The sequence below is a fragment of the Mesocricetus auratus genome, unplaced genomic scaffold (genome assembly GCF_017639785.1).
Source record: "Mesocricetus auratus isolate SY011 unplaced genomic scaffold, BCM_Maur_2.0 Super-Scaffold_100010, whole genome shotgun sequence".
Lineage (NCBI taxonomy): Eukaryota > Metazoa > Chordata > Mammalia > Rodentia > Cricetidae > Mesocricetus > Mesocricetus auratus.
In genome coordinates this window covers 63,060,657-63,121,604 of record NW_024429194.1, presented here as the reverse complement: position 1 = coordinate 63,121,604, position 60,948 = coordinate 63,060,657, and the positions used below count along the sequence as shown (strand labels likewise).

Below are 60,948 nucleotides of genomic sequence, written 5' to 3'. Positions count from 1 at the left end.
GGGCCACCAACCAGCTCCCACATCATGACAGACTTGTTTTGAATGCCTCGCTTAGGCTCGTTTCTGACTAGCTCTTCTAACTTAACCTGCTTCTCTTTATCTACCTTTGGCTTCAGGGCTCATTACCTTTCTTCGGTATCTTCCTTTCACTGCTTCTGTCTCATTGCTGGCGGCTACCTGGCTTCTGGCCCTGGGCATCTCCCTGGTTCTCTTCTCTCATTCCTTGATTTCTCCTTTTATTTATTCTGTCTGCCTGCCAGCCCCACCTATCCTTTCTCTGCCCAGCTATTGGCTGTTCAGCTCTTTATTAAACCAACCATGAGCCTTAGGCAGGCAAGGTAAAAGCTTTTCATAATTAAACAAATGCAACATAAACAAAAGTAATGCCCCTTTACACAGTTAAAGTAATATTCTGTAGCATAAACAGATGTAGCTGGGCAGTGGTGGTGCACACCTTTAATCCCAGCATTTGGAAGGCAGAGGCAGGAGGATTTGTGAGCTCAAGGCCAGCCTACTCTGCAAAACGAGTTCCAGGATGGACTTCAAGGCTACACAGAGAAACCCTGTCTCAAAAAAAACAAAACCAACCAAACAAACAAACAAAAAACAGAATGAACCCAAGGACTGGAGAGATGGCTCAGCAGTTAAGAGCACTGGCTACTCTTCCAGAGGTCAATTCCCAGCACCCACATGGTAGTTGACAACAGTCTGTAACTGTAGTCCCATAGGACCTGATGCCCTCTTCTGCTATGCAGACGTACACAGACACAACACCCATGTACATAAAATACATGCATAAATAAATCTTAGAAGAATGAGCCTCCAGATCCCTGCAGAGTTTAGAGCTATCACCACTGGGCCTTGTTCTCTCACCAAGGCACTCAGCCAACTGTGGAAAAGAAATATACACAGGAGACTCAAGAAACATCTTATTAATACAGTATTTATTTGTCTTCTCTCTGTCAAACCCTGAGCCAAGCACTTTCCCCAGACTTCCCGGGGAGGTACAGGAAAAGGAACACACAGGGCAGACGGGACATGAAAAAGCTATGGAGGTGCAAGTGGAGAAGGCTGCTTCACATGGCGAAGAGGATGAGAAAGGCCACCATCAGGCAAAAGAGCCCCATGGCCTCCGAGAGCGCAAAGCCCAGAATTGCGTAGGAGAAGAGCTGTTGCTTCAGAGAAGGGTTCCTGGGGAGAGAGAAGACAAGTCTGAATTTGTAGTCTACAAAGGCAAAGGCCAAATAAATGTGTAAGGTGGACTCTCAGAATTGCCTTCAAGCTCATGTTATATCTACGAGATCCCAATGTACCCAGATTCTCCCCATAATGCTTCAACAGGGGGTAAACAATGATCTAGGATGCTGTTATGTGGCTCATGTGTAAACATTACCTTCCCCAGTGGATAACTCCTACTATCACAGTAACTTAAGACCTTAGGCCTGAATACTTAACATTCAGAGTCAGAACAGGAAGGAGGGATACTCAAAGTGACAGTCTTTTCTCAAGCAGCAGAACCCTAACAGGACACAGAAGCAAAACTGCAGATGGACTGTGGCTCATACCCTCTGTGTCCCAGAACTCTATGGCCTTAACACTGTTCTAGAAAGCAGGTGTGAATCAAACAGGACACTGGCAGACCAACTTTGAAAGTCAATATAGTCTGGTACCTATGGAAGTCTTGTAGGCAAGGTAAACCAACACAAATTGAGCAGAATTATGGACACAAAAGTAATCAGGCTTCTTGTTTAAAGCAGATTCTGAAAGAAATAACCCTATTTCCCCAGACATTGGGGCAACTTGCTGGCCTCCAGAGGACTAATTTAGCTCTTCAGTGACTTGCCCAGGGGTGATGGAGACCAAACAGTTTCAGGTGCCAGGGACCAGAGGCGGCTGTCCCAGGAGCAACAAAAGGAACTCCCAGAGATGTGGAAAACAGCAGTTAGGCTATGGTACTGCCTGAGCACTAGCCCTTGGATGGCAACCTTTTTCAGTAAAGGGCCAGAGGGTTTTTCACTGTAGGCTTTTTGGACCACAGAGTCTCTTCTCTTAAATTTATTTCAGAGTGCAAGCATAACTGAGCATACAGTAGAACACACTGGTAGGTATCAAGCCAGCACTTTCAACCCTGTTGCTTCCCTGCAAGAACATAGAAAACTTCTTGCTGCTTTGAAAATACTTTTAAAGAAAAGAATGAAGAAACTAGGTGGTGATCCCACTTCTAATCCCAGTACTGGGAAAGCAGAAGTTCGAGGCACCCAGGGCTACACAGTTAAGACTGTCTAAAAACAAAAACAAATGGAAACCATTTTTAACTCAACCATAGAAAACCAAGTTGTGGTCCAAATACAGCCCTCAGGTTTAGACTTGCCAGTCCCTGTTCAACATAGTGCATGTGCACTATAGCAATGTGCATATGCTGTGTCTGCTGTTAACTAAGGCTTCTATGCACTAGAAATGACACAACAAAGGAACTAAAAACCTCAATTTTATGTTAAGACAGGGTCTCATAATAGCCTAGGCTGGCCTGAACTCACCATGTTGCCCAAGCTAACCTAGAACTGCTGACTGTTTTGCCTGTATCTCACAACTGCTGACATTATAGGTCTATGTCATCAGACCTAGCTTGTATTCTTTAATTTTATTTAAAAAAATGATAAAGCAGGGCGTGTCTGCACACACCTTTAATGCCAGCACTCAGGAGGCAGAGCTCTGAGCATTATGAAGGGGAAAAATTTAAATGTTTAGGTGTGTATGCACGTGTGTGCTCACATGTGTGCCACTACCTCCACGTGCAGGTCAGATAACGGCTTGTAGAAGGTGGATCATTCTTTCATCATGCTATCAGGTACCTATACCCACTAAGCCATCTTATTGGCCCCTTACTTCTTTTTTCTTTAGTTTTTTCAAGAAGGGTTTCTCGAGGCCGGGAGGTGGTGGCACACGCCTTTAATCCCAGCACTCGGGAGACAGAGGCAGGCGGATCTCTGTGAGTTCGAGGCCGGGCTGGACCGACAGCCTCCAAAACAATACAGAGAAACCCTGTCCCGTTAAAAAAAAAAAAAAAAAAAAGAAGGGTTTCTCTGTGAATCTCTGGTATCCTGGAATTAGCTATGTAGACCAGGATAACCTCAAACTCAGAGATTTACCTACTTTTGCCTCCTGAGTGCTAGGATTAAAGGTGTGCGCCACTAGGTTCAGTTTAGCTTCTGTTTTTAATTAATGTATTCTTATTTTTATTGGTGCTTTGCCTATGTGTATATCTGTATGAGGGTGCTGGATCCTGGAGTTACACATGTTGTGAGCTGCCATGTAGGTGCTGGGAATTGGACCCTAGTCCTTTGGAAGAGCAGTCAGTGCTCTTAACCCCTAAGCCATTTCTCCAGCCCTTAGCTTGTATTTTTTTTGGAACTCACTTTGTAGACATGCTGGCTTTGAACTCACAGAGATCCGCCTGCCTCCACCTCCTGAGTGCTGGAATTAAAGGTGTGCACCACCAAGTCCAACCTTAGCTTGTATTTTTAATTAACTAATTTGAGGCCGGGCAATGGTGACATATGCATTTAATGCCAGCACTTGGGAAGCAGAGGCAGGTGGATCTCTGTGAGTTCGAAGCTAGAATGAATTCTAGGACAGCAAGGACTACACAGTGAAACCCTGTGTCCAAAATTAATGCCAGCACTTGGGAGGCAGAGGCAGGTGGATCTCTGTGAGCTCAAGGCCAGCCTGGTCTACTGAGTGAGTTCCAGGACAGCCTCCAAAGCTACAGAGAAACCCTGTTTCGAAAAACAAAAACAACAACAAAAGAAATTTAAATAAAAAATAACAACACACAGCTAGGGGTTTCTGTATAGGACAGACCTGACCCTTGAAACACATAGCAGCGCTAACAGACAGCCCAGGTAATCTTACCTGGCATAACCAATGATGAGGCTCCCAAAGACAGTCCCAATCCCAGCCCCAGAGCCAGCTACCCCAACTGTGGCAGCCCCAGCCCCAATGAACTTGGCGGCTGTGTCAATGTCCCTGGAAATGACGCTGGTTTGGAAGCTGCGGCTAGGGATGAGTGAGGTCAGAGAACGAGGGGCTGCCAAGCTGCTGAGGCCCTGTGAAGAAGAGGCAGACAGAAGGTAGGGTTTTGTTATCAACCCTGTTTTGCTTTGGAAACATTTATACTATTTCAAACTGCTGGGCTGTCTAAATCAACGATGCAGGTACAGTTTAGTGTTTAGTCTGAGCCATGAGCCTGTTCTTGACCCCCATACCTAGTCAGTAGACTGGGCTGAGTAATGGGCCAGGGCCCTGTGCAAGAGCAACAAGTGCTCTGAACTGTTGAGCCAACTCTTCCGCTCAGGCTGAGTGATGGAAGTTGAGAGTGGCATGCCAAAACAGGAACTGCCAGTGGCAATCTCTAACATAGAGAGAGCATTAATATTAACTGCCTTCCATCTCTTCCTAAAGTCAATGGATCCTTCATTTCAGTCTGTGGTGATTGTCCTCAGCACTCCCCCTACTGGTTCTGGGAGGCAACCCTCTTTACCCCTCACCAGCAAACCACAGTCCCAACTCCACCTCAAGGTACCTCATCTGTCCTCGTCTGTGGTCGATTCAACTCCACTGTAGACAGGGGACGACTCAGCAGCTGAGAGGTGCTCCTGATCTAGTAGAATAACAAGGACAAGAAGGTCAAGGAAAGCTGCGGAGGTGACTTTCAGAACCAGTAGGATGTTCTCCGATGTTTCTTCCATTCTTTCAAATTTAGTCAGACCCTCGAATCATTCTTTCTTTTAACAAATTTCGTTTAAGAGACAGGCAGACATCTCTAATCCCAGCATTCAGGAAGCAGAGGAAGGCGGATCTCGAAGATGCCTCAGTAGTTAAGAACATCTGTAAAGACCCAAGTTTGATTCCCAGAAACCACACAGTAGGTCACCATCATCCACAACCCCAGCTCCGGGGATCCAACACCCTCTTCTGACCTCCTTGGGAACAAGACACACATGTGGTACACAGGCAAAAATGTTCATAAACTAATTTTCTACAAAAATATCTTTCTCTGCGTTAACCAAGCTGGCCTTGAAGCCACAGGCTCAGCAACTCTGCTGCTTTGCATCTCTAGTACCGGGACTTCACACATGCAGTACCATTCCTAACTTCAGCAAGTTTTGAATTCAGGAGCCACGCTATCTTCTTGCTTTCAGGTTTTGCTTTAAGGAAAGAAAGTATACTTCCTTTTAGGAGTCCATAGAAGTCTCAACTTGTGCTGTATTCTTCTACCCCCTTGAGAATCAGAAGAAATGTAAGCCCTAGAAGTATTTGCTTCACTCAACAAGGGGGATGTTTACTGGGAACAGCCAGTTCATAAGGAGAAAGCCAAGGATTAGGGCACTCTTCCCTGAATGTACATATATCCTTCTCTAGAAAACGGACATGAAGGCCAGGCGTTGGCGCACACCTTTAATCCCAGCACTTGGGAGGCAGAGGCAGGCAGATCTCTGTGAGTTTGAGGCCAGCCTAGTCTACAGAGTTAGTTCCAGGACAACTTCCAAAGCAATAGAGAGAAACTGTCTCTAAAAACCAAAAAAAAAAAAAAAGAAAGAAAGAAAGAAAGAAAGAAAATGGACATAAAGAACCATATTCAAAATTCACCTTGTCTAGCTGAGTGGTGGCACTCGCCTTTAATCCCAGCACTTGAGAGGCAGAGGCAGGCGGATCTCTGTGAGTTTGAGACCACTCTGGTCTACAAAGCAAGTTCCAGGACAGCCAGGGCTAAACAAACAAACCCCAAACTCAAAGACACTGTAGAAAGGTGTTGGGCTCAGATGTATCAGGATGTAAGAAAAATTTTATCTCTGCCTGGTAGCCTTTTCTGACCAAAATACATGGCAGCTAACAGCTAGACCTTTACAGATAAATAAGACATACATACTTTGTCTTTTGACAGGATCTACTGTAGCCCAAGATGGACTTAAATTTGTGCCAACTAGTCTTCCTGCCTTACTCTTCCAAGTTCTAGATTACAGACATGAGCCACTATGTCTGGATTTTTTTCTTTTCTTTTCTGTACTAGGGACTCAACCCTGAGCTTTGTACATGTTAGGCAAGCACTCTCAATCGAGCCATAGCTCTAGCCCTCTAATGTTAAAGTTTTAGTGTTTTACCTACTTGTACGTTTGTATACACTGTGGATCCCCGGTACTCACAGAGGCCAGAAGGGACACTAGATTCCCTGAAACTGGAGTTACAGATGATTGTGAGCTACCACATGGGTGCCAGGAACCAAACCTAAGATTTTTGCAACAGTGCTTGTAACTGTTGAGCCATGTTAAACCCCAAATGTTAACTTTCTTTCAGGTATGCAATATGAGGGTTAAGTTACTTAATGGTTAGCCTCCAAAACAATACAGAGAAACCCTGTCTCGTAAAAACCAAAGTTACTAAATGGTCTTCAGCTTATTTCTTCACCTGTCAAGTGGGAACAATCCCTCAGGGGGCTTGGAGGAATGAATGGGAAGTATACAAACTGGTAAGTAGCCTTAGGCACACAGGGTGCTTAGTAACAGTACCTACTAACATCATTGCACCCTTCACTTATGGATGAATGAACTGCCTCCACTATCTTAATAGTTTTTCTTACATCCTGATACATCTGAGCCCAACACCTTTTCATAGTGTCTTTGAGTTTCTTTCCCAGACTTACACCCACAGAATAAAGTCATAGCAGAGGCCCACTCAAGATTAGAACCCACATACAATGTACACTCTGTGTAACAGTTTGCTTACCATGTCTGGCTAGGATCGAATATCAGGAACACGCAGTGAAATTACATGATCTGAGTGTAAATTAACTGGCCTCCAGAGAATATAGGTCAGGGGAATGCCTAGCAAACATTCATTCCTACCAGCATCCATAGCAAAGGGCCTTCTCTGTCAGAGACCCTCATCACCTTCCTCAACCCATCTGTGAAGCACAAGGTCTAACAGGCATGTCCAAACTATGGCTGGCCGTAGACTGCAGGCACCTCAGCGTAGCTATGAAGGCAGCCGACACATTTATGAATGATAATGTCATGTTCCCCATATTAAAATGTTGGAAGACTCTGGCACTCTCCTTTTAAGAGTCTTCCATAACATGTACTCACCAAGGAGCGGGTGGAGATGAACTTGGAGCAGGCATACATTTTCAGGGGTGAGGGGCCAAGGCAGGAGAGCTGGAAATAAGCAGCAGCATTGTAAACACTCTCCCTGCTCAATACATTTCATCCTTATTCCCGAGAAGGGGCTTGAGGAAGCTTAATTACCTCACAGAGTAGAATGATGGGTTTTGGGTCATCACTACAGGTGACATCAGCCCACCACAACCCCAAGTAAAAACAACAACAACACACCCATTTCCACAGTCTCATGATTTATGGCTGTCAAAGTAATTTCACGTGTCCCTTAAGTTTTTTTTAGTCCTTCCAGGTTCAAAATCATCTCTCAGTATCTGGGCCTAGAAAGGGTATGTCCTAAAGACTAGAGACCTAGCAGTGTGTGGTGGCTCTAACACCTGTAATCCCAGTGCTCAGGAGGCAGAGGCAGTACTTCTGAAAGTTTGAAGACAGCCAGGGCTACAGAGTTAAGACCTTAGGGCTCAGAGGGTAAAAGCACTTGCCCTATAAACCTGACTAAACAAGTTTGATCCCTAGAATACATGTGGAAGAAGGTACTTCCAAGAACTGTCTTCTCATCTCCACAAGTGCACCATGGTACATGCTCACACACAATAAAACAACTTAAAACATTTTAAAATTTGGATGTATGAGTGTTTTGCCTGAATGCATGTATGTGTACCACATGCACGCCTAGTGCCCGAGGTCAGAAGGCATTGGACTCCCTGGAACTGTGGGTACTGGGAAACAAACCTGGGACTTCTAAAAGAGCAACAGATGTTCTTAACTGCAAATCCATCTCCCCAGTCCCTAGAAACATTTAAAAATAAAAATGTGTTCTTGGCTCTCCCTTAGATCTTCCTAGTCAAGATCTCTGATGTCAATGTTTTAAACAAGTTTTCCAATTGTCCTTCTATTTAAGGCACACAATGGCATGGTCTCAACAACACTGAAGAGGTGTCAGTGGCAGAGCTTGGATTGTAACTCTGTAATTTCACTTTTTTTGGGGGGTTCGAGACAGGGTTTCCCTATGTAGCTTTGAACCCTGACCTGGAACTTGCTGTGTAGACCAGGCTGAACTCAGGAGATCCGCCTGCCTCTGCCTCCCAAGTGTCAGGATTAAAGGCGTACGGCACTGCCACCTGGCTGTAATTTCACTTTTGGGGAGGGCACAGGAGGTAGAACTCAGAACCTCAGTGCAGCCTAACCCCAAATCTGCTGTTCAACCATTCATGTTCTACTGAGTTAAAGCCCAAGACTTCTTTAAAGCTTTTAGAATACAGGGCAGCTTGAGCTGAGACGATGGTCCACTTGATAGTGTCTGCCACACCAGACTACACATACAAGGCAGGGGCTAGTTCCTATCTATAAGCCCCAGAGCTGGGTGCATGGAAACAGGTAGATACCTGAAGCTCATTGGCTAGGAGTCTAGCTGAAATGATAAACTTCAGGTTCAGTAAGACGTCCTGTCTCAAGAAATGAAGGTAAAGGGGAAATGCCCCTCTATGTTAACTTCTCAGTGTGTACACATGCTTGCACACAATAAAGGGAGTCTGAAGTTGGGCATGATGATGGATGCATGCTATCCTAGCACTGGAGAGCCTGATGCAGAAAGGTCACCAGTTCGAGGCCAACATTGTTGTTAAATTGTCTAATGTTTACCGAGACACGAACCGTGAGTCAACAATCCCACGTGGAGTTCTAATTTCTAATCTCAAGGAAAATAACAACAAACATATAGAGACAAGTCTTCAAGAAACCAAACTAGCCGGGCGTTGGTGGCGCACGTCTTTAATCCCAGCACTTGGGAGGCAGAGGCAGGCAGATCTCTGTGAGTTCGAGGCCAGCCTGGTCTACAAAGTGAGTTCCAGGACAGCCTCCAAAGCCACAGAGAAACCCTGTCTCGAAAAACCAAAAAACAAACTAAACTGGGCAGTAGTGGCACAGGTCTTTAATCCCAGCACTCAGGAGGCAGAGGCAGGTGGATCTCTGTGAATTTAAGGACAGCCTGGTCTACAATGCGAGTTCCAGGATAGCCTCCAAAGCTACAGAGAAACGATGTCTCCAAAACAAACCGAAACCAACAACATCAAAACAACCAAAATAAGAGGGAAGACATTTTTCAGAAACAGTTAAGTCTTAACTTTATCACTTATAAGATATAGTTCTGGCGGTATTCTAGTTACTATCCAGCCAACTGCTTGCTTGCAGTGTACTCAATAAACTAGTCAAAAAAAGAAAAAAAGCCCAAAGGGGATTAAATTTGACAATTAACATATGTAAATAGTATAATCTGTTGCTGGCGTGTAATAAACCTAAGAGTATCAATTGGCAAGTCCTTCCAGTGGTCACTTAACCTGGGCAAACCCACACCTGAGCTAAGAAATCTTCCACAAACAACTCCTAACTAACCCCACCCCACCCCACCCCGCCTTTCAGTTAGAAGGGTATCCACTTAACTATTCTGTACTTTAAACCTTTCTGTCTTGCTGGCAAAAATCTGAATGTCATGTGACAGGGAACCTGGCAGGTAGAAACTCCTAAAGGCCTGGACCTCTCCCACTTTCTTCTAGACTCAATGGGTAACAGAAACCTCCACGCCTAACCCACCACTTAAGACTTTATTTCCAACTTCACTAGCACGTCAGGGCTTTCGTATGAGGCAGGTAGCAACCAGTTTTTAAGGAAACACCTCCCTCTGCCCTGGCTTTCCCATGCCACGCGTGGCCCGTCCGTTCACAGAGCCGTTCTCCTTTCTACCGCGTTCAGTTTACTTCAAACTGACGGATGTGTATGGAGGTGATGGGGGCTATGGACCATGAGCTAGCTTGGCTGCTTCGAGAACCAGAAGTTCTGACGTTCCAAGTGTGCAGGCTTCTAAAGACTAAGGCTACTTTGATTCAGGGTGACAGGAGGCAGCAGAGATTGTGGGGCTTTGACAATGGTGAGAAGGCCTGAGGGTGAGGAAAGAGCGTCCACAAAGCCTGGTTCGCGCCCGGCGGGAACACGCAGGCCAGGGTTGGCCTTCCGCCGGCCGCAGGGCCCCCCAACCCCCGTGAGACACCCAAGATGGCGCCAGGCCCGTGCGGTTAGAGGTCACCGACACGAGGAAGGGGCCGCTCGCTCTCGGCGCGGGGATGCCAGCAGCCGCGAGGGTGCGACGACCCGGGTGGGAGCTAGCAAGGTCAGGGTGGCCAAGCGTCCGCACAAGGGACACTGCAGCGCGCGCCTGCGCGGCGCGAAGAGGACGCGAGGCCTCAAGGCCTTACCTGCTCCCAGGGTAGAGAAGACAGAGAGGGGCGGGGGCGCGGGAAAGCGCTCAAAGGAAGGCTCTGCGCATGCGCGACCACAGCCAACGAGTTGCCCTGCCGCGGATAGAGTGAACACTAGGCTCGGTCCCAGCGCCACAGCACCGCCTACCGGGCTGGAGGTACCTTCGGGACAAGCTCTCCACCTGGCGTTCAAGAGGAGAAACTACAAAAGGAGCCCGTCCAGCGCGCAAGAGAGGCCAACTCAACCAGGAAAACCGATCCGCAACGTGGCGGACGGTGCGAACTGTGCGGCATTGGGAGTCTTGGACGCGAGTCCCCATTCCGAGCATGCGCAATTGCAATGGGGGAGGGGAACCCAGGCTACTCGGAAATTGCTTGTAGTATACAGTAGGGATGGGGGGGGGGGGGATAAAATCACGGAACTCCTAGTTTCTTGTCGCCCTGGGGACCCTGGCATCATTGGATAGGAGATGAGAAACTGACCCAATGGACTAATAACAGCAAAATACCACGGCAGACTGTTTTTCTTATCTCGTTGACGAGCATGAGAAAACCAGCATGTGCGAGTCAGAAGATATGGGGTAAACATGGCCCGAAGCCCCCTCTTGTGAGTCCTGGAGCCAGCTAGGGATAACGGCACCTGTGACCTGCAGTAGGGGGGGTACGAGGTCACCCTAGGTAACCAATTTGCCTCTGCCAGGCTTGCTTGGAAATAATCAGCCATCCTCAAGGTGCTCTCCCAGCTCCTGCTTTCTCCAGTGCCCTTTCGCCCGTCCCTCCCCCGGTAGTAGAGGGCGGGGGCTTCCCAGCGCGAGTCCCAGCTTAGCGGGCCTTTGTGTCCACGCAGGGCCAGACAGGCCTAGAAGAGGCTGCAAGGCCGACCCAGCCCCGAAGCCTAGCTGTCCCGACAGCGCGAGACAGACGGGAAGAGCTCACCAAACCCATATAAAAATAAATAAATAAAAAGAAAGCCTCGGCTGTAAATAAAGGCAAATCCGCCACCCTCTGAGGGGCCGTTTGTCCTCCCCTCCTTGGCCCAGTCCTTCCAGCAGCCACCCCCTCCCGGCCCTCGGCCCCGCGGCGCCCCGGCCCCGAGCTCCTCCATTTAATCGGATTTGGGAGAAGGGGAGGATAAATCACGGCAGCAGCTTTACGGTCCCGGAGGAGAGGCGAGCCGCAGCCAGGCACACCCCGGCCGGCGATAAAAACCGCCGCTGAAAGCCCACGGAGCAATTTCCCGGGACCCCGAGCGACGCCATTACAGGAATGTAATTTTGCCCGGATGAGGCCCCGAGTTTAATTATCCTCGCGGAGGAATTTCAATGCGGCCAATCCATCTTGCAGGCGGGCGGCAGAGGGATTTATATGGGCCCGTTATTTCACACCGATCCTCCATCTGCATTTTTATGGCCCTGAGCTCCTGAAAGGGAGGGAAAGAGTGGGGAGAAATGGAAGAAGAGGGTGTGTGTGTGGGTGGCTCCCCGCTTTACCTAAACCCTCCTTTTCATCTGGATTAAGATTCTCACAGGTTCTCCTGAAGTCCCCAAATCTCCCTCCAGTGCCAGCTATTGACCCGGGCAAGGGCGGGATCTTGAGGAATCAACAGGTATTTTCCAAGTACTAAGTGGCCTGAGATGCTGTGTGAGCTAAGGAGGGCTGGCTAGCAAGGGTTTAAGAGTTGATCCTTTGAGGTTCCCCGCCCCGCCAAAACTGCATTCCTTTCAGCTCTCAGCTTCAGACCCTAAGTGGCACAATCCACTGTTCTTACAGCCATCACCGCCAAATGGGGCTGCAGCTGTTGGTATCTCGTATATCGCTAACAAAAATCTCTTGAGGACGGTGGATCAGAGAAGGGGCCCGTGAGGGGTTAAGCCCGGCTCCTTTGAGAAGTGACTTCATCCTGCTGTCTGATATTTCCTTAGCCCCAGTAGTGGGCTTCAGACAAACCTGGGTTCCCAAATCGTGTGCGACCTTGGGCAAGTTGTTTAACCCTTTTAAATCATTTTTTCTCCTTTTAAAATTGGGTATAATAACAGCGCTTACCCTGCAGCCAATTATTAAGATAATAATGTACATGAAGTTCTTAGCAAAAGGTTTGGTACTCGGTAAAAGTTCAATAATCACCATAGTCATTATCGTCAGTATTACAGTTAGGATCATTGCAATTCAATTTCGCCCTGTTCTAGTGAGGTTGTTTATTGTAAGGTCCTTGCACAGTATCTCCTGAAAGAGATTCAAGTATCACAAAAACTTTTCAGTCACATAAACCATGCAAAACCAGTTAGCTGACATATTGATGGGTAATCTGTGAGGAGGATGAGAATCCCGAGGGCCTCTGCAACGAGGTTTGAAGCAAGAAATTAGATCATAAAAAGAGCAGGGACCTGACAAAAAGTGGATTGAGGCATGTAAGGGAGGGGCGATCCCAGACAAGATCAGCTGAGGGTCTAAGGTTTTCTTAACCCTGAGTTTGGGAAGGATCGGTCTTCACCACAGCCAGGGACCTGGGGTCCAGGAATGAAAGGGTGTGGAGACAGAACCATCCTTTCCAATCAGTCCGAGTCTCTTCCGACCAGGCCATGTAACAAGGTTGGCCTGATTGGCCAGTTTTCCTAATGACTTCTAGTGGCAGATTCTAACTGGCTAGCAGCCTCCCTGCACAAGAGTGACGAAGAAATGAGATTGATCTTTCCTATCCTCGGATTGGTTAACCACCCTCAGGGGACCGAGGCTCTTTTTAATTGACTGGTAAGATAGAAGGAGGTTTGGCGTCCCTCATATCGAAATTCCATGAGTTCTTTTCCACAAAGGTCACCAAGAAAGAATCTTGATTGGCTTGGATATATTTGCCTTTGGCCAGGAGGCACAGTAGTTCAAAGAAGAAAAATCAAAATCGTACAGGCACGTCACTGTTAAGTATGAAACCTCAGACAGAAGGATTCACAGGAAGAAACATAAAAGAGAAAGACAGAGCAAAGGGGGAAAATAAGGATTGTCAGGTGATGAGATGGAGGAAAGGAAGATTTTGATCAAAGGATACAAAGTTTCAGTTAGATTGCAAGAATAAGTTTTAGTAATCTATTTCATTTGATAGTGACTACATTTAATGTGTTGGCTATTTCAAGTCTACTAAAATAGATTTTTAAGGTTCTCTCCACCCGCGCACGTGCACACACACAAGTATTTGATAATGTTTATGTTAATTAGTTGGATAGAATCTCTATAATGTATATATAGATCAAAACATTACATTATGTCCATAAATATGAACCTTTTTGTTTGTCTGGCTTTGTTTTTTTCAGACAAGAGTCCCTCTACTTAGCCCTGGCTGTCCTGGAACTCACTATGTAGATCAGAATGGCCTCAAACACCTATCTCTGCATTCTGAGTGCTGGGATTAAAGGCGTGTGCCCCTGTGCTAGGTCCCTCAAGTGTAATCCCACCCAAAATGCCCTTTTTGAGACAGATTTTCTTGTAGCTTTGAACTCCTAATACCCCTACTTGCACATCCCAAGTGCTGGGATTACAAGCAAAGTCTAATTGGGAGAAGTTATTAATTCATTATGTGACTCTGAGAAAAACACATCCCTGACCTCAATTTTCTCACTTGTAAAAAAGAAAACCAGCAAATGGTCACATAATTCCTTTTCATCTTTACATGCATGTTATAGAGCACAGGTTTGATTTCTCATTTGCCCTAGTCACCTGGGACATTAAGTGATTAACTGACATTTATTGAACATCTACTTTGCAAGATAATATATCACCTATTGTGCATGGATATTTAAAAAAAAAGAGAGAGAATGTGCTGGGCATGGTGGCCTATACCTTTAATCCCAGAACTTCAGAGGCAGAGGCAGGTGAATCTCTGTGAGGTGGAGGCCAGCTGAGGGGGGGGGAGACAGAGAGAGAGAGAGAGAGAGAGAGAGAGAGAGAGAGAGAGAGAGAGAGAGAGAGAGAGAAATGGAATACCTTGTCTTTATGGATTTATAATCACTAAGACTCACTTATACATGCATAATGTGCACAGAATATGCTTATTACATATAAGGGTATATGGGTAATAGGAGTTGAAAAAGAAGAATGAATTCCAGCCAAGATAACCAAGTGGGAATCATGGTTAAAATAGGCTTTTTGCCTTCTTTAAAAAATTATGAACCAGGAATGATTGCCATTAATCCTAACACTCAAGAGGCAATGACAGGTGAATCTCCATGAGTTCAAGGTCATTCAGTCTGGTTTACCTGGCAAGTTCCAGGCCAGCCAGAGTTACATAGTGAGTCCTTGTCTCAAAAAATTATGAAATATAAGCCAGGCTAGGTTGCTCATGCTTGCAATCCTAGAACTCAGAAGACTGAGACAGGAGGATTGCTGTGAGTTTCAGGCAAGTCTATTCTGTAGAGTGTGACATTGTCTTTCTTTACAAATTATAAAAAGAATTATATATATATATATCCAACAGGGTTTTTTTTTTTTTTTGCAGTACTAAAGGTTGAACCGAGGTCCTCACAAATGCAGGCAAAGTTCTCTATCCAGTACCTCAGACACTATTTTTTTTGTAGCATCTAGTACATGCCAAGTATTCTTCATGGTGCTTAGAACACAGATGTAAACAAAGCAAGACAAAAAAGAAATCTTGCCCGAGGCTGGGAACACAGCTTAGTAGTAGGGCACTTGCCTAGCATGTGTGAGGATCTGAGCTTAACTCGCAGCACCACCACAAAAAACAAAACCCTTTATCCATCCAGAGAACTGAAGCTTTACATAAACTATGAGGCATAGTAACAAAATGGAATGGGCGCCTGTAAGCAATCCTTGAGCTTAAGAAAAACAAAAACAAGAAAGCAGCAACTTGCTGGTCCTGTTGAGAGTCTCATGTGCGTCCTTCCTATAGATCCCCTGAATTTCATACTTGTCATTTCCTAGCCATTCTCAGGTTCCTACTGTATTAATTTTGTTCCTTTTTTTGTCAACCTTTTTGAGTGTGACATACAGTGTCATTTCTTCCACTTACTCTTTTCATTCCACTCTGTATTTGTAAGACCCTTCCACGTTGATGTAGATAGTTGTACTTTATTTCTCCTGTTGACCAATATTTAAATCTGTTCCATGGTATTTCCTAAAAAATAATGTTTCTTTTAGAATTTCTGTACATGTCTCCTAGCACACATGGAGAAGTCTTTTCAGGGTATACAATTATTGACTGGAGATGTGGCTCAGTAGTAAACAATTTTCCTGGCATGTTTGAGACACTGGGTTAAATCTTCAGCATTAACTACAAACAAGCAGAGCCTTGTGGTACAAACCAGTCATCCCTGTTCCTGGGAAAGCTGGGGCAGGAGGATTGGAAATTCAAGGCTTCAGGGCCAAGCATGGTGGCACAGGCCTTTAATTCCAGCCCTTGGGAGACAGAGACAGGCAGATTTCTGAGTCTCTGAGTTGGAGTCCAACCTGGTCTACAGAGCAGGTTCTAGGACATCCTGTGCTGCAAAGAGAAACCCTGTGCTACCAAAAAAAATCCTATGTGTAATCCCCTGGACCACCAAAAAGAAAACAAACAAATGGAAAAAAACCCACAAAACTTATTTTTTATTTTTTTATTTAACTTTTCTAACTAACCTCATTTTGTTTTTCAGTATTTATACCTTCCAGAATATAAAAGAATTTGAGTTGCTACACCATTCATGTCAACATTGGTATTTAATCAATTTATTGTGCATAAAGTGGTATTTCATGGTGGTTTGAATTTATATTTCCTTGATTATTAATGAGATTGAGCATATTTTCATTTATTTATTGGCTATTCATGTTCTGTCTTCTGTGAAATGATTAGTCATGTATGTCTTCTGTCTGTTTTCCTATTGGGTTATTTGTCATCTCCTCATTGATTTTTTTTTGGCGTTAAACAGATAATGAAGAATCGTGTGTGTGTGTGTGTGTGTGTGTGTGTGTGTGTGTGAACATGAATGCATCTGTGTGCATATGTGCATGAAGGCCAAAGGACAACCTTGGATGTCATTCCTTAGTCACAGTCCACCTTTTCTTTCTTTCATTTACAAAAATTTAAAAAAACCTTATGTGTCTGAATATTTTGCCTGAATGTGTGTCTGTACAACACCACAACACATCCTATGTGTAACTACTCCTTATTACTTCCAAATCTACTCTGGTCCAAATCGCTAACATCTCCTGGACCTCTTTAATAGCAGCCTCAAAGTGATCAGCAAATTGGCAAAGAATGGGCTGGCAAAACCAGCAGAGACAGCTGATCTGAACAGGGGAGAGCTCTTGGACCCCAGACTGACAGCTGGGAGGCTAACATGGGACTGATCTGGACCCCCCCCCCCCCAAATGTGAGTGTCAGTGAGAAGGCCTGGGCAACCTGTGGGGCCTTGAACAGTGGATCAGTGTCTGTCCCTGGAATACAAACAATCATCGTGTGCCCATAGCACAAAGAGGGATGCTCTCTCAGCCTGGACTCTTAGGGGAATGCCTGGACCCTACCCGGAGCGAAATGACAGACTCTAGATATCCCCTATGTGGAAGGAATTGGCAATAGGGTGGGAGGCTGGGGGGGAAGGGGAGTGCGGGAGGAGGGGAGGGAGAGGGAACTGGGATTGACATGTAAAACAGGCTATTTAAAATTAAAATAAAAAGTGATAAAAAAAATAGCAGCCTCAAAACTGGTTGCCTAAATTCCATCATGACCTCCTCGATGAGTAGCTAATCTAGTCTCTCCAAATAAAGCTTAAATCATGCAATTTAAAGCCTCTTAATGGGGCTGAGGCCCTGGATCAAATCTCTAGCAATGTGCACGCTCGCGTGCACACGCGCGCGCGCGCGCACACACACACACACACAGACACACACAAACACACAGACGCACACATACACACACACATGCATGTGCACGCATGATAATAATAATAATGAAGACAAATAATAAAAGTTTTCTGCCAAACAAACACACACAAGCAAACCAGGGTCCATCTCCTATTGATCCTTAGACACACAGAACCAAGGGGTCTGGAACATTCTTCCCTGAGTTCCTGCTTTAGTCACTGTTATCTCAAGGATCACCCCCTCAGAGTTTCCCTATCTAAATAACTACTGTTCTTTCTTCTCAGCCCATTATCAGCTCCTTCCTTTTCCTTTTTAACACTTACTAAAATTTCATAAGTTTTCTTTTTTGGTTATTTTTTGTTGTTGCTGTTGTTGTTTTGTTTTGTTTCGCTGAGGCAGTGTCTCATTCTGTAGTCCAGGCTGGCCTTGAACTAATGGATGGCCCTCTTGCCTCAGCCTCCCAAATGCTGGTATTACAAGTGCAAGCCATCATACATGGCTTGTATGTTTATTTATTGTAGTGCTGGAGACTGAACATTGGAGCCCTGTTCATGTGAAGCAAGTGCTATACCATCAACCTGGTTTTTTTGGGGGGGAGGGGGTGGGTGGTTCAAGACAGGGTTTCTCTGTGGCTTTGGAGGCTGTCCTGGAACTAGCTCTTGTAGACCAGGCTGGTCTGGAGCTTACAGAGATCCACCTGCCTCTGCCCCCAAGTGCTGGGATTAAAGGTGTGTGTCCGGTTCAGCCTTTATTTTTAATTTTAAAAATGTTATGACAGCCTCAAAAACAATACAGAGAAACCCTGTCTGGTAAAAACAAAAACAAAAAAAATTTATGGCCAGGCATGGAGCACAGGCTTTTAATCCCAGCACTCAAGAGGCAGAGACAGGCATATCTGTGAGTTCGAGGCCAGCCTGGTTTATAGAGTGAGTTCCAGGACAGCGAGGGCTATGTAGATAGACTTTGTCTCAAACAAAAAAAAATTATGAGCATGTGTGTATAACTGAGTGTATGTGTATGTATCAAATGAGTGCAGGTGTACACAGAGACCAGAAGTGGGCGTCAACTCCTCCTGGAGCTAGAATTAGTGCCTTGTATGGGTTCTGGGAACTGAATCTAGATTTTCTATAAAGAGTAGCAAGTACTCTTAATCTCTAAGCCAGCAGTTCTCAACCTGTGGGACACAACCCCTTTGGGGGAGTCGAACTTCCCTTTCCCAGGTGTTGCCAAAACCACCAGAAAACACAGATATTAGTATTATGATTCATAACAATAGCAAAATTACAGTATGAAGTAGCAACAATAATAATTTTATAGTTGGGAGGGTCACCTCAACAGGAGGAACTGTATTAAAGTGTATTAAAGGGTTACAGCATTAGGAAGGTTGAGAACCATTGTTCTAGGCATCTCTCCAGCTCCTCTTTGCTTTTGTCATTTACTTAAGGATTTTGTGTGTGTGTGTGTGTGTGTGCATGCATGTGTGTGTGTGTGTGTGTGTGTGTGTGTGTGTGTAGGTTAGAAGTCAATGTCAGATATAGTGATATATTATTTAATTCAGAAAAGCAAAGTCAACCATAAGTCTTAGAAGCCAGGCACATATCTCTAATCCCAGCAGCCAAAAGCTAGGAGGTGGTGGTACACACCTCAATCCTAGGACTCAGGGTTAAGAGGTAGGCAGATCTCTGTGAGTTCAAAGTCACCCAGATCTACACAAGAGTGAATCAGTCTAAAAGAGAATTATAGCTCACACCTTTAATTCCAACATTAGGGGAGTATATAAGACAGAAGCAAGGTCTCGGTAGATGCATTCGTTCTCCAGCCACACTGAAGATAGGAGGATTTGTTCTCCAGCCACACTGAGGAGAGGCAGCACTTTGAGACTTGGTGGAGAGCTCATGTGTGGATCAGCCCTTTCAGCCTGAGGCAGTGGTAAGAGCTAGTGACTGGCTGCTTTGCTTTTCTGATATTCAGCTTGAAGTTTGAATCCCAATATCAATTTCTGGGCTTTTATTTATTTACTCATGTTACAGTCATATTTTTCTGGCTTGCTCTCCACCTTAGTGTGTGTGTGTGTGTGTGTGTGTGTGTGTGTGTGTGTGTGTGTGTGTTTCTAAACCTGAAGTTTATACATTTAGCTATTGCCTGGACCAGCTAGCTTCAAAAATCTGCCTCCCCAAAGCTGGGATTACAGTTATGCACCATATACAGGTTTCTTTTCTTTTCTTTTCTTTTTTCTTTTCTTTTCTTTCTTCTTTTCTCTATGAAACATTCCTGCCTGTTCTGGAAGTCACAGAGCTCTACCTGCCTCTGCCTCCCAAGTGCTGGGACTAAAGGCATGTGCCACCACCACCCAGTATAGCTTTCTTACGTGGTTGTTGGGGCTCCTAACTCAGGTCTTCATGTTTGTATGACAAGCACCTAACTGACTGAACTGTCTCCACTGCTTCTATTTTCATTTCTATTGCTCTTTTTCTATACTGGAGAATAAGTTCCCCCAGGGTAGTGACCTTGCTCATTATTGTTTCTCTAGTATTGGAGTAACATCTAGTATTACTGGACAATCTATCAGGTGAAGTTTTGTGAATAACGCCCATTGTGCAATATAGAATCCATTTTCCTTTCCTTTTTGCTTTGTTGTTTTAGACGGGGTGACACTAGATAGCCCAGCCTAGCCTGGCACTCAAGGTTCGTCTGCCTGAATGTCCTGAGTACTGGGATTGTGGAAGCATGCCAGCACACTTGGTCTAGTGTCTTAATTTATTTTTTACTTTTTGGTTTTTCAAGACGGGGGTTCTGTGTAGCTTTTGGAGCTTGTGCTGGAACTCGCTCTGTAGACCAGGCTGACCTCAAACTCACAGAGATCTTCCTGCCTCTGCCTCCCAAGTGCTGGGACTAAAGTCGAGCACTACTACTGCCTGGGGAGTTTTATTCTTATATAGTTTATAATCTATATAAACTTGGCCAAGGATATTCATAGTTCAGTAGTTCAGTTGGTAGAGTCTTCCCTAGAGAGTGTGAACCCCTGGGTTTAATCACCACATAAGTGGGTATGGTAGCACATGTCTCTGATTGCAGCATTTGAGAGAAGGAGGCAGGAGGCTCACAAGTTCAGAATAACCTGGATGGGGTTCATGAGACCTTGCCTATAAACAAACAAACAAATAAATGCTTGTGTTTTTGTAGGAGGTTACAGAGACTGGAATGTCTTTTTCTTTTCTTTCTTTTTCAAAGATTGCATCTTACTGTACTGCATATTCCAGACTAGCCTGAAACTTGGAGATCAAGACCAGAATCCTGAGCACCCTGGACAAGTGCTATATATAACACAACTCCTCAGACTGACATTTTAGAAAGACCAGAAGACAAGTATAAGAGAAATAAGAGGCTGCTACCATATCCAGGAAGGAGATGATGGTGGCCTGAGCTCTCAGGTCATAGCCAGATGAAGAGGTGTAGGCAGAGCTCAGGCTTAGAAGGGAGGAATGATAGATAGACCTTAGGGACTTATCGTGCTGGAGGGGTGGAGATGCTGTGCAGTTTCTGACCTGGACCACTGAGTGGTGCCGTTTCCTGATTCTCCAAACCTGGTCCTCCTGTCTCCAAACTCTAATAATCACTCCCACGGACTCCACAATCTCCCGTGTGCCTCTGCTGAACTTCCAGTATTTCAGTCTTCAATGCCTCTGTATTTGTCTAATCTTTTCTTCAGTTTTTCTTCCTTCTACATGAAATCGAAACCTCAGCTAGATATCCCTATTTTTTGTTCCTGTTTTCCCAGCTTTCCCTGAATCACTATGTGCTGCTTTATAAATCTGACTGGGGAGTCCCAAGAATAAGGATCTTGCCGGGGCGGCAGCACACACCCTTCATCCCAGCACTTGGGAGGCAGAGGCAGGCAAACCCTGTGTGTTCAAGGCCAACGTGGCCTACAGATAGAGTTCTAGGACAGCCAGGGCTACCCAGAGAAACCTTGTCTTGAAAAATAAAAGCAAACAAACAAAGAAAATAATAAGGATGTCGGGCTGGAGGTTCATCTTAGTGGTAGAGCACTTGCCGGAAGTGCTCCAAATAGTAATAAAAATAAACAGCATCCCCCACTCCCACACACAAATGGCCCTAAGGATCTTCCTACTGAGATCAATACAGAGTATGATTCAAATGTGCTACCATTGAGTATCCCTGGCAGCCCAAAGACCCTAACAGAAGAAAAGGGATCACAGGGATGTAGCGATGTGCTGTAACTTAGTTACATCTTCTTCGGGTCAGGATCACAGAGGCTGCAACATCCATTGAAGGTCAAAGGATCAAGGGGAAGAAGTCAGCAGCAGTCGGTGAGGCTCTGGTAGAAGATGATCTCTGGAGCTGTGAGGATAAAGAGAGGGGGATTGCGTGGCAGCCAGGTCTAAGCATGGCCTGTCCTTGCAGCACAGAGAGCGAAGGACAGGAAAGGAAGTCATGAGATGAGCCCAGGGGAAGATAAAAGCCTTGGCCTACAGGACAAATGTCTAAGTGTACGAACACTGTATATCACACAGCTGAGGAGCTGCTAGAGAAAATAGGTTCTTGCCGCTGAACCTGTCTGTGTGTTAGCTGTCCTTAGCCACAGGGCGGGAAGAGAGTACTGACTCCTGGAAATTGTCCTCTGACTTCCACGTGTGTGTCAATGCAGGCACGCACTCCCTGTTACCCCCACCCAACACATAGAACATGTAAAGGAAGGTTTATATTTAGGATTCTGGAATCCCCCCAGCCCTCCTCAGGTTATCATTCCACTCCTGCTTGCACAGGAGCATGTGTTCAATGTAACCACACATCTGAATGCCCTCCACTCTGGCCACCAGGACCAGGCTGTGATCCCAGAAGCTCTGGAAGTGAGCTTCCAGCTGTGAGGTAACAGAGATTCTGGTAACTCAGCCATGGTCCTGAAGAGGGGGAGTATGAGCTCTAAGAGGACACTAAAGTTATTCTCACTGTGGAGGAGGCAGAGGCAAATGCCGGGATAGTCTCTCTGGCCAGGTGTAAGACATGGATCAAGCCATAGGCCTGGTTAACTGTCTGTGCTGATCAAGCCAAGAGTCCCAATGCCCCAGAACCATGGAAATGACAAAGTCTTCCCCTAGTGAGGCTCAGAGGAATGGCAACGTCTTCCTCTGGTCCAAGTATGAGTGTTTAATAAAGACTATGGTGTGCAGTTTTCTCCTCTCAGGATCACAGCCTGAGACTGCTTGCATGCAGACCACCTAACCCATCCTCCTGGAGTCACACAGAAGAAAAGCCCTGAGTTTCCCGTTGGCAGTAGATCCCCTCATCAGAGTGAGCATGTCCCTCACCATCCTAGCTTTTCTGTCTGTGTGCCTGTCATTCCTGTGCAGTCCCAGTAAGGTTTCCAGGACCAACCATGGAAAGATGGGGGAGGGGGGAAGGAGTTTTTCTTTTTTCTTTCTCTCTTAATTTTTTTATTTAAAAATTTTTAGATTTATTTTTATTTATGTGTGTACATATGAGCCTGTGTTGTACATCACATGCCTGCAGTACACATGGAATTTCTTTTTCTTTTTAAGACTGTCTTGAAGGAGGGTGTCTGGAAATTTTAAAAGCATTTTAAAAGAAGACAATAATAATCTAGAAATCAATAATCCTAGCTCAGACTGGGGCCATGTGGGAGAGGGAGGAAGAAGAAGTTGTCTTGGATGCCGACAAATGAGAAGTGGTGCTAGCTTGCACAGCGGCACGGAACGTAATTGCTTTTACAATCTGTTTGCTTTGCAGAGGGGAGCAGCTGGCTGTTGTTTTGATTCTTGCTTTTCAGATTAAGATAGAGTATAAATAATCTAAAATAAGCAAATCCAAATAACATTCCATCTTTAAAAAAATTCTGGTGTGTGTGTGCATATGTATGGGATGTGTGTGAAATCTGTGTGGAGGTGTGCATGCACTTGCTTGCATGCATTGTGCGTGTGTGTGTGTGTGTGTGTGTGTGTGTGTTCATGCACATCCTCACAGTGCTATAGTGTACATGCAGAGGTCATAGGGCAATCTCAGTCCTTGCCTTCCACCTTATTTGCAATGAAATCTCTTTGTTGTTTCCTGCTTTGTATGTCAGGCAAGCAGGCTTTTGAGCTTCCTCCTTGGTGATTCTCCTGTCTTTGTTTCCCATTTTGCCATAAGAGTTCTGGGATTGCAGATGTATTCTGTTGTATGTGAATTTATGTGGCTTCTGGGGATCTAAACTCAGGTCCTCACACTTGTGTGGCAAGCACTTTACTGAGCCATATCGCCAGCCCATCCGGTGACCAGGAACACATAGAAGCACGTTTTTAAACACCTGGACCCTGTTTTCAAGCTCACTACTCTTGCAGCTGCAATGCTCTTCTCTCTCCTAGACACTCCAAAGCCTGTTTAGATCCAGTTTAGATCCATTTCTTCCATGTTAGCACCTCTGCCCAATGCAGATCCTGTTTCTTGAGCTCTTTCCTAGTCTTTATTATTTAGAACTCTCTCTCTCTCTCTGTCTGTCTGTCTGTCTCTCCACCTCTCCCTTTCTCAACAGGGTCTCACTGTATGGCCTCAGCTGGCCTGGAACTCACTGTGTAGACCTGGCTAGCATCACACTCAGATGTCACCTGCCTCTGCCTGTGAAGTGCTTGGAGTAAAGACATGTGCCACCATATCTGAAAGAACTTATGTTTTCAGAGTTATTTCATGTGTATGAATGCTTTGTCTGCGTGCATATGTGTGCACCACATGTGTGCCCAGTGCCTGCAGAGGTCAGAAGAGAGTATTGAATTCCCTTGGAAATAGAGTTGCAAACTGTTGTGAGCTACCATATGGTGCTTGGAATTGAACTTAGGTCCTCTAAAAGAACAATAAGTGCTCTTAATCACTGAACCAACTCTCCAGCCTGGACATATTTTCTTAATATGTTTTTGTTACTGGTAATTCTGGATATTGACCCCAGGATCTTAGGCATGTCAGGCAAGTACTCTACCACTAAGCTATAACCCCAGACCATATCTACTTTATACAGTCTAAATGTGTTCACTTCAATTATTCTTTCTTTTCGTATGTACAAACCCGAAGTGGGAATTTAGGCTTATTAAAGACAGCATGTATCTAGTTCCAGCTAATCAGAAATCTGAGATAGGACGATCTCTTGAATCTAGGAGTTCAAGCCAGATTGAAAAACATAGCTAGCCGGGCGTTGGTGGTGCATGCCTTTAATCCCAGCACTTGGGAGGCAGAGGCAGGTGGATCTCTGTGAGTATGAGGCCAGCAAGTGCCAATAAGGGTTCCAAAACAATACAGAGAAATCCTGTCTCAAAAAAAAGAAAGAAAAAGAAAAACATAGCTATACCCCTGTCTTAAACAAACATGAATAAGACAAACATATAGACTTTGGGTCTGATTAATTTTTTATGTGGTATTTTTTATTTGCAAGCTTTTATAATAAAGTTTATTTAAATAAATAAGTAAAAATACATGCATAATAAAAAGGGGGTTTGGAGAGATAGCTTAGTAGGTAAGAGCATTTGCTGCTCTCCTAGAGGACCCAGGCTCTGTTCCCAGCACCCACATGGCAGCTTATAACTGTCTGTGACTCCAGTTCCAGGGGATCTGATGTCCTCTTCTGGCCTCTTTGGGCGCCAGGACACATGTGATACACATAATACATGCAAGTAAAGCACTATTGCATATAAGATAGATAAATAAATAAATCCTTAAGAAAATGCAGGAACCATATTTCTAATTCTTTTCTACATTCATTCTTGTAGTGTTTGTGCATTCATACAATAAACCATGTGCCTGAACCATGTTAGTTCCTAGAGATACAAGGAAATGCCACTGAGGCTGGGCATGATGGTCTATGCCTTGAATTCCAGCACTCTGGAGGCAGAGGCAAGACGATCTCTGAGTTCTAGTTCAGCTTGGTCTACACAGCAAGTTTCAGGACAGCTGAGAGACCCTGTGTCAGAGTCCACTGTCAGGGCTAATGAGGCAATGAACTCATGGTTTCATATCTGCCTGTCAGTGTTGAGCACACAACTGGCCTTCAATGTAGGTTCGATGGACCAATGAACCACGCTGCTTTTCAAAGGCATTTTCACAGGCCTTCTATGAATGAATTAATGAACAACTGAGTAACAAGCCACTGGTACAGATACAGATGCCTACTGTATGAACTCAATCTGGAAGATTATGAAGTGGACACTATTGTTACCAATACATTACAGAGGAAACTGAGAGAAAGCTAGGAGGTGGAGGCAGGATCGAACCCAGGAAGTCAGATTCTACATTATGCTGTCTCCTCAATAGACGGGGGTGGGGGGTTGGGGGGTGGCTGGATGGAGAACAGAGGTCTTCAAGGTGCTGTGTCATTCATCACTATATGATATGCAGAAGTCATTTCAACTTTCTGGTCTTCAGGGCAGTGAAGGAATTGGAGCTAATTCCTCCGAGTTGAGGTTCAGTGCTCCCTCCACCAACCTTGGTGATGGTCCTCTAAGTCTCATCTTTCATGTCCCAGTGGCATCAGGGACACATTTTATGTTGTCTCTTATAAGATGGGTGTTCCTTTTTATTTTTTATTTTTGAGAGCAATATGTACAGGCTGAGATATCACGCAAGGCTTCGCTGAGGCAAGAATGGAGAGAGCTGCAGGCCGACCTCAGATGGACCCAGACTTCTTCCTATGGCATCACCTCTCAATTCCTGGTTTAAATGTATTTTCTGGCATACAGAATTCTTGCCACCAAAGGTCCATTCAGAAAGTACATAACCAAAACCAGGCTATGACTGAAAGACTGGTGATGGGATCAATTTCTTTTTGTGTGTGTGTGTGTGTGTGTGTTTCAAGACAAGGTTTCTCTGTGTAGCTTTGGAGCCTGTCCCGGAACTCGGTCTGTAGGTCAGGTTGGCCTCAAACTCACAGAGATCCTCCTGCCTCTGTCTCTTGAGTGCTGGGACTAAAGGCGTGCACCACCACTGCCCGGTGGGATCAATTTCTTTTTAATTGACATCTTTGGGAAACTGAGACCAGGTCACAAGGAAGAGCAGAGAAAGTTAACTTCCCAGAGGAGCTCCCACATAGAAACAAAAGCTGCCTAAATTCCTCTGTACTGTCCCGTTATAAGACACTTATAATGTCCCCCACTTATGCAGAAAAGGAATGATTATCTGAACAAGTGTGCATAGTTGGCTGGATTGGCACGCTTAAACAAATTCTGGCTTGCCATACCATGCTGTTACTTTCAGCTCTTGCTCCCGTGTCTCCCTTGCTGGACTTCCAAGAGTACAGGCTAGCCACTTCTGGATGCTGGCTCCTGCAGAGACTTGCTGGGTGGTTTCCCTCTAGGATTTCTTTACTGCAGGCAGCAAGGCCAGACAGTCTTTGTGAGCTTTGCCTTCACTACCTTTCTTGAGCCTTCAATTTCGTATTGTCATTTTCCATCCCCCTTTTCCTGATTGGCTTGTAAGCTTCTACCCTCTCCTTCCCCTATCCCAGAATAGAATTCTACAGACACCATAGGGGAAAGCATAATCGAATCCAACCCTCTGTTCTCTCTGTCTCTCTCTCTGTCTCTGTCTCTCTCTCTCTCTCTCTGTCTTTCTCTCTGTCTCTCTCTCTGTCTCTGTCTCTCTCTGTCTCTCTCTGTCTCTCTCTCTGTCTCTCTCTGTCTCTGTCTCTCTCTGTCTCTCTGTCTCTGTCTCTGTCTCTGTCTCTGTCTCTGTCTCTCTCTGTCTCTCTCTCTCACACACACACACACACACAGAGGTAGGCTGATCTCACCTCAGGTCTCCCTGACAGTGCCGTGCTCCCTCGTAGAGAAACAAGTTTACTCCCCTGTGCAGCCTTTTGGGGGATCCACCTGAAGTTGCCGAAGGACTGAATTTCAGTGGCATTTTCTTGTCAGACTGAAGCTAGGGGCCTGGTGTGTATGTGTCTGTGAAGGCATTTTCCTTAAAAAATAAATAAATAAAAAGGTTAGGATCTACGTGTATGGGAAGGGAGTGAGGGAAAGAATAATTACCACCAGTGGGAGTGAGGAATCAAAGAGAGGTCTTGGTCCCTGTCTTCCTGAGAACTCCCAATATTTTGAGGAAAATATCAGAGATCAGATGGGGTGAACCAGGTGTTCATAGGAGCTTGGGTAAACAGAGATACTTCAATTACAAACCTACATACAACGCTGGACAAGAGACAAACCCGTGGTGGCACAGGACAGGCCTTAGGGAGAGCATTGGAGACTGGGCAGCAAATAACAGCTGGGGACTGGTACCGACCTGAGGCCCCAGCTCAGGCAGCCGCCTTTTCGGGGGCTGCTGCAGAGCTGAGCACAGGCTAATTGCGTGAAGGATCCGGACAGGCCTGCCTGGCTCTCCCGTCCCTCTACCGGCCTCGGTGCTCGCTCGCCTCCGCTGCCCATCGCAGACCCTGGCAACCGCTCTTCCCGCTCCCCCTGGATAATCTTCTGACATCTCTTCAAATCCAATTATCGAATTAATTGACGTGCGACGCGAGTGGCAAACAGTAAGGGGCGGCAAACTCCACGGGGCTCAGATTTATCCTCCGGCCTCCACACGCCCCGGCCGGCGAGATTTACTGGGCCTCGAGCACGGCGACAGTTCAAACCTTTGATTAATCATGTTTTTCTCCCGGCCCTATAATTTAGTTGCTCCTTTTCCCTCCCTGCCTTTTTATTTTTTATTTTTTATCAGTAGAAACAGAGACGGAGTCCTCATCAGCTTCAATTACTAATATTAAGGTCCCCGGACAGCACTTTGACAGAGAGGCGGCCGGCCCCGCTCCGTCCCGCCCCCCTAAATCATCGCCGAATTAACATCACAATCGGCGGCTGGCTCGCGTTCAGACTTAAATGGTGGCATATTGTTCGCGCACGGTGTCGGTCAGACCCGCGGGCTCCCGTGCAGGGCGACCGCCTCCACCCCTCCGCCACGGTCCTCGGCCTCACGGGAGGCTGCAGCTAGGGATCACCGCAGAGCGCCGGGCCCTGTCGCCGGCAGGGGGCGCTGCAAGCGGGGGTGAGCCAGGGTGGGTGCTGTGATGGGGAGAGCCCCCGTGCGCGTGGTCCAGAGTGGGAGGGGAGGACGGTTTATGCAAACCAGATGCAGATGAAGGCTCAGAAGCTGCTGGCTTGGGAACACCACTTCCCAGACCTTGGGATGAGAATCTGACCCCTCGCAGGGGTTTTGGCCCCGAGTGGCAAGGAGGTAGGAGCCGCATGATGGTGAATGTGGGGCACGATTTCTTCAATTCCTGAGCATATTAGAGAAAGGTGGGCCTAAGTTACAGCTCAAAGGCTTACAGGTAAGCTTAAGGCAGGCCAGAGTGAAGTTCTCTGGAGATCTGTCGAGTTTAGACGGCCCTCCAAATAGCCAGATTTTAATGAAAGCTTTTTGGGGGGCCAAGGGCTTTAAGGTCATTCTCCTGACCCTGTCAAATCTTTACGAATGAAAGAACTCGGGAAGAAAAAAATGTCAACCCAGTAGTCCAGGTTCCCAGATATTTTCATAGTCACCTGCCTCTCCAGTCTGGCCCGCATCAATCTCCAGGAACCAATTTTGCCTAGCAACATCTCAACCAATCAAGATGCAATTAAACCTGCCAAGTCAGCTCATCCTTAACCGGGATTGGCTGCTCGCAATCCCAAGTTTTCATTGGCTGACGGCCACCTGTATGGAAATGAGAATTACCCCGGACTCCAAGGCCCTGCTCAGCCAGACAGACCTGTGGCTTACTGCACTGAAAGCTGCGAGCTCAGAGCCGAACCTGTTTCTTGCCCTAAGCTCTTCTGCCCCACAAAAGATATCTCTCACCGCCCCCTTTTCCTTTTGCGCTCCAGCTTGGGCACAATCTGAAAGAAATTCGACCAAATAATGCAGAAATGATATGGATGTGCAGAATCTTGCCATCTTTTTTCCCTCAATTCAGTGTTAGTATTTTGCTCTATTCTTTAATGCGCACTATCCCTACCCCTTATCCTTTTTCCTCGTCCATCCCAAGGGTGACTTCTATCCATGTGGAGTCCCTCTGAAAACCCTCTCTGTAGCTTCAGCCCTCCCGAGTTCCAACAGTACCCTGCTTGCTACTCAAAATCCAGGCAGCTCTCACAACAATCCAGTTTAGGAGGGAGTTAGAGGGGGAGACGACACCCTCCCCTAAAAAAAAAAACCCTCCATCCTCTTTCCCCATCCATTTTCTCCGAGGGAGCCGAGTTTGACAGCGAATTCATTCCGAGCGGGGAGGGTGATTTATTCTTCAAATATACCGACAAGTGCGGGCATGATGGAGCCCATTAAAATGTTGGGAGATTGTTTTTATGATTGAAGTCTGTATTACTCCAACCATAAAGAAAGAGAGCAAGGAGTCATTAGCATTTTCATGATGGTGTATTTCTGCTTGTCTCCACGCCATCACTCATCTTTACTGCCCGTCCCTTTGCTCTCGCTCTGCTACAACGAGGAGAGACTGCAGCCTGAGTTGGGGTTGGGGGCTGCGAGAGGCGGGGGCCAGAGTTCCCCCTACCCACCCTCTGCCCTTCACGCCAAATCCTCACCCTCTCTGGGACGCAGATCCAGGGGTGAGCAGGACACAGAGGATGTACCTCCACTCTTTCTAGCCAGCTCCCCTTGCCCCAGTGGTGGCAACAGAATGTCCTGCCCAAGTCCTAGGTGGGCTGGGGTTGGGGATAGTGATGTACCCACACATCCTCTCCTGACCTACACACCCCTTGAAGCTTTCCAGAATTATCGACATAGGAGTAAATTCAGGACTTCTAGTCAAGGTGCCTTGTCTTGGAGACATCAGGATCAGAAAGAACAAGAGGAGGGAGGCCCCAAGCCTCTGGCTTGGGGACTGTGTAGGCAAGAAGTCTTGGTTTTGGTTTCTGATTCTGTTACTCCAGAAATAGGCCCATCTTTATCCCAGTTCCCCAGTTCCCACTTCCCTCTCAAATCTCTAAATCCTCAATTCTTCTCAATTCTTTACAATTGGACCCTCTAGTACTCCAGGGACCCAATTCATTCCTTCTGTGAAATAATGGAGCTCAAAATAGCCACTGCTGGGACTGGGAGGTAGTTCAGAGAGAGAGCACTTGTCTGCATTGTATGTACTCCTTTATTCAATCCACAGTATCATAAACAAAAAGAAACACAAATAACCACCACCATGGTAGGAGCTTAGATGTGTTGGCAATGGATGAAACACTGCCTCCAGGTGCCCAGGGATTGCTAGAGTCTTCTATGTTCACTCTTTTCATCAGAAGAGACTCTCACATGAATAAACACTCTTTTCTGATTGGGCACAATGCCTACATGTTGTGATGTCCCAAAGTGTATAATGGCCTTTGAGTTGGGGGCTGGTTGTGATAAAGACTACATGGAAGGGTTGTGGGAGAGAAGAGGATAAGTCGTGGTGGAGAATGGAACCTTAGCTAGCAATACAGTAACAGAGTTTTGATAATGACCATAGAAGACTACCTTTCTGTTAGTTCAGTATTTGCTTCTGGTGTCTCTCACATGCTGAGATTTTTTTGACCACTACCTCATGGATAGGGAAACCAAGGCTCAGGCTGGAAGGTGTGTTCAAGGCCACTTATCTAGTTAAGAGAATAATCAAGATCTGAACTTGGTCTGTCCTCACTACCTGATGCTACCTAAGAAGGAATCTGGGGCCTCTGAAGTAGAATTCAGGGTGGGACATTGCTCTACCAGCTTTATCTGGTTCCACAGAAAAGTGTGGGAGGCTGGTAAGAACTTGAAAATTCTAAGGAATTTTTCTAGGAGTATTCTTATGGTCATGGGTCTGGGTAGTTATGCAGTGGCTCACATTGCTGGAAATCATCCTCTAATCATTTAGGTAACGTTTATTGAGCACCTATTATGTGTCTTTTGACTTACCGCATCCCCCTTTTCACACCTCGTCCCTTGCTGAGATGGGTACCTTAAAGGGTTGTCAGGTCCTGGATAGGGGTAACAGCCCAGAGTGAGAGGGGGTGAAGAGGTGATAGCCCCTCAGAGTTTGCACAGTGCCCAGAGGCTGCTGCAGTAGCAGCTCCAGATTTACAGCTGCCCTGGCGCTGATGCCATAAAAGCAAACGATCCTTCTCTGTACTAATTTCTGTGTAATTAGATCTCTCCTGGCATGGAAAGTGGGAAGTGGGGGCATCCAGAAGGGGAGGGTGCCAAGGACTCTCTGCAGAGTCTTCCTTGAGAAGAGGCTACAGGACATACATGGCTTCACACGGGGCTGGATACATGGATCTGCATGCACCATGACAGAGAAGAGAAAGGCAATGATGCATACATGGAGACAAGGAAGCAGCTAAATCTTGAAGTGTCAACACAGCAAAGCCCAAGATAGGAGCAGAGAAACCTTGAAAAATGTACAAACACGGGAAGACTGCCTCATGACTAGCCTGTGGGAGAACAGAAGCTTTTGCAGCACCCAAAATGCTACACATATACCAAGACCTCTCATAAGGCTTGAGCAGCAAAGCATTCCTTCAGATCCACCCACATTTGCATCCATAATGCAATATATGTGTGCACGTGCACGCACACACACACGCGCGCACACGCACGCACTCACACACACCTGCATGAAAGCATTTACACACCTCTCTTAATCAAGAACAAAATTTATAGGGCCTATGCTTAATAGGAGCTAAACAAATGTGAGTCCCTTCTTCCACTGCTTACTACTCACTCATCCCTTCAAGGACACTAAATGACAAACAAGGCTCTTAAGATTTCTTTAAGGCACTTGAAGACAATCTTACGGAGAAAAAGATGAGGATTGCAAAAGAAATCAAGACAAACGTAGGGATGGTTAGAGTCAGAATGTCCCCAGACTCTTGCCTTTCCTTGTAAGGGAGAAAAATCTCAGGAGAGAACAGCACTGTTATTGCCGTCCCCCATCCTCACCCTGTGGTGACAAACAAGGATGGTGGCTGTGGCAGTAATGCTGTTTGGAGCAATGCTTGTGCTGCGCTAAGTATTTATCATCCACTCAAGTATGTTTGTAGAGGGACCTCAGAGGGCCTCTTACCCAGTCTCCCTCTGCAGCACGAATCTCTCTCATGGTAAGCTTGCCCGGGAGTCAGCCAGCCCGTTTCAATATTCCTGCAGAAACGCAGCTCTGTACTTCACACACAGTCTGCCCCTGTCACTGGACAGCTGTAGGGGTGAGGATATCGTTCGGTGAAATTGAAATCTGTCTTCTCTTTAATTTCAGACTATACTAATTCTAACTACCTGTCATATCTCTTTGAGTTATTCTAATGTTTTAAGACCGGTTCAATCTAAGCATTAATCGTCCCCCCACAATGGCAATAACAATTAGGTACCCATTGGAAAATCAGAGATTTTGATCTCCACAGATGACTGTCATGTACTTATCTCAAGCTCTTGTTCTAATGGGTAATTTCTGATTAACCTGAGTAATGAAAATGTATCACAATAAAGGAAGATTTGTCATGCCTTGTTATCATTTCATAAGGCCATCTTTCCTAGATATCTGACATAACGTCGGGATAGTTCTACCCCAATAAAACATGATCATGATGTGCGTGGCTAATAAAAAGGAAAAAAGCCCTGTATTAAAATATGTTGAAAATTATTTGCATGAGTGGTATAAATATAAACTATCACCATCTTCATGGTCAACATCATCTCCCGTTTATTTGCCTTTTGAAATTTCTACCTGACCTTGAGGGTGGGAGGTAGATAAAGGAAGAGAAAATTTAGCATTTATTAAAAGCTTAACATCGTTAGGTACTTGACACACCCCTTATGTGAGGAGCTGGGCTCAAACACTGTCAGTCACTTGCAGGTTACCAGGGTGGGAACCAGACAATTGGGACTTTAACCTAGTCTGATTGCAAAGTAGGCATTCTTTACGCTCTATGGACTGGTTGATACAACTTGGACCCAGAGCCACTCTGAGTGGGTCTGTGCTGTTGACATGGCACTGGTGGTGCCGTGACAGGCTGGGCTCAATGGTCTTGCTCCACACCCAGAGTCCCCTAGAGAGCAGCTGGGAGTTCAAGAGCTTGAAGTTCGTGCATCTTCTGATCAGTCACATTACTGCCTTCGCCCAGGGTGTCCACACACTATCGTGTGCAGTGCCGCACACACTATAATGTTGTACATTGATGCAGTCACAGAACACTTTCAGCCAAGTGATGCCCAGCAGGTCTCAGGGAAACCCCCCCAGTGCTTCCTTGGCTCTATGGTGGTGATGTGAGCAGCCAGCAGGGGTCGCCGGCACACCAGGAATTACTGCTTTCCCAGTCTGTCTCCTGCACCAAAAGGACAGGAATGTTTCTCTTCCTTTGCTCTTCTTCTAAAATCTCTGGCTGACCCCTCCCCTTTCCCGCCTCCTTCCCCTTCCAGCCTTTTACAGTTTTGAGATTTCTAAGCACATAGCTGAGCAGTTACCCCTCAAGCACCCTATATTCCCGAACCTCAAGCCAGATATAGGGACCAGGAACTGGACTATCAGTGGCCCACAGCTGAGGAGAAGCCTGACGCCCCCAGTCTCTGGTTCAGCCTTGGCTGAAGTCTAGTAAGAACACTTCCTTCCTCTCAGTGTTTCCCCAAACCTGTCTCGGCATCATCCACTGGACTCAGCCTTGACCATTTTTGTCTTGTCTTAATATCCATCTATTTCAACCCCCTCAAACCTCTAGTGTCTTTCATTCCCCTCGTTTCCAGAGCGCCTAAGGATGAAGGGCAAGTCTTTCAGGGAGTTATCTGTGGTCAGTGGTTCTAGGTGGGAAGTCACCCATTGAGGGGTAGAGGAAGAGGATCAGACACTCGGTGTCACAGGGAATAGAGGGGCCAGGTGTCTTTCTTTTCTGCAGGGAAGGGACTCAAAGGAGGACTGTGTAGGCAGTTTTGACTGCTTGCTGGGAGGGGCATCTCTCTGCTCTTTTCTGCTCCTCTCCCCTCCCTTGCTGTAGCAACAGTGCCCTGGCTACCCCCCAACCCCACCTCTTTGCTGATCTCCTCCCTTCAACTCTTCAAGCCCAGTGATTGGCAGCTGCCTGCTGCAGAATAGCCTAGGTTTATGGCTTTGCAGCAGCTGGGAAGAGAGCAAGGCCAGAGATAGAAAAAAGGAATCAACCAAGAAAACAGAGAATGATGAGAGAGAGAGACAGAGAGACAGAGAGACAGAGACAGAGACAGAGAGACAGAGAGACAGAGAGACAGAGAGACAGAGACCAAGGATATTAGAAACCAAAATGCTGAGGGGGGGGCAGTCTGAAGCAGGGATGCTGATACAAAGATGAAGACTACATAGAGGGATGGAGAGGAAAACACAGATTGAAAAGTGTTGAATAAGCCCTAAGGAGAGGGATGTGCCCAAGCTTCCCAAGGTGGGCTCAGGAATTGCCAATAGGACGATCCTTGTATATATTTAAGGTCATTCCATTATACAAAGCAGGATGGAGGATCTTGCAGTGGATCCCACTTTTCCCCCCACAAGGGTGCAGCAATTCAGTTATCCTCATGTTAACGTCTTCCAAGCACATCTTCCTGGGGTTTTAAAGCTACTGCAGAAATGTCCTCCTTGAGAGCAATTGGATTTAGTGTGGAAACATCTTGTTTCATGTTCCTTGAAATGAACAGGAAACTGCTATGGTATTTGGAGGGATTTGGGTATTAGAGCCTCCCTTTGCCTCCCTTTGTTGAGCATGAACAACTTGCAAAGTTGTAACACGGCTTGTCATGGCCTCTGCTGACACATACCATATATGCCTTATAGTTACTTCTGTGATTTTGCTAAATATAGGCTTCCTTAACAGTATGATCAGTGTCTGCCCTTCTTTGCAGTGTCTACAGAGTCTTGTTTTTGTTAAGTGAACCCGTAAATGGCCCCTGGAGAGGTTTCAGCAGAGGTTGGATGGCTCCCAATGAGGAATTAGTCCAAGGAATTTCTACACTGAATGAGAAGGTGGGAATACGTCTCGAGGAGCCTTTGGTTTTGAGATTCTGCCAGTCCACCTGCACCGAGTAGAGATTACTCTGCAGCTCTCCTTACTTCTCTCAACCTGCAGGGCTAAGGGGCAAAGTGGGAGGCCCAGAATTACCAAGGGTCTTCTGTGATACAGGCTCCAACAAGGAGCTTTGCCTGTGTGATCTGTCTTTTCCTCTCTGTGACTTTCCATGGAGGTGGTGCTTGCATTTTGCAGGTGAGGGCTTTAGAGCCATGAATGTTTTGTCAAGATCACATGATTAGGAAGTATGACATATCCGGGCTACAGAAGTTCATCAAGAATGCAGCCTGAGACGAGTGTGGTGACACATGCCTGTAATTAGCACTTGAAAGACTGAAGCAGGATGACCCCAAGTAAAGTCAGTTAGAGCTACAGAGGGAGCTCCAGGTCAGCCTGGGCAACTTAGTGAGACACTGTCTCAAAATACAAAACTAAGACAAGCGAAAAAGATTGAAGCCTTATTCATTCCAGGCATTTGTCTTCCTGCTAGGGGAGATACTGGGAGTTTGGGGTGTGAATCAGAATTTGGGGAGTCTGGGAATGTTTAGGACTTTAAGACTTGAACTCCTTGTTTCTACCAGTTTGGGAAATTTTCAGTTTCAGGAAGGATGAAAAGGAAAGGGGAAATGGAGGAAACAGAGAAACACGTTTCTTAAATTCAGGGCTGCAGGGTCAATTCTGGTCTCTAAGTCAGGAAAATACGTGTGTGTGTGTGTGTGTGTGTGTGTGTGTGTGTGTGTGTGTGTGTACCAGTTAATGAAGACCCTGAAGACCCTGCACTGCACACAGCACATGATACTTGGGGTGTATAAGACACTCATACATGTTAGGCAGTCCTCCACTACTGCTCCCTTATTTTGATACAGGGTCTCACAAAATTACTTGCAATTTTCCTGCCTCAGGCGGATTTCTGAGCAGTTGGGATTAGAGACGTGTGCAGTGCCACAGCTAGCTAAAACTCACGTTTGTAAATTAAGACACCTCTGCTCTCACCTGAGTACCAAGTGAGAAAAAGCAAAGTCTGGGGACCAGGATAGGAGAACCCCGGGGACAGCATATGGTAGATGGACATCTCTGCCCTGATTGTGAGGTTGGGTTACGTGGTTCAGCGGTGTGCCCAAACTGTAGTCTTTCGGGTTTAGGATGAAGCTCAGTTGGAAAAGTACTTGAGCATGCAAGAGACTTTTTTTTAAAATCTCTAGCACTACATAAAAACAGATGTCTGCAATCCCAGTCCTCAGGGAGGTAGAGACAGTAGGTAAGAGTGTTTGCCATGCAAACATGAAGACCTGAACTTGAATTCCTAGCCCCAAGTAAAAGGTTATATATGCCGGTAAACTCCAGATCCTGGGAGCCCACTGGTCAGCTAGCCTCAACAAAATGGCGTCTGATTCAGTGAGAGACTCTATTGCAAGGCAACAAGGAGAAGATTGGTAGACAAAGACACCTGTCATCCTGCTCTGGAGCCTAAGTACACAATAGTGGGCACGTTTGCACACTTGCATGTAACACACACACACACACACACACACACACACACACACACAAGAAAAGAAATGAAGAAAGACTGTAGTCTTGGGAATTCCATGTATTTGTCTCCCCGCTAAGGAAGATGATGATAGCTTAGGGTGAGAATAGAGGACATGGGGAAGTCCAGACATGTCCAGACTTCAAGGGTCCTATTCTATGGTGGAACTTAGGCCAGTGCTATGTAGTAGAAACTTAACCCTAGTCGTATACACAATGTAAAATTTCCTAATGGCCTCATTTAAAAAGTAAAAATAATCCAGAGTAATATTTGTTTATCAGCTCCAGATGTGATTCACATGGATGAATGATTATTCTTGTGGTTTGAGGGTGTGTCCTCCCAAAATGCATCATTTCAATTTGTAATTGGTATGCCGGTTTTTGAAATCTGCTACATACTTACACATACAGCATGTCAATGTGGACTGGTTACAGTTCAAGCATTCAGTAATGTAGCAATTTGTGGCTGGAGGCTTTCCTCGTGAACAGAGAAGGATGTTAAATCACTCTAGCTTTTAGGCCTGGTGGTGCCTGTAGTCCTAGTGATTAGAGACCAAGGCAGGAAGATTACTTGAGCTCAGGAGTCTAAGGCCAGTCTGGCTAAACACAGTCAGACCCTATCTCAAAGATAAAGAAAATTAGTATGTGTTCCACACCCTACTGGCAGGAGGCCAAAGAATCTCTGAGGCTGGAGTTCTAGACCTTTTGATTTCTACTCCTACTTTTTCTTACACTTTGGTTCAGGGACCCTCATTTGTTTTATTGGATTAAAATTACATTTATTCTGTATGTGTATATGTGTGTCTGTGTGTGCCATGTTGCAATTGTGGATGTCAGAGGACAACTTACAGGAGTTGGTTCCTTTCCTTCAACTGTGTAGGTCCTGAGAATCAAACTCAGCTTCTCAGGCTTGGTAGCAATGCTTTAAACTGCTGAGCTATTTTGCTGGCTCAGCCCTCATTTTTTATGAGTCTGGAGATATTCCCAAATCCCTACAGGTCAGAACTCTATCTACTACAGGCTCTGTTAAGTTCAGCTATGAGGCCACTGCCACTTGGGGCTCTCCTTAGAGTCAATTGTCCCTGCTGCCCGTGACCCCTGGCTCTTAGTCCAGAGGCTTCCAGGAGTCGTTTTCCTGGCATTTGTGCTGATCCTGCTTCTACTGGACCCTCTCCTTGATTCACCTCTCCTGAATATCTGCCTACCTCTCTCTGGTCCTTTCCATCTTCTCCATCACTCTATGCCCCCCCTTCCATGGTGATGTTCTCTGTTCTGTCCTTTACTCTCAGACTTTCATTTTATGCAAGGGTGCTGGGAGACTGACTTTACTGTCAGAGATCTTAATCTCTATTCCAGCTCCAAGTTCTCTTAACTTCAGGATTTAAATAACTACCCAATTGCTCACTGGGCCACTTTCTCCTTCAGAAGGTTTCCCAAATAACAGGACTCCTACAAGCCAAAATTGCACCAATCCATCTTTTCCTCATATATATTTCTCTATTTATTTATTGACTGGCCTCATCAGCTATCTGGCCACCTAATATGAGAAACACGGCATCAGCTTGATTCTTTCTACTCACTTTTCATATTTAATTATCCCCAGGTCATATACATTTTCAATTGGATTATTATAATAGGCTTTCAGCTGGATTCTCTGGACCTTGATGATCCAGCAATAGAGTGTATATTGCAAGTGAGCATTTCTGTTTTGTACATGCCAAACACAGCAAGCGGCACATACTAGATACCTAATATTAACATTTATTGATTGAATATGCAAGAAATCATCAGGTCACAGTTCAGCCTCAACCCCACAGTGGGCTCCTCTCAGCAGCCTTCCCTGTGCCTAGATTCCTGAGGAGGTTAGGTCTTTGTGTATTTTGTTCCTTCTGCCTGCACACGCTAGGCTCACACCTACTCAGCCTTCAAGACTTGGCCCCTTCTTTGTCACCCACAGGAACCTTTGTGTTTCCCAGGCTTGGCTAAATACTTGTGCTTTTGGGTCCTCACTTCTAAAGTAGCACTTTCTTGCATTTTCTGATTACATCAACAGCAATTTCTCTGGGGGGGCTTGTTATTGTTGTCTTGTCTTGTTTTAAGAGACAGAGTTTCTCTGTGTAGTCCTGGTTGTCCTGGACCAGGCTGGGTTCAAACTCAGAGACTTGCCTGCCTCCCTCCTGAGTGCTAGGATTAAAAGCATGCACCACCACCACCACCACCTGACATAAAGACATGTTTTTTTCCCTCAATATATGTTTTTTTATTGAAATTAGAAACATGGATGCTTCACATGTCAATCCCAGCTCCCTCTCCCACCCCTCCTCCCTTGTCCCTCCACCAGCTCCCCCCAGCCCCTCACCCCATCCCCACATCATTCCCCAGGGAGGATGAGTCCCTCCTTGGGGGGGATCTCCAAAGTCTGTCATTTCATCCAGGGCAGGACCTAAAGGACATGTTTTTAACTATTGCATCCACTCATAAAGAATACTTTACAATGTTCCTTAAGTTAACAGAAACATCTCAGTAGTAACTGACTCCATGCTTTGTTTTTGTCAAGCAATCTATAGCACTTCAGTAATGTAGTGATATTTGACAATTTAAAACTGATTGATGGGGACTAGAGAGATGGTGCTTAACTCTGAGAAGTTAATAGAATTAGCTACTCTTGCAGTGGACCCAGGTTCAATTCCTGGAACCCACATGGTGGCTTACAATCATCTATAACTCCGGGTCTAGGAGATCTGATGTCTTCTGGCCTCTTCAAGTACCAGGCATGCATACTCAGAGACATATATGCAGGCAAACCACCCACACATATTTAAAATAAAGGAATAAAGGGAGGGAAAGAGGGAGGGAGGGAGGCAGGAAACTAGCCAGATGTGGTGCTCTATGTCTTTCATCCCACCACTCCGGAGACAGAGGCAAGAGGATCTATGAGGTCAAAGTCAGCCTGGCCTACACAGAGTTCCAGGACAGCCAGGGATATATGGAGAAACCCAGTCTTTAAAACATCCATAAAAAAGAAAGAAAGAGCTGGATGGTGGTGGCACATGCCTTTAATCCCAGCACTAGGGAAGCAGAGGCAGGCAGATCTTTGTGAGTTCTAGGCCAGCCTGATCTACAAAGCTACACAAAGAAACCCTGTCTAGAAAAAACAAAAACAAAAACAAAACTGGTTGTTGAGTTCAGTGTAATGTTCATTTTATTCTTCATGTATCATTTTGCATGTATGAAGTGGCCTTTTCCCTACTATAATTTAAAAAAAAATTAAGGAATCATCTTCTGTGCTAGTTTCTGTGTTAGATTTTGGAGCCATAGGGACATATAAATTCAGAGTCTACCCTTAAGTTACTTACAAAAAGATGAAAACCTTGTACATATGATAGAGGATGGACTTGTGTTGTCTGCAGTGCTGGAGATAAGACCAGGGTTTGCACAAGCTAGGCAAGATCTGCTCTACTGGGTTCCATTTCTAGTCCTTATGCTCCTTCCTCCTCTTCCTCTCCCTCCTCCTTCTCAAGACAGGGTTTCTCTATGTAGCCCTGGCTGTCCTGGAACTCACTCTGTAGACCAGGCTGGCCTCAAACTCAGAGATCTACCTGCCCCTTGTGTGCCATCACTGCCTGGCTTTTTTGTTTGTTTGTTTGCTTGTTTTTTAAGGATAGGTCTCAATCTGTAGTTATGCTGGCTCGGACCCTGCAAACATCCTCTTGACTCAGCCTCTTGGATGCTAGGATTACAAGTATGAGCCACCACACCTAACCAGCCCCTGCCCCTTTGAAACAGGACCTCATGATGTATCTCAGGCTGGCCTTGAATTTGAATTTATCCATTTCCCAGCTCCTGAGATTCCAGGCATGCTCAACTGACATAGTGCATTTTCACAAACATACCACATGTGTTCTGTGCTCCTTCTCAGAGGATACACTGAGAATTCAAACAGGCTTTGAAGCGTCCTTTGGGTGGACAGAAAAGCATTGGCTCATCGTCGTTTTAAAACAGTGCATTTGTCTGTGAAATGGTTCTTTTCCACTGTAGCACGGGGTTCCTCAGAGCAGGATGGGAGGTGGAAGAGCACCCTTGGACCAGTTAATGAAGACCCTGCACTGGCACACTAAGCTATCCACACTTCAAGTTCCTGTAGATGGGGACAGCCACCAAGGTTCCCAGGAGATCTGACCAGGGCTTGCACAAGCTAGGCAAGCCCTGACATCTGGATTCATCCTTTGATGACAGATATTGACAGGAGTGCCCTATCTGCTGCCCCTTCACCTGGCTTCTCACTCCAGGGCCTTCTGCACAGCAGCTGGGAAACAGGAAGATAAGAACTCATCCATTTCAGAATGGAGGTGTTGAAAGGGTGAGTTGCCTAACAGCACCCAACAAATAGGAGCAGAGCTGGAACCGGAGCCCAGCTGTCCCTCTCCCTGCTCCAAAGGAATGCTTGGACAGGGAGCTGAAATGTGACTTAGGCAGAGGAGCGAGTTCAGACATCTGCAGAAGTCCCAGTGTGAACATGCACATTACAGACACAGGGGTCCAAAAGGAGAGGCATCTGGACATGCTTAATGTCCACGTGAGGGGCCGTGTGCTTCATAGAGAAGTGTGGAACGGCTGTAGGAGGGTGAAGCAGAGCTGGGGAGACAGGAAGGGGGTGGGAGGAGGAACCAAGCCCACAGTGTGGTCCATACAACTACCTCTAGTGAGGCGGTATGTGTCAATGACTTGGTTTGGTTAGCCATGCGGCTTTTGTGTGCAGTAGAGCATTGGCAGGGAGCAGGCAGCCTGGGTCTGGATCCCTGTTTTCTGTCTCCTGTCTCCTTTTGCTCTAGGGGACCAACCTCTTGGAAGCCAGAATGTGTAGGTCCCAGATTCTTCCCTCCCATCCTCCCCCAGACATAAATCACAAATGATTTCATTAAATGCACCTCCTGCTGGGGATGTTGGCTCATAATTCCTCTCTGATTAACCCCCACTACCCCGGCAAGTTTATAGGCCAAGAGAGGGAGGGGAAGAAGGGAGGGGAAAAGGAGGGATGGGGGGAATCCCAGGCAGGTGATGGATGCCTCTGTCAGCCCAGCTCGTATTTATTAATAGTCTTAATACGGGAAGCAATAAAGGAAGAGAGGGATTCTATTAATTAAATCATTGTTATAATTAACTTTCATTAAAGGAGGATCAATAAAGAGAGGTTGAGATGGAGAAAGGAGATCCATTATCTCCAATTTCCTTGGAAAGGATTCAGGGAATGAGATGTGGTTGCTAGGAGACAGAGACGTGAGGGAAGAAGGAAGGATGTAAGATGTCATCCAGGTGCTGCAGAAAGGGGGGGGTGGATGAAGACAGGGAATTGTGGGGGTGGTTCAGTGAGTGAACCTGAAGGGACTCGAAGGTGCTGAGAAGGGGTGCTGTAGGATCAGAGTGAGGGAGCTGTAGGTTATGTCTGCCGGCACACCGAGCCTTGGGGAACACACAGATCCTTAATATTTGCTTTATGATGCTGTGGATGTTTGTGCCACCCAGACAGCTGGTTGGGGTAGATGAATGTGTTGCTGTGATTATACAGTCGAAGAGTGCTTGGGGGTATGGGAGGATGCAACACAAGGTGGGTATGGATGATAAAACCCTGAAACTTGGCAGAAGTGGGAGCTTGGGGTACACCTTACTCAAAGATGTGCACTTGATGGGTGCAGCACCTGTCTCTGGCCCAGGGTGTAGCAAGGGTGATCACAGAGGGTGCAAGCATGAGCAGTGGAAACCTGGCCTCTTTCCTGCCTACCCCTTCCCATCCCACCAGCGGCTCTCTTCCTAAAAGTGTGCTCCAGGCCAGGCCCCACTGAGATACTGATGCCCCTCACGTGGACATTAAGCATGTCCAGCCGCTCCTCTTTTTTGGGCCCATGTGTTTCTTCCTCTGTGATGTGCATGTTCCCATGTTCATACTGGGACTTCTTCAGATGTCTGAACTCGTCCCTCTGCCTAAATCACACTTCAGCTGCCTGTCCAGAAGGCCCAGTAAGAATGTACCGACCGCTGGGCGGTGGTGGCGCACGCCTTTAATCCCAGCACTCGGGAGGCAGAGACAGGTGGATCTCTGTGAGGCTGGGCTGGACTGATAGCCTCCAAAACAATACAGAGAAACCCTGTGTCGAAAAACCAAAAAAAAAAAAAAAAATGTACCGACCTATCATTCCTCTCCCTCCCTCCCTCCCACCAGTGTGGAACTTGATGCTCCTTTTTTGTAGTAATGCTTCTCGACCAGAACACAGTATGACAACAGTTACACGTATCATATAAATATATTTGTCCAAACTGAAGGTGAGAGGACAGTTTAAAGGAGAAGGGGGAGTTCTTATTGCTGTGGGGGGCTTGCAGAAGGTAAGAGTCTGGGAAATGGGGGCACCTGGAATCCCTTGTCCCCCATCCCTCACAAAAGGCACAAATGCATTTTCTTTTCCATTTGAGGACTTGGGTGTGGGGTGGCATAAGAAGGTACATGAATCCTTAAAAATACAAAAGAAGCTTCCAAACTTAAGACCTAAGGCTATGGGATCACTGGGGTGATGTGAAAAGCAGTAGGCAATAGAAAGAACTAGAGAAGCCAAGAACTGAAAAAGACCCGATGAGGTCATGAGCCCATGCTGCTGCCTCCATGCAGGTCCCAGAAAAAACAGAAACAAAAACCAGTAAATAAACTGAATAGGAGAGGGTGGGTGCCCCAGGAGTTGGCTTTGGGGCATCAGAAGGGGGTGTAATACGTGGTATGTAGCTATGTACTTGGGCTCGCAGGGGATAATTCTGTTCACACAAGGGAAAGCCCCCTTCATCTTGTTTCCTCCAAACTGTCTTCAGAGAGTAAACTCAGCCACTCCTTCCAAGACAGATACCCGCCTGGGACAGAGGAGTCAGCATAGAGGATGGAGTTATAAAGCTTGGGATGAAAGTAGGATGCAGGCATGGTTTGTAGGAGCAGAACATCACAGAGCCCAGTGTGATGGAAAATAGGCAGGAGCCCAAATGCACACACGTGTGTGTGTGTGTGTGTGTGTGTGTGTGTGTGTGTATACATACTAGGGAGGAGTGAGATCACTCAAAGGTGAAAGGGTCCTGGGTGCTGAAAAAGAAATGTCCTTCCATGTGATCCTCCAGGGCATCCTTGTCACTCTCAGCAGGGAAGTGCTCCTTACAGATAGGACATTCCTTCCATGGAGGGGTGGCTGAGACCCCAGTGCTGGCCTCTGACAGGGAACTCACTGCAAAGCCACTAAAGAGAGAGCAGGAAAATTTGAGAGGGTCAGGGTACTCTGATGCCTTTATTTTTATCTTTGATATAGGGCCTCAAACTTGCCATGTAGCAGAGGGTGACCCCTGAATTTCTGATTCTCCTTTCTTTCCCTCCCAAGGGTTCAGATTTCAGGCAGGCACCACAATGCCCAACTTCTGTTGCCTTCCTGACCTGGGGATCTCAGGGAACAAGATCCATGTGTTTTACTGTCCCTAAAGTGCCATCCTGGTCACTCCCGGTTTAAGCCTCTCCTATGACATTTTTCTGCTCATGATACTGGATGTCTTCGTTCTTCAGATGCCTATGCTCTCTCTTCATGAGTCCCTGCTGGTGTCTATAGCACATAACCCATCCCCCAATATCCTACTCTCCACCCTCCATCTCCGTCTGCTGCCTAATGAGGCTGAAAATGAGTCTGACACCGTTCTTCATCTTCCTGCCCCAGCCCTGTCTCCGTGAAGAGAGAGATGACAGCATCGGTCCTTTCTGCCCCGAGGCCCACTTACTCCAGGCAGAGCTGGGGCCAGGTGATAATGCTTTCTTCCCTAAGGATCTGCTACTTAACTAGGACTAGAAAGTTGGGCAGAAGGCACCACCTGATACCTGACCCCCAACTGCCCCCACTAGGTTCCCCTCCCAGAGTCTCCCAGGAAGTCAGAGATGAGGAACAACTCAGGCACTGCCATACAGGTGCTGGATGGTGGTTTTCTCCATCTCCATCTCCGAGGCCTTGTACACCTTCCTCCCTGAAGACATAGGTACCTACCTGGTGGATGGGGAGGGGGTAGGGGCAGGAGAGAGGGGAAGCAGGGCAATTTGGGCTCCACGGAAGATGACACTAGAACAACATAGAAGCCAGTCAAAGGCAGGGAGAATGAGAGAGCATGAAGCCACCTGGGATCTGTGGAGGTAGCTGACATCTTTGTCAACCACACTGGTACCTTCCGAGCCAAGAAGAGGGGCTTGGGGGCAGGGCATGGTGGCTGTGCACACACTGACCTCCTCCCTCTCTGTGCTGTGCTCACCTGGCCATGTCATAGAAGGCACTGCTGAGTTCAGGAAGCAGAAGATTAGCCTCCTCTCCTCCACTCTGCACAGCCGCCATCAGCACTGACTTCTCATCTTCAGCCTCCTGGCACCAAAGAGACAGGGCTGGCTTTGAGTGGCTCTGAGGTGGAAGCACTCGGGCAGATATAGGCCGAGAAACCAAGGCCGACGCCCGACAGAGGGGTGGTAGGAAGAGTGAGGCAGGAATAGGGTTTTGTCAGGGCTGGTGGGGGAGGGGAGGAGGTGAGGGAGAGGGCTTGGAAGTATTGAGATTATTGAGCTGGCCTGGGATCATGATCATTCTGTTAGCAGTCTTGAAGAGAGGCCCGGCCTGCCTCCTGCAGCCCAGAGTAAGAATGCTGTAGGGTGCAGACTTTCTGCCTGGCCTCTGTGTGACCCTACTGCCTGCTTACAGCTGTGCATGTGGGCTCCTACTACTCACTGAATCAGAGCTGCTGTCCTCCCCTGGCCCGGAGAGGTGGGGAGCAATGGGTGCTGGTTGGTTGATGACAACAAGTGAAGACGCCTCCCGGAGCCCAGGAGGAGAGGAGCCTGTGTTTCCATGCTCACACAGGCCATAGGACGGGAGCCTCATGTCCTCTGGGGACTCATCTTCTGAGTCTGTCAGAGCTGCAGGGCAGCCTATGGGAGGGAATGCAGAAGAGAAGCAAGCTCAGCCATAGGAATCTAAGGAGGGAGACAGTTCAACTGCAGAGGGCCCCAGGAATGGGAAGGGAAGGCTAGGATGCTTCAATAGGAATCACTTGGGGCTTTCCTCAAAGAGGGGGGAAGGGGAAGAGGTGTCACAGATTGGAGACACACTCAGTCCAGCAGTAGCCTCCTCATCCTCTGTGGCAGCATCTTCATTCCACTTCTCATCTGCCACCTTCTCCAGGCGGGCCTCCAGCTTCCTCATGTACTCTAGCAATTCCTGGAGTTGGGGAAGAAAAAGGCAGCTGCCAAAGCCCGAAAGAGGTCAACCCTGCTGGCCTCCTGGGCTTTCCTTGTTCCCAGATAGCATCATAGAGCTTCTGCCATGGGGTGCAGTCACACATGGCAGATCCCCTTAATTGGGAGCTTTCCTCTCCCCTGCATCTCGATCCCTTCTGGTGTTCCTCGCCTGCACAAAGTTAGTTCCTAAGAGGAGTCAGGACCATTTTTCAGCTTTTGCATCCTCAAAGAGATTCCAGTTTCTGAGCCAAGGGATTACCAAGATGATTCAGAAGTTTGAGTCTCTAAGCCCTTGGCTTTGGCATCCAAGGCCTGAACTACAGGTGAGTCTTACCTGTTTCTCCGCCTGCAGCTGCTCCTTTTCCTTCTGAAGCACACGGAGGGCTGAGCGCAGCTCTGTCAGCTCTCGTTTACTCTCTGACAACTGCACCTGAGGGGAAAGGGTCATGGATCCTGGAGCCTGCAATGTGCCACTAAGAATCTAGGCTTTCTCTTGGGCCACACACAAAGTGCCTCATCCACAAGGCCCTTGCCTTGGCCCCCAGGGCTCAGGCCAAAGTCCTAGGCAACTGTCTTAGGCTGGATGAAGAGGCTCCCTATGTTATCCCTCCAGGCCCAGATGGGACTCTGTGAGCAGAAAGGGAATGTGCACACTCAAACCAAGAGGCTTGACATGGTACTTCAGAGCCAAAGACAGTGAAAGGGGCATGAATACATCAGGGCAGAGCTCTGAACCCAGGTTGGTAGGGCAGCTCACCAGGCTAGAATCCTTTTCTCGGATCAGCTCAGTCTTGAGTATGTGGCTCTGGCTCCTCTCCTCCTGTACTGTCTTCTCCAGCCGCAGGATCTCTGCACTCAGCTTCAGGATTTTGTCCTTCTCAGCCTAGAGATGGTGCAGAGAAAGACGGGAGGGAGGAGGTGAAGTGGCCAGGGAGGCCAGGGAAACAGCACTGCACTCACTGGGTCCCTTTCTTCTACGCCTGGGGATAAACGGTTTCTGAGCAACAACCTCACTTCTGGTCCCCATTAAAGCAGGACAGGACATGACAGCAAGGTTCTGTGCTACAGGAATGGGCACTATGGCAGGGCCTGGTGCCCATGACAGTGAATGTTCCTACACCAAGGCCAGTTATTAGGGAAGGTGTTTTGGAGATCAGGACTGGGATTCCCCCGTAGGGCCGGCTCATGGCTGGAAAGCAAACAGTACCTCTGCTCAAGTCCTCCAAGGATCTCATCCCCTCTTCCCTCCTCCCAGAGCTCCTGACTAAAGGCCAGGGTTCCTGAGGTAGGCAGAAAGGGTCGCCCTCTACCTCCATATTCTGCAGCAGCCCTGTACGCTCCTTGCTCCATTGGCACTTTTCCTCCTTCATGTGCAGGCTGAGCTCGGTCAGTCGGCCACTGACTTCAGCCACTTCCAGCCGGCTGCGGTGTAGCTCGGCTATGGTGCGGTCCCTGGCTCCTGCTGCACTGGCCAACTCCTCCCCAAGAAGGGCAGCTTTCTGTTGGCTTGAGGCTGCAAGTTCCTGGACTCCTCGAAGCTGTTCTTTCAGGGGCTCCAGCTCAGCCTCCAGAGAAAAAGGACAGAGATCAGATCCCCCAGGCAACCACGTGTGAATGAGGGACCCCTCATCAGGACCCGGGACTGTGCTGTTGACTTTGGCCATCTTTGCCCTCTCTAGACTGCTCTGGAACTCTCGCTGCCCCTACCATCTGCAGGGCATCCCTCACCACTGTCTGCTGTGCTTGGGCCAGGGCATCCTTCATGTGGGCCGCCTTGTCCTTCAGCCGCTGAACCTGAGCACCCTGCTCTTCCTGCTGGCCCTTGGCCTCCCGCAGCTCTACAGTTAAGCGACGGTTCTCCTCTTGGACCATCTGGAGCTCGACCTGATGGAAGAGGAAAGCAGGTAGGGAGCAGGGAATAAGTGCTGGCATTCCAGGGGCAGGCTGCCTTCTTGGTCCTGGGATGAGAGAAGGCAAGGTCCGTTTCTAGATTCAACACGAGTGGAAACACTCAGCTCTTGCCAGCTCTTCTTGGGTCCTCAGCTCAAAGGGTCTCAATCTTGAACCTCTAGTTTCCAGCTCCCAAATGATGTGCCCAGAGCATCACTGTTTCTTAGGGTCTTACATGGAGACATCCCACAACCCACTCTGCTTTCCTACTTTTCCTTTGACTCACAACAGTCTGAATGGCTCCTAAAGCTCAGAATACTGCACCTCTCACCACAGACCTTTCCTTCCCCTTCTCTCCCTTCCCCGAGTCTCTGCCTCTATTCCCTCTCCCTGCACTGTGGTCATACTGTGTAATAGGTCCAAACTGGCCTTGAATGCACAATCCTCTGCCTGCTTCTGTTACCTGCATGCTGAGATTACAGGCGCATGCTACTGTGCCTAGCCTTTCCTGGGACCTCTGTCACTTCTGTCTGCTGTACTGAGCAATTTCCAGTTCACCTAGCTGGACACTTAAGTGCTATGCTTGGATCTCTTCTCTCCCTAGCAGTTCACAGACGAAAGCAAAAGCTTTTCCACTCTCCATCCTAGCCACAGCCATCCTCTCCTGTCTATTACTGCCATTACCACATTAGCTCAGGCGTGGCTGTTCTCGTGGGATGACTGGGTAGTGCTGTAACTAGTTATTTTCTAGCAGGTGATCAGTGCTTCTCAGTACAATTCTTTAGGCACTTTTCACCGCTTAAAGAAAAAAGGCTCAACTCCAGATCCTCCACAGTATGATGCATATCTTACCTCAAACTCTGCATACACATGTCCCCTCTGGCTGTTCCTTGCATCTTTCTTTGTTCTACTTAATTTAACCCACTTCTTTGTTTGTATTGTTTTAGATTATTAAGACAAGATCTTGCTATAGCCCAGGCTGCCTCAAGCTTGTGGCAATCCTCCTGCCTCAGTCTCTCCAGTGCTGGAATTATAGTACCATCACACCCTGCTCAAATTCCATTTTTTTTTTACTGCTGGGCAGTTTTCTAGAGAAGCCCAGGGTTCTGAGAAAGCCACTGAAGGTTCTGCAAAAATTTTATTTGAATTCATCAATTTTTTTGCCTTGCTCAACACTGAACTACAATTACAGCTTTAACCTTGTTCTAAATTATTAAAAACTGTTTTTAGAAGCACATCAAAATACAAGGCAACACACTGGAGAGCACCGATCCATTGATGTGTGCTTTTAGGTTAATTTATTTTTATGTAATCCTCAGGATAAAATCTCTTTGTATTTTCTATCAAATTGAAGAGTTAACTGGGACTATAAGGTTGACAGCTTAAAAACTGTTATCATTTACCTCCTACTTGTCTGTGACTCAAAGTATTCAAGTTTGAATTCCTTCCTTCTCTCTTTCCTACCTAGATAGTCTTAGCCTAGGCTGGCCTTGAGCTCAAAATCCTCCTGCCTCGGCCTACTGAGTGCTAGATCACAATGACAAGCATACCATCACGCCTGGCCCTTTTGATAGCCTTTGCACTTATGTGTGTGTGCATGTATATGCGTGTGTTCACCCATGACCAGAGGCTAACTTTGACATTGGAGGTCTTCCTCGATTGTTCTCTACTTGCTCATTTGTTAGACTGGTTGGTCACCAGGGATCCTCTCCAGCCATCACTATAAGAAACACTTGATAGCTGCTTCCAAAGTCTAATGAGCTGTGTTCTCATCTACCTCTCTGGAACCCTGTAAGACTAGATTAGGTTTTTCTGTCGATACTTTGTGGTTTGGGCAGGTACTGTACTGTGGAACAGAGTACACAGGGTCTCTACTTTCATGGGTGCCCAGCATTCCAAAGGGACTCAATGAACACTAGCTGAACAGCAGAAAGAAAGCAAACCTGCTTCTCTTACCTCATTCTGCTCCTTGTCTGCCTGGACTTCCTTCAGCTGCCCCAGGAGTTTCTCTTGTTCCCGAGTCAGGGCCTTCACTGTGTCTCTAACCCTGTCAACATATAGGAACCACAGTGCTGGGCTGAAATACTCAACAAATAGGAACCACAGTGCTGGGCTGAAATACTCAGACCTCAGACCCATGCTTTCTAGAGCATAATCACAAACTGCTTTTCTTTCGTTGGTTTTTTTTTTATTTGTTTTTTTGAGACAGGGTTTCTTTATATAGCCCTGGCTGTCCTGAAACTCACTATGTAGAGAAGGTTGGCTTTGAACTCAGAGAGATCCGCCTGCCTCTGCCTCAGGAGTGCTGGGATTAAAGGTGTGTGCCGCCATGCCTTGTTTCTTCCCTTTTTATGTATCATTGTACAGAATGTTGTAGCAATGGGTCCCTATTTCCACTCAATTAAGAGATGAAAATCCAATCTTTCAAAGACAATGGACAATCACTATTGATTCTAAACTTGCTGTAGATCAGATGGGGCAGACTTGAGAGAGGCCATAGACAGTGTGTGCAGGGATATGCATGATCCAATAAAACCTTACTTAATGAACACTGACATTTGAATTTCTTACCATTTTCATTATTCTTCTTTTATCTCATCAGCAGCCTCCAAATCATGTAAGAACATAGGTAGTAGGCTAGATGAGGCATTTGAAGCATAGTCTGTTGGCTCTTGGTCCAGATGTCTCTGAGAACATGGACACCTGTACTGACCTAGGGCAAGGCTAGTACATTATGAAGCAACCTCTTGGATAGCTTTACTTACTGCCCTGAGACTTGGGCAGAATTTCTCTTTCCTTTACAAAGATTTCTGTTGTTGTTTAAAAGAAAGATCCAACAATGCTGAATGAAAGTAACCTAATGATGTTCTTTGACGAACAAAAGAATTGGGGGGGACCCCAAGGCAGTGGTGGTATATGTTTTTAATCCCAGCACTTGGGAGGCAGAGGCAGGTAGATCTCTATGAGTTCGAGACCAGCCTGGTCTACAAGAGCTAGTTCCAGGACAGCCTCCAAAGCCACAGAGAAACCCCATCTCGAACCCCCCCAAAACAAAGAACTGGGGTGTTGAACATAGTAAAGAATCTGAAGACAGGCATGGGTGTTGATCAGTATTTATGCTATTTGATAGACATAACTATGATAACTGTGTTCTTTCCTTTTCTTTCTTCCTTTTTTTTTTTTTTTAAGTACAGGGACTTGTTAGTTATATGGCCCAGGCTGGTCTATAAGTCACTATGTAGCCCAGGCTGGTCTATAATTCATTGTGTAGCTCAGGCTTGTCTATAATTCATTACATAGCCCAGGCTGGTCTGTAACTCACTATAGAGCCCAGGTTGGTCTATAACACCCTATATAGCTCAGGCTTGTCTATAAGTAGTACAGGCTGGTCTATAAGTCACTATATAGCCCAGGCTGGTCTATGTAGCTCAGGAAGGTCTAACTTGTCATCTTCCTGTCTCTGTCTCTTCAATAGGTAGAGTTTGGCTCTATACAAGGGATACAGAAGTGACAGCTGTTTGATGCTGTTGTTACCCTGAGAGTGGCTTTCTCTTACACACCATATGTCACTCTCAGTGTTAAGATTCTGTTTGTTTGTTTGTTTTTGTTTTTGTTTTTTACGAGACAGGGTTTCTCTGTATTGTTTTCGAGGCTGTCGGTCCAGCCCAGCCTCGAACTCACAGAGATCCGCCTGCCTCTGCCTCCCGAGTGCTGGGATTAAAGGCGTGCGCCACCACTGCCCGGCCTACTCTCAGTGTTAAGATTCTGTGATTTGGCCAGGCATGGTGGCCCATGTTTTGAGTCTCAACATTTGGGAGGCAAAGGCAGGAAGATCTCTGGGAGTCGAGGACAGTCTGGTTTACATAGTGAGTTCCAGGACAGCTAGAGCAACACAGTGAGAAGAACAAAAACAAGCAAACCAACAAAAAGATTCAGTGATTTATACCTTTTGTCATACTCTCAGATCATGAGCTTCAACATTTCTCTTTTTTATATAGTGCTGGGACTGAAGCTAGGGCCTTGCCCACACTCAATTAGGTATCCTTACCGCTGAGCTGTGACAATCAACATTTTCAATAGCAAGGATGGAATCTAATTCTTTTCCTGTGCTTTAAATATGTAATTTATTTATCTTCTGCATATACATACACAACTTATTTCTGTGACTACATTGAAAGTCTTGCTATGTTTCCCAGGCTAGACTCAAGTGATGCTTGCCTCAGCTGCCCACTTGCATTACCCTGTAGTAAGGTCTGAAATCAACCTTCTTATCTTCCATTGACTGTCCTTTCCAATCTCGTCTTGTAAATATTCCATCTCTAATTCTGTCTAGCTTCTGCCATACAATATATACAACTCATCTTTCTGAAGATGAGAAACATAGCATACGTAACGTTAGGAACGATGGATGAGGGCTGGCAGAAAGAAACCCCTAGTACGTAGAATACCTCGTATGAGATTGTGAAGGGCCAGAGAGAGCAGTGGGGCAGACGGCAGCTATGCCCGTCTGAACCGGGAATGTAGTGGAGGCCTTGGCGAGGCACCCGTACCTGTCCAGCTCCACTTCCTTCATCAGCACTTTGTCACTGACGGTCTGGAGGTCATCCTCTAACTCCAGGATGCGCGCCACATGTTCCCCCTGCTGCTGGCTCAGGATGTCCCTCTCTTCTGTGAGGTCCCCATGGGACCGAGACAGCCCCTGGAAGGCAAAACTCAGGCTTCACATTATATTCCCCCGCCTCTGGCCTGCCACCTTCCTTGAAAAAGCTGAATGGAGATACTGTTACCTGGCATTATGCCGTATTCCTCAGTCCAAAGAACTGAGTCTTATTACAAATTAGGACATCCTCTTATCATATAAAGCTTAGTCTCACTTGTTACCCTTAAGCCTATTTCCTTGGTGCAAGGGCCATCGTAAGAACTCCAATGACATCTTTCCTTTCTCCTCTTTGCTGGGTCTAGGCCCCAACTCCCACCTTGTATTGCTCTGTGAGCTCCAAGTGCTCGCGCTTGGCTGTGGACAGGGCGGTCTCCAGCTCCTGCACTCGGCTCCTCAGTTCTGCCACCTGATCCTCCAACTGCAGCTTCAGCTGCATCAGGTCATTCCGTTCCTGCTGGCTCTCATCCAGCTGGTTCTACATGAGCACGAGGAGAAGGGGGTGTATCTGTGAGGCACCATTCCAGATGCATCTCGGGGTAGAGAAACCAAGTCAGTGGGGCGCAGCTCTGGTTCTCTCCTAACTGTCAGCTCAGGCCTTGGTACCTTCCTCTGACAGGGCTCAGTGGCAAGGGTTTAGCCTCTCTCTATGGAGTCAGACAGATTTGGGTAAACCCCCAGTGCAGTCTTTACTAGCCAAACCACTGTGAGGCTTAGACGAGAGTAATCAATGCGAAAACAGAACACGCAGTAGCAGCTTGCATCGATTCTCACGTGGGCATAAACGTCTTCCTACTGTGTGGGTCCATGTGTTTATCAGACTGTGGTTCTAGAGCTAGTTCAAATCACTGAGGAGACACAGCTTCCACCTGCTGAGCACTGCCCTCCCTTCTGGAGAATCACTGCCTCCCCACCTGTCCCTGTCCCTCACCTTCCCTCGGGCTCTCTTCCTCATACCTGCCTCTTTGTCTGGTCTAGTGGAAATATTTATATAAGGCAATTTTTAGGTTTAAGTAAGATAAGAAGGCTAGAGAAACAGCATAGCAGTCAAGAGTGCTTGTTGCTCTTGGAGAGGACAAGAGTTTGGTTCCCAGCAACTACATCAGATGGCTCACAACCACCAATAACTCCAGCTCCAGAGAACTCTTCAGCACTCCATTCTGGCCTCTGCATCCACATGCATGTACACATACCTGGGCTGGGAAAAGTAATTGAGGGACAGTAGCCCATGGCTGGGCCAGCAAGTTGGCTCATTAAATAAAGGTACTTGTTGCCAAGTCTGGAAACCTGAGCCAACCCTTGGAACCTACACAGTAGGAGGAGAGAATCAACTCCCACAACTTGATCTCTGACCTTCTCATGTGTTATGACATATATGTACCCATATATATATATACACACATATATATGTATGTATATATACATATATATGTGCAAACATACACAGATATACATAAATAACAAATGTGAAAATACTAAGTGTTCAAAATCTAGTGTTCTATCTTACCTGTGATTAGTCATACCCGATGAGCCAAAGAGCCACATGTGGTCAGCACCTCTGGTACTGGATGGGATAGTTCAGAGCCCTGCCTTACCTGTGCTAGAGGTAGATCTCAGCCCCCCCCCCGTTCCCTGGCTCTACCCTGTGGATCTCCTTTAGGATTTAGAGGGCAGGCAGTGTCTCTCTGAAAAGGCTGGCTCAGTTCTAGGAACCCTGAGTTACACTGGCCTGTGACGGCTTGCTCTACTGTCCTATGTGTCTGTGTCGATGTGAAGCCTAAGTTTCTGGTAACTCCCAGTGAAGTCTTCGGTTGAGGTGACAGAGGAGGGAAAGTGAAGCAAGAAGGGCCCTTTAATCCTGTCCTTGGCATCCCTGGCTGAGGAACAAGTCTGTTATTCTTTTCTTACCTGAAGCACAGTGGCTTTGGGAACAACCAGCAGGATGTCAGAACCTCCGTCAGCCTCCTCCAGGGTCACCAGCTCATCCATGGGCCTTGGCTCTCGGAACTGGAATGGGGGGCTCTGCCCACACACCCGGCCCTGGCGGTTCACATATCGGAATTGATAGAGTTGGGCTCCTGGTTTGGGCAGGTAGCTAGCTGTGGAAAGAACGGTCCAGAACCCCAGTATCACCTCTGGCTCTCAAGTGCTAGCAGGTCCCTTGGTGTTACCACGTCACCTACTGTCCACTCCCTTGGGACTGGTCCTTACGATGTGCTTCTTCCTCCTCCTCCCTGCCTAGCCACCTTTTTTCAAACTCTTCCCTCCTCCTCATCACATCTCAGCAAGTGGCATCACTGATGCTAGCTGCCACTTGCTGAGTGCCAACATGTACCACACACTGCACCGCCAGTGCTCCCCAGATTATTTTAAGTCCCTATATTGTTTCTACAGGCAGGGACCCTTTTTTAAGTCACCTGCCCAATGATAAACAGCTTGTAAACAGAGAGTTGAGATCTGAATCCAGGGAATTCATACTGCTATGACCACTCTTTTCTGACATTACCACACACTTTTCCTTGTTTTACACTGGAGTTTCTCTCTCTTTGGGGTAAACAGTAGGGTTAACATCCTCTAAATCCATCCTCTACTGATTCTTCAAGTGCTTGGTGCTACCCCAGTGATAACTTGATAAAAAGTCTCTCTCACAAGGTCTTTTTAATCTATTTGTTTATTTGTTATTTTGAGACAGGGTCTGGCATGTTGCTCAGGCCAGCACTGATAGCCTGGGTTGAAGCTACCCTCTAGTCCCAGCTTCCTCAGTAGCTGGGATGACACTGGAGCACCATTAGGCCTGCAGTTAAGAGTTATTTGAATTCACATTTCCTTATCCTCTGTGCTTTGGGGGGGGGGGTGAGACACGTCCTCTGTACTTTTCATGCCTGTTAGCCCACCTCCTTCCCCCAAACACCACTCTGTGGCTCCTCCATCCCAGTTACCCATTTCTCTTCATACCTTGGAACTGGACACTGGCATGGGTGGGGGAACCGTCAGTTGTACTTTCTGGCACTGAAGACCATACAAATGTGTGATAATCCCGAACACAGGCAGCTTCCACCTGAAAGAGAACGGTATGGTGACAGAATCACCATCCATTCATGACAGAAGGGTCGCATGACTGAGTGAGTGGTACTAATGATGCTAAGACTCAGGTAAAGTTGGGGGACATTATACTATTAGGAGAGAGAAAGGCTAAGGTGGAGCGATGAACTTTATACAGATGGTCTCTGGCATCTGTGGCATCTTTCTCCCATCAACTTGAGAATCCTAAGGACCTAGTCACTCCTCATTCTAACCAATCTGTGTCCCATAAGCCCGCACCAGAAGAAGGTCTAAGGATACCTTGAAAATGCCAATCCAGTCACTGGCACTGGGCATGGTGCCTGGAGGCAGAGTGTAGTGACATTCCACCTTGGTATTGGGGATGTAGGTCCGGGCTACATTCAGGAAGTTGACTCCACCCCGGGATGGTACCCGGCTTAGTGATGACTCTTCCATCCTGCCCTCAAGATAGATACCTGTTCTCCTATGAAAGAAAGAGTTGGCAGACTTTTGTCTTTCCACTTTGCTTCCCTCCCCTGACCCATGTGCAGCCATCCACAGTCTCTGTCCACACAGGACACACCTGGTTCCAGCCCCTAAGGTTGTGGGACCTTTTTAAGGTATCACTCGAAATCTCTGGGGCATAGGTCTGCCTTCCATGTCTATTTCCCATCCTGTCATGTTGTACCCTCTCTGGCTTATAGGCCCTCACTTGTCTAATTTCTATTACTTTTCACTGCCCCACTGACCAAGTCTCTGTTTCAGGAGCCTCTCCTTTTCATCTCTCAACATGCTTGGGAATTCCAAATCTCTTGGTTTCCCCATCCAACACCCCATATCTTCTGGCTCCAAAATTCAAAACTCACCTGAAGTGTGGGCCCTCTCAGTCTGAGCAGCACTCCCTTACATATGCCTAAGCTTGTTGACCCTGCTGTACTCAGGTTAGATGCCCCAAACAACAACTAATCTCTGATGACAATGAGTCTTCAGAGCTAGGATAGGTTCAGGGACCAGCAGCCTAATTCTAGCTCCTCGGCTCCTATCGTACCTGCCCTGGAGTTGTCCATTCTGATCAACTCCAAGGAAGCAGAAGAAAGCAAGCTAGGGTTCTCCTCTGAGAACTAGAGAGGAGGAGAGGGTAGGAAAGACAGGTTCTGTCCCTCAAGTTCTGTTCCAGGAAGTCAAAAATTCTGGAGGTGGCAGTTCAAGGGTGGAGTGAAATATTCAGCAGGAAGGTGGTGGTGTGGGGAGATGGAATGTGGGGGCCTGGAGCCAGGAAAGCCCCGCCCTTACGCAGGGGACAGGTTGAAAACTGCCTAAATGAGGGGCCCTAAGAAGGGGGGATGTACATTCGCTATTGAGAAAAGGGAGAGAGGAACATTCTTTTCTTTTTTCACATCTTGCCCAGAGCAGAACTAGAAACCCAGCAGTTGACTGGATGTTAACTCAGCTCTACTATCCCCTCCCTATTTCCTGCTGGCTCTTCTTAGCCTCAGCTCTGTCTAAACCCTGCCATATGCTTGGGTTGGTGGCAGAGGATACACTGGTAGGATGGAGCTGGAAGGGAAGGTGCCAGTTAGCTAGGGAGAGTTAATATGGGAAACATGAATTGGGTGAGAACAGACGATAGCAACAATCAAGAGTACAGGGCAGGGGTGGGACAGCTCGGTGGGTAGGGATGCTCGGTGGGTAAGGTGCTTGCCACCAAACCTGACAACTTGAGGTCAACCACGGGGAGTCACCTAGTAGGAGAAAACAGACTTCCCTAAGGTGTACTCAGACTTCTGCATACCTACATCTAGACACACACACACAGAAATAAAATAGTACTCAGAGATGAATAAGAACATATGATGTACATGTTTAAAAATGTCATAATGAAATTAATTGCATGTTAACTTAAAAATAAACTACTCCTCAGTCCGGGGCTGTGAGGCAGCCCTCTTCTCTCCAGCCAGCAAATCTGCTTCCTGTGTCAGCTGCAGCTGATGTGTCCAATCAGCCATCACTAGTCATATGCACACCCCCAAACACCCCAAACCCACACCAGGCTGAGACGGTCGGGGAGAAACTTTAAAAGGTATTAGATACTCCGTGTAAATAGAGCGGTGGGCTAGCAAAGAAAAGGGGCACAATTTCTTCTCTGAAAAGAGGTGGAGTAAACCTATTTCAATGTCATTTTTAAAAATTTCCATCTCTGAAAAATCCCTCGTTATATCTAGTCTGTTTTCTTCAAATACAACTCTTCCGAGGGCATGGTGAGTGTGAACTCTCTACAAAGCTCTACGCGTCGAGAACCTCCGAACCCCTCCCTCCCCCACCACACACAAAAAATCTGTAACAGCTGCAAACATTTTCCATATCTGAAAGTCCTGGACATCTAAAGTGTACTTCAAATTGTGTGTGTGTGTGTGTGTGTCCTCGCCACTGTTGATCTCTAACTGTTTAGGCATTCCACAAGTTGCAAGTTCTCTCAGCGTAGTAAAGGCCTTTAGATCTTTGGATTTGGGTGAGAGAGGGAAGGTCTGTGAGGGCAAAGACTTGCCTGGAAAAGATTAAGCAAATATTTCAGTTCCTTCAAGCTTCCATAAGAGGATCGAACTTTTACAGAGAAGGCCTCGTAAGAAGGCAAGGACAATGCGGGGGCTACCCCTGGAGGCTCCCTTGAAACCAACAACACCCGAAACGTGGGGCTGGATTCTTCAGTGCGAGGAGTATTAAACCTAAAGTCTCCTGCCGTCCTCTTCCACAGTTCTCGGATTAACCTTTCGCAGGCTGAGAATCGAGCTGACCACCCCCGCGTAAACCCACCCTCAGTTAGGCCAAGTTTCTTACCCCACAGACGGATCAGCTGTTCCCCTCACCTTTCACCAACAACAAAAACAGCACCCGACTGCAGGAGGGGAGGGGAAGAGTGGCGCGAGACCTTCTGGGGCGTGTGGTTCTTCTGTGACCTGAAACCACTCAGTTGTCTACCTCCTGAACTACATGTCCCAAGAGGCTGCGCGCGATGGGGCGGGGAAGAGGGCGGGGGCGGGGGTGGACTCATTGTGGCTTCTCGGGAGATGTAGTTCTCACTTCCGTGGCAGTCCAGGAGGGTGTGGCTACCAAAGGACTTCACGGCCCATAATTCCTCAGGAAGGACGGGTTGATATAGCGATGCCTGCTGGTTCGTAGTGTGCTGAGTGGTTGAGGGCTCTCACGCAAACGCACAGCTATTTTCAGCCGGGCAGAACGCTTCCAGCACAGCCTTCTTGTTAGGTTGCAAGTTATTTATTAGATAGGTCGTAGTGTTATATCCACTTTCAAAAGAAAAAGTTGCTTAAGGGAATCGTGTAGTGTCAAGGCTATGATGAAACCGTAGAACTCTGCCAGGGCTGGTTCCAAGCTATGAGTACATGCACCCTGATCGGTCACCACGGTCACTACGGTCTCACCATGTTGGGGATGGGGAACTCACAGTGATGGTAGTGGTTATTTATTTTTTTAACTTACTCTGACCTCAGGGTTGACAGATCTTGTAAAAAGTCTCACAGCTTACTCTTTTGATGCAGCTTGAGGATTTCTGTGCCGAGAGAGTCTGACAACACACACCTGCACGTGTTCACCCCAGAGTGGCTTCTAAGTCTAGGAAGAGGATGCATTGCCTGAGGTGGTGGCCCGAAACTACGGAATGAGAAGCATGCGGTTGAAAAGGGAGCTTGGCATGATGCAGGACTTGCCACAGCTCACAAACAAGCTACTTAGAGGCCTCTTTGCCCAAGCCTTTTAACTGGCCTAATTAGAGTAACAATACAAGTTGTTGCTATGTTTTTTATTTGAAATAGGTGAAAGATTTACACTATTCTCACACCCCAAGTCACTTAAGGACTTGGGCGTTCCTTACCCCTGTGAGCCACCTCCAACCCTTGAAGAGTTCAAACTTCACCCCGTCTCTGTATTAAAGGACTAGGTGCCGTGGTACACACCTGTAGTCCCAGCATTGAAGAGGTAGAGGCAGGGGGATGCTGGAGATTTCAGTGCCTGTGTGGGCTGCACAGGAGACCCTGTCTCACAAATAAATAAATGAATAGTTACATTAAAGGATGGCTGTTCTCTTCCTATCTGCCTGTTTTAATTATCTGCTGCAGTAGATTCTGGCATCTCTGCCTTTTTGGTAGGGTTTTTTTTTTCTTTTAAGACTGAAGAGGGTGTTTGATGCTGTCCTTGGGTGCCTTTCATTTGAAGATCTTCAAGCATTAAGTCACTGGGCCGCACAAACATTAAGGCGACATGTCTGTGTCATTAGTCAGGATTTATGAGTTAGAGCACAAGCTACTGGATGGGGAGATGGCTCAGGGTCCTGGGCTGAGCTAAGAGTGAAGCCTGTCCTAAGACCGACTCAAGTCTCAAATGTTAATGTTGTCGTCCATCAGAAGTAAAGCCTGTAAAAATCTCAGTCTCAAGAAGAGCTAAAAATAATAACAATTTCCATACATGGGGGTGCTTACAGTGTGAACAGACTGCAATGTAGGCCCTATTATCACCCCATTTTACACATGGTAAGAGTGAGGCACAGACAGCTGAGTGACTCAGTGCTAGAACCAGGCTTCAGGTTTCAGTGGTCAGCATACCACATTAATGGGGTTTTAAATTCTGCTGTTGGAAGGAGCAGCGGCGTTAGTCAGGGGATAAATATCCAAGGAGTTTTCATGTGCTCTGTGAAGGTGCATGGCAACAGGAAGCAGCATCACTCAACAAGCATGTGTCAGGACTATGCTGCATGTTCATACATTTCATTGAAGGGATAAATATAGACACTGAAGAATATATTTGGTTTGGATAGTTTGTCAAGATGGGACCAGGAAGAGAAAGCTTACTTTAGGATGAGGCCAAAATTCAGAAATGGGCCTGGGTAATGGTCACCAGAGCTTAGAGAGGTACTCAAAATAGCACATTAGTTTCCAAGTACACACACACACACACACACACATCGAAAAACAAAACAAAACAAAAAACTGCACGAGGCATTGGGTTTGACCCCAGCACTGTATAAGCTAGGGCATGGTAGCATACACCTGGAAGCAACTTGGAAGTTAGAGGCAGGATTATCAAGTACTCAAGGTCACCCTTAGTTACATACCCAGTTCAGGAGCCAGTTTTAGCTGTAGGAGACCCTATTTAACAAAACAAAACAAACAGGGCTGGCAAGATCGCTCAACAGGTTAAAGCACTTGTCAAGCAAGCCTAACAATATGAGTACAATCCCTGGGAGCCATTTGAA

The 60,948-nt window shown here is 46.7% G+C and overlaps 2 protein-coding genes and 2 long non-coding RNA genes across 8 annotated transcripts; 1 reads left to right on the top strand and 3 right to left on the bottom strand.

The window, feature by feature from the left end:
* Positions 1 to 927: 927 nt before the first annotated feature.
* Positions 928 to 10,984, bottom strand: Atp5mc2 (ATP synthase membrane subunit c locus 2). 2 transcript variants are annotated; one of them, XM_040753709.1, is made up of 5 exons: positions 10,907 to 10,984; positions 7,143 to 7,211; positions 4,583 to 4,660; positions 3,913 to 4,106; positions 928 to 1,191 (listed from the first exon to the last, which is right to left on the bottom strand). In XM_040753709.1, exons 1-5 carry the CDS (start codon positions 10,967 to 10,969, stop codon positions 1,077 to 1,079), a joined length of 519 nt encoding a protein of 172 aa, XP_040609643.1. In that variant the 5' UTR covers positions 10,970 to 10,984; the 3' UTR covers positions 928 to 1,076. The 2 variants fall into 2 exon arrangements, with proteins under 2 accessions (XP_040609643.1, XP_040609644.1); XM_040753710.1 differs by lacking the exon at positions 10,907 to 10,984 and adding an exon at positions 10,421 to 10,560.
* A 9,164-nt stretch (positions 10,985 to 20,148) lies between these two features.
* LOC121142854 lies at positions 20,149 to 28,837 on the bottom strand. 2 transcript variants are annotated; one of them, XR_005879966.1, is made up of 3 exons: positions 28,804 to 28,837; positions 27,054 to 27,223; positions 20,149 to 21,628 (listed from the first exon to the last, which is right to left on the bottom strand). It is a non-coding gene; the product is annotated as an uncharacterized LOC121142854 (long non-coding RNA). The 2 variants fall into 2 exon arrangements; XR_005879965.1 differs by lacking the exon at positions 28,804 to 28,837 and adding an exon at positions 27,548 to 28,775.
* LOC121142855 lies at positions 28,353 to 59,764 on the top strand. Its single transcript, XR_005879967.1, has 3 exons — positions 28,353 to 28,495; positions 47,776 to 48,000; positions 59,240 to 59,764. It is a non-coding gene; the product is annotated as an uncharacterized LOC121142855 (long non-coding RNA).
* On the bottom strand, positions 43,094 to 58,653 carry Calcoco1 (calcium binding and coiled-coil domain 1). Of its 3 annotated transcripts, none has more exons than XM_005067333.4 (15): positions 58,521 to 58,653; positions 55,986 to 56,169; positions 55,599 to 55,701; positions 54,552 to 54,742; positions 52,963 to 53,121; positions 52,537 to 52,685; positions 49,943 to 50,033; positions 47,825 to 47,980; positions 47,407 to 47,661; positions 46,854 to 46,979; positions 46,431 to 46,526; positions 45,968 to 46,076; positions 45,588 to 45,787; positions 45,124 to 45,230; positions 43,094 to 44,077 (listed from the first exon to the last, which is right to left on the bottom strand). In XM_005067333.4, the coding sequence occupies exons 2-15, from the start codon at positions 56,139 to 56,141 to the stop codon at positions 43,900 to 43,902; spliced, it is 2,076 nt and encodes a 691-aa protein (XP_005067390.1). In that variant the 5' UTR covers positions 56,142 to 56,169; positions 58,521 to 58,653; the 3' UTR covers positions 43,094 to 43,899. The 3 variants fall into 3 exon arrangements, with proteins under 3 accessions (XP_005067390.1, XP_040609642.1, XP_012966772.1); XM_040753708.1 differs by lacking the exon at positions 43,094 to 44,077 and adding an exon at positions 44,108 to 44,936; XM_013111318.3 differs by lacking the exon at positions 43,094 to 44,077 and adding an exon at positions 44,108 to 44,864.
* Positions 59,765 to 60,948: the final 1,184 nt, after the last annotated feature.

Bases quoted from the DNA above. Each gene is read 5' to 3' on its own strand.
- Atp5mc2 (XM_040753709.1), bottom strand. From the start codon at position 10,969: ATGCTCGTCAACGAGATAAGAAAAACAGTCTGCCGTGGTATTTTGCTG. The intron at 7,212-10,906 runs GTCAGTTTCTCA...GCTTATTTCCAG, and splicing joins TGCTGTTATTAGTCCATTGG to CTCTCCTGCCTTGGCCCCTC. The intron at 4,107-4,582 runs GTACCTTGAGGT...TCTTCTTCACAG, and splicing joins CACAGACGAGGACAGATGAG to GGCCTCAGCAGCTTGGCAGC.
- Calcoco1 (XM_005067333.4), bottom strand. From the start codon at position 56,141: ATGGAAGAGTCATCACTAAGCCGGGTACCATCCCGGGGTGGAGTCAAC. The intron at 53,122-54,551 runs GTAAGAAAAGAA...GTGCTCATGTAG, and splicing joins CCAAAGCCACTGTGCTTCAG to AACCAGCTGGATGAGAGCCA. The intron at 45,231-45,587 runs GTGAGTAGTAGG...CTTTGGTGCCAG, and splicing joins AGGACAGCAGCTCTGATTCA to GAGGCTGAAGATGAGAAGTC.